Source organism: Nicotiana tabacum, chromosome 3 (assembly GCF_000715075.1).
Source record: "Nicotiana tabacum cultivar K326 chromosome 3, ASM71507v2, whole genome shotgun sequence".
NCBI lineage: Eukaryota > Viridiplantae > Streptophyta > Magnoliopsida > Solanales > Solanaceae > Nicotiana > Nicotiana tabacum.
Genome location: NC_134082.1, coordinates 79,791,657 through 79,863,745, shown reverse-complemented (window position 1 = coordinate 79,863,745; position 72,089 = coordinate 79,791,657). Strand labels below are relative to the sequence as shown.

Genomic DNA, 72,089 nt, shown 5'->3' with positions numbered 1-72,089 from the left:
GTGGGCGACCTAGAACTTAAATGTATTCCCGCATTATACTGGTGGGCGACCTAGAACTTAAATGTATTCCCGCATTATACTGGTGGGCGACCTAGAACTTAAATGTATTCCCGCATTATACTGGTGGGCGACCTAGAACTTAAATGTATTGAAATTGTTTCCCCCGTTCCTCCGAGAAAATTTTTGACAATTGGCAGAAAATTTTTTGCCTCGGTTTTTGGTGACTTCCCTGGCGTTGCATCTTGCTGCCTTCATCAATCCTTTGTTTTCCTACAGCAGACAAAAGGATTTAATTAGTTTTAATCGTGGTGGTAGAGGGTGCCCTTCCGGCGGATGATTTTTCCTCTCTTCCCTTTTCCTTGCTCTATGTCCCCATAATTGGGGAGTGGACAAAATTGCCTGCTGGGGGTCTCTAGCCTGCTGGGGCTGGTTTTCAATTTGTTCCCTTTTTTGCTTTCTCTTTAAGCACATGCTGTGGGAATCTGCTTTTACTCCCGAATCCATTCCCTTTGGAGCTTACTTCCTCCAAAACTGCGAGGCACGATTATTGAATTGCCTAGGGCCAGCTTTTAAGACTGTTTGTGTTATTCTGAATTGGATGAACTCCCCTTCGGTCTCTGGTAGTAAGCTTTGAAAAATCCTTTTCAAGACAAATTTTAGGAAGAGAAATAAAAGCTAGAAAAGGAGAAAATCTTTCTGAACCAATATTTGGTGGGAGAAGAAACTCAGAAGAACTTATCTGGAGGACATGACTGGTCCTCGTGATCATGACGTGCACCATAGATTCCCGACCCAGTCTATTTGTATCAATCGATTTGCCCGATGGTCTGACTTGCTGGGGATGATAAATGACTGTCCACTTCGTTGCGAATGTGGTCGCTTTTTGTTGATCTGTCTTGTCGCCTCACAGTGCCCTTCGAGGTGTTTTCACCAATGAGACTCTCTCTTTTCTCTCATCTCTCGGCGCCTTATGGTGCCTATGAAGGTTTTCACCAATACGACTCTCTCATTTCATATCTCTCATCTTACGTCGCCTTTCGGTGCCTGTGAAGGTTTTCACCGATAAGACTCTCTCATTTTATATCCCTCATCTTACGTCGCCTTTCGGTGCCTGTGAAGGTTTTCACCGATAATACTCTCTCATTTTATTTCTTCATCGAGAAATCGGGGTGTTGTTGATACGACCCTCTCACCTGGAGATTCCTTTGACCATCAATTCATTCCCAGTCTTACGATCCTCTTCTTTGCTGGGGATCGGTGTATTATTCTCGGCCTTATTTGCCTGTCTTGGCATCTCTTGGATATTGATCGGGAGGTCTTTTGGACGTCGATGTTGGTTTTGGTGTGGGGTTAAAGAAAGGCTATAAACATGAAAATAATTTGATGGGTGATGTGCTACAACTTTGGAAACTAACCTTTGTTGGAACTTGAAACATACCCTCTGCCCCAGTTTTCTTGCTTGGGGAATTTATTCTTTTACACTTATGTTGCGCTATGTGCGTTACGCACATTGTGCCTATTATGCACACTATGTGCATTATGCATCCTATATTCACTATGATGCATACTATGGCCGAGCCGTGAGGCGCCTACGTATCCTCTTTGAGGAATCAGGTCAAACGTAGTTCCCAAGGTTTTGTATTTCTTATGATTTTATCTTCCTTTTTTTCTTTTCCTTCTTTTCATTTTCTTTTTCTTTTCTTTTTCTCTTTTTTTTTTGTCTTTTCCATTAGTGATTCCAAAAGAGGGGTATGAAAGAATAACTTAAGGCTCAAAGGGGGAAGCAAGGGTTAAAAGTGTTTGGATAGAAGAAAGAATTGCCTCCGTCATCTCATTATCCAATAAATGCCAAATACAAACAAATAAACCAAAAATTTCCATAATTAAAGAAATTACGCATAATATCTCTTGACTGCATCTGAATTGATAGCCATGTCGACACATCTACCTTCGACATCTGTCAAATACAAGGCACCGTCGGACAATACTCTGGTCACGATATAAGGCCCTTGCCAATTTGGGGCGAATTTGCCTTTTGCCTCGACCTGATGTGGGAGGATCTTCTTCAATACCTGCTGCCCTACTTCAAACTTCCTGGGGCGCACCTTCTTATTATATGTTCTTGCCATTCTCTTCTAGTACAGCTGACCATGGCACACTGCTGCCAATCTTTTCTCATCTATCAGGCTCAACTGTTCTAATCGAGCTTTGACCCATTCATCATCATTAATCCCGGCTTCAGCGACAATTCGGAGGGACGGAATTTCGACTTCCGCTGGTATTACGGCCTCAGTTCCGTATACCAACAAATAAGGAGTTGTGCCTATGGAAGTCCGGACAGTAGTGCGGTAACCCAACAAAGCAAAGGGTAATTTCTCGTGCCATTGTCTGGATCCTTCCACCATCTTTCGCAGTATCTTCTTGATATTCTTATTGGCTGCTTCGACTGCTCCATTTGCCTTGGGACGATATGGGGTGGAATTGCGGTGTGTAATCTTGAATTGTTGGCATACCTCTCTCATCAGGCTGCTATTAAGATTCGCACCGTTATCCGTGATGATCACTTTTGGGATCCCAAATCTGCAGATGATATGGGAATGAACAAAGTCCACCACTGCCTTCTTGGTTACTGATTTGAAGGTTTAGCCTCAACCCATTTGGTGAAGTAATCAATGGTCACTAGAATGAACCTATGACCGTTGGATGCTGCCGGCTCGATGGGCCCAATGACATCTATGCCCCATGCCACAAACGGCCAGGGTGCTGACATCGTATGTAACTCTGTTGGCGGAGAATGAATCAAATCTCCATGTATCTGGCACTGATGGCATTTCCTCACGAAAGTGATACAGTTGTGTTCCATGGTGAGCCAATAACACCCTGTTCGAAGGATCTTTCTTGCCAATACATATCCGCTCATGTGTGGCCCACAAACTCCAGCATGTACCTCTGCCATAACCGTCGTTGCTTGACTGGCATCTATGCATCTCAACAATCCCAAATCCGGGGTTCTTCTGTACAATACTCCTCCGCTGAGGAAGAAACCATTCGACAAACGCCGAAGGGCTCTTTTTGGTCTCCAGAGGCATGTTCTGGATATATCCCCATTCTGAGGTATTCCTTGATATCATGAAACCAGGGTTCGCCATCTGCTTCTTCTTCTATGGCGTTGCAGTAGGCGTGCTGATCACGGACCTGGATGTGCAGAGGATCAACATACATTTTGTCAGGGTGGTGCAGCATTGATGCTAAGGTGGCCAAGGCATCCGCAACCTCATTGTGAACTCTCGGGATGTGTTTGAACTTCACCGATCGAAATTGCTTGCTCAGATCATGCAAGCATTGTCGGTATGGTATGAGTTTTAGATCTCGTGTTTCCCATTCTCCCTGAATTTGGTGTACCAAGAAGTCCGAGTCTCCCAAGACCAAGACGTCTTGGACATCCATGTCAGCAGCCAAGCGCAGACCTAGAATGCAAGCCTCATACTCGGCCATATTGTTGGTGCAATAGAAGCGTAGTTGAGCCATAACAGGATAATGCCGTCCTATTTCAGAAATGAGTACTGCCCCTATTCCAACCCCTTACGCGTTTGCAGCTCCATCGAAGAAAAGCTTCCAACCCGGCTCCTCAGGTAATTCCAACTCATTTGTATGCATTACCTCCTCGTCAGGAAAATACGTTCTTAAGGGCTCATATTTTTCATCAACGGGATTCTCCGCCAAATGATCGGCCAGCGCCTGGGCTTTCACGGCTGTCCTCGTCACATAGACGATATCAAACTCTGTGAGTAGAATTTGCCACTTTGCCAACCTTCCCGTGGGCATAGGTTTCTGAAAGATATACTTTAATGGGTCCAAACGGGATATGAGATAAGTAGTATACGAAGACAGGTAGTGCTTCAACTTCTGAGCTACCCAAGTTAGGGCACAACATGTTTTCTCGAGTTGAGTGTACTTGACCTCATGTACTGTGAATTTCTTGCTAAGATAGTAGATGGTCTGCTCCTTCCTTCTTGTGTCATCATGTTGCCCCAATACATAACCAAATGACTTTTCCAAGACCGTTAGGTAAAGAATTAAGGGCTTCCCAGGCTTGGGCGGGACCAATACTGGTGGATTAGACAGATACCCTTTGATTTGGTCGAAGGCCTCCTGACACTCTACCGTCCAACCTACCGCAGCATCCTTTCTCAGGAACCGAAATATGGGCTCACAAGTTGCTTTGAGTTGGGCGATGAACCTGCTGATATAATTGAGTCTACCCAGCAAACTCATTACCTCTGTTTTGTTCCTTGGCGGTGGCAAATCTCGGATGGATTCAATTTTGGATGGGTCTAACTCAATCCCCCGTCGACTGACGATGAATCCTAGCAGCTTTCCTGATGGAACCCCGAATGCGCATTTGGCCGGGTTGAGCTTGATATCATACCTTCGGAATCTTTGGAAAAATCTCCTTAGGTCTGTTACATGGTCTTCCTGACGCCAAGATTTGATGATCACATCATCGACGTACACCTCGATTTCTTTGTGTATCATGTCATGAAACACAGCAGTCATTGCTCGCATGTATGTTGCCCCGGCGTTCTTCAGTCCGAACGGCATTACCCGATAGCAGTAAGTTCCCCATGGCGTAATAAACGCTGTTTTTTCCGCATCTTCCTCGTCCATTAGGATCTGATGATAACCCGCATAGCAATCTACAAAGGATCCGATCTCGCGCCCCGCGCAATTATCGATCAAGATATGAATGTTGGGCAATGGAAAATTTTCCTTGGGACTTGCTTTGTTGAGGTTGCGGTAGTCGACGCACACCCTGATTTTTCCATCCTTCTTTGGGACTGGTACCACATTGGCCAACCACTCGGGATATCGAGTGACCCAAATGACCTTCGCTTGCAACTGCTTAATCACTTCTTCTTTGATCTTTACACTCATTTCTGTTTTAAATTTCCTTAGTGTTTGCTTGACCGGAGGGTATGCCGGGTCAGTGGGCAATTTGTGAACCACTAAATTGGTGCTCAATCCAAGCATATCGTCATATGACCATGCAAAAACATCTTTGAATTCCATGAGGGTTTTGATCAATTCTTCTCTGACATTCGGCTCAATGTGGATGCTAATTTTGGTCTCTTGGACGTTATCAGTGTCTCCTAGATTCACAGCCTCAGTGTCATTTAGGTTAGGCTTGGGTTTCTCTTCAAATTGGCACAGTTCTCGGTTTATCTCTTCGAAGGCTTCACCTTCGTCACATTCAGATTCATCATCACAAACGACCTCTTGCATCATTGAGTCGGATTCAGATTGATTTATTAGACTAGGTCGAAGATCCGTTGTGCATGCCATGTCATTAGAACCAGTAAAAAGAGAACTGTTCAGAAAGAAAAAGAACAAAACAAAATTAAAATGGGACAAAAGAAAAGAACTTTATTAAACTTGCGGGATAAAAGGGTTCACACTTTTACAAAAACGAAAGTAAAATTTGGATTACACCCTTGAATAATCCGGAAAAAACAAAACACACAAAACATAAATCAAAGTCTACTACCAAGACTCCCCTCGGACAGGAAGAGGAGTAACTGTCCAATTGTTGGTCTTGGCCTCAGGCCCCACAAACTGTATCTCTGCTCTGCTGGAACCTTCTCCAGCTTCCATCATACTGGCATCCGCGAATAGCCTCTCAAAACTCTGATTCAGGTCTTCATTTATACCGATCAAAGGTCCTAGAATCTTTGGGACCGGTGACCCCTTGGCACTTGCTTTGGCAAAAGACCTTGAGAGACGTGGCACTGGTTTAGGCAGAAACCAGACCCTCTTCTTCATTTTTCGCGCTTGCTTCCTATCTGCTGCGGTTGGTTTGAACCCCAATCCGAAAGTTTCAAGATTTTTAGGAAGGGATACCGGTTGGACAATCCCTTGAAGCTCGACTCCCAGGCCTTTTCCCGGCAAAAATCCATTACCCAGCATTTCGGAGACCATCATGACTGTTGCGGCAGCTACCCTAGGGTGCAGGATGATTTCTCCTTCAGAAATTTTGTTGGCCGACCCTGTGTCGAAAATCTGGTAGACCCAAGGACCTTTGTCATCAGCGGTCTCTATGAAAGGTACAATGGTTCCGCGCATGGTGCACGTCGTATCCTCGCCGTGTAACACGACCTCTTGTCTTTCCCACTCGAACTTCACCATCTGATGTAGGGTGGAGGGCACCGCCTTGGCCGCATGAATCCATGGTCGTCCTAACAGCAGGTTGTAATATACTGTGGCATCTAATACCTGGAATTCCATGGTAAACAGGACTGGTCCGATGGTCAGTTCAAGTACAACATCCCCCACAGTGGCTGTTCCATTTCCGTCAAACCCTCGGACACAGATACTGTTCTTGTGGATCCTTCCGTGGTCGATCTTTAACTGGTTCAAGGTAGATAGTGGGCAAATATTGGCGCTTGAGCCGTTATCCACCAATACTCGAGTTACCACCGAGTCTTCATATTTGACAGCTAGGTATAGAGCTTTATTATGCTCTGTACCTTCCACCGGCAGGTCATCATCTGAGAATGTTACCCTGTTCACCTCGAAAATCTTGCTGGCAATGGTTTCCAGGTGGTTTACAGAAATCTCACTGGGTACATGAGCTTCGTTCAATATCTTCAACAGGGCCCGACGATGCTCCTCAGAATGGATCAGTAATGACAACAGTGAGATCTGGGCCGGTGTTTTTCTCAGCTGTTCGACCACAGAATAGTCTTGTACTTTCATCTTCCTCAGGAACTCTTCAGCCTCTTCTTCGGACACAGGTTTCTTGGTTGCAACTGGGTTGGTTCTTCTTAGCTCCACCGGAGCAAAACATCGACCAGATCGAGTCAACCCTTGCGCTTCACAACTGACTTCTTCCACCTGTTTTCCTTTGTACATCACCACCGCATTTTCATATTTCCAAGGCACAGCCCTGCTGTCAATCATCGGCAGCTGGACCACAGGTTTTATGGTCACCAGTTCTCTACATACCCCTTTCAACACGACCGCCGGTGTGGGCGGGATCCCTGGTATTACCAACTTGCTTGGCTCGGGTTTGCTTGTTATGGCGGACGGGCTCTTTCCCAATATCACTACTGGCTTGATGCCTTCTCCATGCGACTGTACACTCGTTCCCCCACTGGTTGAGACTTCTTTCGGGGCGGCTTGGATCATCATCACTGTTTGTGAGGGTTTTCTCAATTCTCCTCCCTCACACACCAACTCAATCATGTGAGTTTCGTGGTGCGCTGGCAGTGGGTTTTGGTTGATGTTAGGAGCCTCCGGTGTCTGGACCTCGATCTTATTGGTGTCAATAAGATCCTGTATGGCATGCCTTAATTTCCAGCACTTCTCGGTATCATGCCTGAGCATCCCTGAATAGTATTCACAACTGATTGATCGATCCAAATTCTGAGGTGGGGGATTTGGTTCTCGAGTCTGGACAGGACTAACCAAACCCAATTGCCTCAGCTTGTGGAACAAAGCGGTGTAGGTTTCTCCCAGCTCCGTGAAAGTTCTCTGCTTCCGCAACCTGTCATTCCTAGCATCTGGATTTCCCCGAAAACCTGCCCCTGAAGGGTTTCTATACGCCCTTGGTGGAGGGTAGGTGTTTTGTGGTGGTGCATATATGTTCTGGGGAGCCGGTGCGCGCCATTGTGGGCGAACCGGAGGCTGAGTGTATGCCAGGGCTTGGTGTACGGAACAATGTGGTTCTCGAGGTGGATAGAAATTTTGTGGTGGGTTGTATGGGTATTCTGACCTGTGAGGTCTGGGTTGGTTGTAGTGCGGCCTGCCAGCCCTGGAACAACTGCCTGCCTCGATCGTGTCAACCTCTTCTTTCTTTCTTCTCAGCGCACCTCCCGTGCCGCTTTGAATAGCCTGGGTTGTGGCTTTGAGTGCCGAATAGTTCAAGATTTTGTCAGATCTCAGACCCTCTTCTATCATGACCCCTATCTTGACCACCTCGTTGAAAGATTTTCCAACTGTTGTCACCAAGTGACCAAAGTAGGTTGGATCTAGTGTCTGCAAGAAATAGTCCACCATCTCTCCCTCTCTCATGGGAGGATCGACTCTAGCTGCTTGTTCTCTCCAGCGGAACCCGAACTCGCGAAAACTTTCCCCGGGTTTCTTCCCAGTTCTCAATAATATGAGACGGTCAGGGACTATCTCGAGATTGTACTGGAAATGACCTGCAAAAGCCTGCGCCAGATCATCCCACGTGTACCACCTGCTGGAATCCTGCCTGGTATACCATTCTAGTGCAGATCCGCTCAGACTTTGGCCGAAATAAGCTATCAGCAGCTCATCCTTGCCGCCTGCCCCTCTCATTTTGCTACAGAATCCCCGCAAATGTGCCATGGGATCACCGTACCCTTCATATAAATCAAACTTAGGCATCTTGAACCCAGCCGGGAGTTGGACGTCTGGGAAAGGGCACAGATCTTTGTATGCTACGCTGACTTGATTGCCCAGCCCGTGCAAGTTTCTGAAGGACTGCTCCAGGCTTGTGAACTTTCTCAATACTTCATCCTATTCATGGGCCTTAGCCGGCTTCTCAATCTCTGCCGGCACTTCCAAATGTGGATTGTAAGCCTGTGGTTCGGGGGCATGAAACGTAGGCTCTGGGGGATAATATTGTGTATCGTGAGCCTGAAACAATGGCTCACTGGTCGTTCTTTGCAAAGGGGCTGATGTTGGTCCCACAAAAATGGGAATATTGGGTGTTGGGAGAGGTTGATGGGGTGGTGGAGCCTGGGAATCATGAGGGCTTCTTTCTTGATGATAAAGGGGATTTGGGCGGCTTGTGGAAGGGCCGGAGTGAGGGTATTCTGGCATGTGTCCCAGTGTTTCAGGGCTCTTTTGTGTTTTGGCTATGGCTAGCTGCATTGCATTCATCTCTAGTCCCATCCTTTCAATCTTTTCCATCGCTTCTTTCAGCAACTGGCTCATCGGCCTCTCTTTCTCATTACTATTCTCTGAAGTAGTCATGCTTGTTGCTATCGGTCCCTTGGATCTGGTTTGATAGGAGTGTGTGGCCAGAGTTCTTTAACAACTAACTTGTCTGGATCAACAAACTTTGTTAGCGTTAGAATTTAACAGATTTGATCATAACACATAGAGGATGCAATGCACCTAGGCAGTTAACCGTTTCTACATGCTTTGCTTCAAACAACATGCGCCATCCCGGCTTGCTCATTCGTCCCTTTAAAGTATTTTGGGAAACCCTGTGTTTATTTTATTTGTATTTTCTTTTCTTTATTTATTAAAAGCGGTCAAATCTTATGGGGATTGCCTACGTATCACGTCCCCGCGTGAATCAGACCAGGCGTAGTTCTGCCTCAAAGTAAAGACACATAGAAATTCTTCCGGAGTCACTTAATTTCATTATCAAAATTTGCTATTACACATTGCTTCAAAAAAAATAGCAACAGTACAGACTCCACGGTTTTAAACTTGGTTTGAAGAAAAGAAAACAACATATGGGGAAACAACAAACAAAACGAACAGGACTCGATCAACGACTAATTTTCCAACTTAGGGACCCACGAGGCATCTTTCGGCCCTTTCGCGGCCCTAGGTGTAAGGTCTTTTTGCAAGCTCTTCAACTCGTTCATAATCTGGTGGACGCAGCCCATGATGGAGACAATGAGGGTTTCCCGAGGTGTTTGCTCGCATGCCAAGCATTTCAGGTAGATGTAATGCCCGATTTCATCAATTCTTGCTCGAATGTTATCCCTTTCTGCGAACAACTGCCTTATCTGTCGGCTCTTTAATCCTAGCGTTTGTGCATTGGTGGCGAGCTGATCCTGGAACATCTCCATTTGCCTTTCCATCCTGGTCATTGCATTGTAATAGCGTCTCCTGTCGGCTTGGGCATCTTGTGTTTGCTTGAAGATCCGCTCTTGCAGAGCGGAATTCGTTTCCTTTACTGCTTTGACGCTCAGTTCACAATCCCTCATGACTTGCTGTAGGCGCTTCCTCCGGGCCATTGTACCTTTTGCCCATTTGACCTTCATCCTTGCTATGCAAGCCTCTGATTGGTCTAATTCTTCTTGGCTCTGGATGACCTGATTTCTCAAACTGGCTATCAATCTTTCATCGGAGCAACGCTTCTGTCGGTCGATGTTATTCTTACTGGCTTGGCGAAGGCGGGCCTTCAGGGTTTGGTTCTCTTGGTCTAGCTTGTCTTTTTCAGCCTGCTCTTGGGCGACCTGCACGTTGTTTTCGAATACAATCCTTTCAACTTGTCGCTTCAGCTTCCTGATTTCAACCAGGTAACCTTCCTATTTTGCGAGCCAGTCCCATTGTTCTTGTGATGACTCAACAAAATCTTGGAGGTGAGGCCATTTGGTTGGCCGTTTCACAATGTTCTTCTTGTTATGCCAAGCGAGATAGGCCGGCGAGACTTCACCCCTAGACACATCACCTACCCGAGTATTTGCCGTCAGGTACTGGCATTCACTCCATATGCAACGAACTGTCTTTTCAGGAAATTGGCCGTCACTGCTGACCTCGACTGCATAAGTGCTGAGATCTTCGTCCGGGTGTAGTACTTGACATCTTCCTAACTGTCTCATCACCCTGTAAGGGGCATAAGGTTGAATACCTCTGAGTCCCATCAAGAGGAAGTGAGGACCAGTGGCGGGCATGTATATGATTTCTTCCACAAAAAGCCAACCCAAAGTCCAGTTTATTTGATCTGCGGTGATGACCCGGAGATAGGATATCCATTCTTCAAACCCTCCCGGTGATCGGAAACCTGAAACCCTTAGGTTATAACCCTCGATGCAGCCCCCATTTGTAGACATGTAGCGCATATACTGAGGATGGTGACACAAGTGTTCGATCATCCACATCTGTAATAACAAATTGCACCCCTCGAAGAAGTCTGTTCCAGCTTTACAAGCCGTGAGGGCTTGGTACATTTCTGACACTATCATAGGAGCAAGGATGCTTTTATCGTTGGTAATCAGGACTTTGACGATTCCAGCCACTTTCAGGTCGATATTTCTATCTTTTCGGGGAAACACACAAGGCCCAAAAATGCCACCATAAAAGCGAACCGCCTATGCTCATTCCATTTTACCAGATTTCCCCTGCTGCAAACACCACTTTCTGGATCATTAAATCCTCCTATGCTCCCGTACCTCTGGTATATGAATTGTAGGGTAGAAAAACCTCTATCCAGTTCAGCGTATGGGACTCCCTTGCTTATCTTCAACAAATCCATGAATTTGTGTGAATTCACAGCTCTTGGAGCGATCAGGTATTTGTGTCTCAAACCTTCAGTGACGTCCATGTAACCCGCCATTTCTTCTAAGGTTGGGGTGAGTTCAAAATCCGAGAAACGGAACACGTTGTGGGCCGGATCCCAAAATGTAACCAAAGCCTTTATGATGTCGCACCGAGGCCTGACGTTCAACAAATTAACCAAACCTCCCAGGTGCAGTTTGATCTTGTCTTGCTCTGACTTTTCCAAATCCTCCCACCATAATCGCACTTCCAGAGGGATTTTGCTTCTAACTGTTACCGGCAAACTTGGACTTATGCTCATTCTGCATGTTTATTGGGGTGATTAAGCAAAGATCCAGACTCATTGGACTCAAATACCAAATTGACACACCCTTTTTTTCTAGAAAAACGAAATTTGGTTGTTTCTGAAAAGTATGATGTCACCTTAAAAACTTTCGTTCTTTGGATTGTACATATATTTTGAAGAACAAGTTGAGCCCGATGGGGGTTGCCTACGTATCTCGCACCCTGTGGGAATCAAACTGACGTAGTTCAGGCATAAGCCGAATTTTGGAGGCACACTATTTTTCTCTTAGAAATAAATCAAAGACTCTTACTTTCTAAACAAATTAATAAGACACACATTTTTTTCCTCTTTTTTTCAAAATTCTGGCAGAGCTTTAACCGTTTTTTTTTCAAGAATAAATAATTAACCCCTTAACCGTTATTCTTTTTTTTCTCTCTCTTTTTCTTTTTTCAAACATTCCCGATATTCAGAAGCCGGTCAGCATGCAAGCCTTGAAACAAGTAAATGCATAAAGCAAACAGGATGTAGCAGGATAGTCTTTATTCTCAGGTTGCTTGTCCTAGACGGACTCAGCCCCTGTGCTGAGTCCCCTAAGTCAAATGCACATGATGCAAATAAGCGTTCCTACTAGGGATCCGACATGAAGTTATGTTATACTAAGCTGTAAAACCTAGGTGTTTGTTCTAGACCTGGCTTACCCGAGCGGACAACTCGAGCCAAGGATGGGAACTGTGTACCGGTAACCAAAAGGCCATCCGATTTTGCAACTCCTCCGAATCCTCGTTCTATTTTGGCATATGACACTAACAGAAAGAAGCCACGACCAGCGTGCGCTCCTCAAGAGAGAAGAGAAGGGTTTCGGCACAGTTTATATGTACAGTTCAAATAATATCAAAGCAATTAAAGCAGCATTTGGCACATTAGGCGCGAACACGTAAAAATCAGATAATAAATAAAGCCAAATAACAACAATTATTTTAAGCTCGAATTCTTAACCCTGAACCAGTGGTTCTGGGTTTGGAATCCCCAGCAGAGTCGCCAGAGCTGTCACACATCCTTTTTACGCACCCGCGAGGGTACAAGGGAGTTTTTTCCAATTAAAGGACAATCGAAACGGGATTGGTTTAATTATTTCAGAGTCGCCACTTGGGAGATTTAGGGTGTCCCAAGTCACCAATTTTAATCCCGAATCGAGGAAAAGAATGACTCCATATTACAGTCTGCGTACCAAAAATCCGGATAAGGAATTCTGTTAACCCGGGAGAAGGTGTTAGGCATTCCCGAGTTCCGTGGTTCTAGCACGGTCGCTCAACTGTTATATTCGGCTTGATTATCTGATTTTATACAAATATGAACTTATGTGCCAATTTTATCTTTTAACCGCTTTCATAATTATTATTATTTTTTACAAGGAATTGCAACGTCGTGAAAACATACCTCGAATCACGTTACATCAATGTACACGTGATTGTTGACATATCTCGACTCGGTTGAGATTTGGATTTGGGTCACATAAATGTGCACCCGAGTTAAGGAAAATAAATTATTAAAGGCGCGCTTAAAGCAACTAGTGTATTGTTATTTTGGGGAAAAGCCATGAAATTCGCTAAACGGCATGTCCCGAATTCTAAGTATTTTTATGTATATACATTTAGAGAGCCCCACACTTTGTACATCTTTGTTTGTCGAGGCTCGTCTCATTCCTTATGAAAAGAATTTGCAACGTCATGGAAATGTATCTCAGACCACGCCACAATCAATGTACCCGTGGTTAGAGACACATTTCGATTCCGTTGAGATTTGGATTTGGGTCACATAAATGTGCACCCGAGTTTAAGGAGATAACATTATTAAGTACGCGCTTAAAGAGACTATCGCGTTATTATTCTGGGAGGGCCGTGAGATTTGCTAAACGACCCATCTTGGAAACTGAATGCTTCGATAATATACATTTAACGAGGGCCCCGCAGCTTGTGCAATTTTATTTATTTTTTTTCGAGGCTCATCTCGTTCTTATTTTAAAAGGATATCCTATAGCAACTACGTTCCTTGTCGCGTTTGTCTCTACTAATTGAAAACAGTAGATAGTCCTAATTAATTACGTGTTTGCAAGTTATCTATAACAGCATTCGAAAATGCTTAAAAATCATAAACGAGGTTGCGTGCACAGTCAGCCGAACAAATAATCACGGGCCCAAATCCAGCCCATGCGTGATGGGCCAGACCTGGGCCATGGTTTGTTCGATGCGGGCCTGCTTGGTCCGTTTCGACCTGGGCTCGACCTTCGCGAGGTTGAGATTGCAAGCTATGTGTTCTTTGTCTTAAAACATGGTTTACCAGTTATATGAAACAGTTTATCGGAAAGGAAAGAACTTAACTAGTAGAGTACGATTTTCATGCTTGGCATACATTACAGAATTATACTACACCATTAAACTAAATTTAAGATACAACCTATTGCATTGGGCATGCTTCTATCTACCAGCCTGCATATACAATTGGATGTCAAATTACCCTACATATACAGTTGCTATGTGTTAAAGCTAACCCAGTATCCGAACAAAATACAAGCTATCATACATCCCGGATCATTCAGTGTACAGGCTATACATAAATAAATGATCTTCAACCCTTTTCTTTGTATTCATACTCAACTTCAGATTACATTGACAGTATTAGTTGTGTACCTGGTATAGAAGAACAAAAGAAGAAAGGAATGATCAGTTGGGCAGTATGCAGTAAGCACAGCAACAACACAGCAACAAACCAATAATCACAAGTGTTTTCCACAGTCCACAGACAACCAGCAACAATTTCCAGAACAAAGAAAACCAGCAGATGGTCGAGCACTAAACAAGTAATCCCAGAAAGAGGAATGAAACAAACAGAAGTAACAGAGTGTTCTATGCAGCAACACCAGCAGTCCAACAATCACAAACAGCTCAATCAGTGCAAACAACAGAACTTGGCCTAGACAACTTGACCAAATACAAACTCTTATGTAGCTTTCAGACAGTGTTTGGTTACAGTGTTTACTAGAAATTTCCTTATGTTTTCAGTTTTTCTTTAAACTCACGAGACCTCTCTTAAGACTCAAATTTCCAGCCCATTTTAAGTTCTGAAATGGCCTATTTATAAGCCAAACGACCCAGTTCAGCTAAGCTGCCTGGATCCTCCCACTTGCAGACTGCCCATACTCTTTAAACCCATCCTTAAGCATCTTTTGATGCCAGTCCTTTTGTTCCCCACGCCTGGCTTTTCTTTAATAAAGAGTTATGAGTTCATTTAAGTATTCATTTTAAACCCCATACTCTTGTGTCTTGTTACCCATTGGTATTAGTTTAATCCCAAATTAGTACCCTACTTGTCAGCTCATTTAAACTAAGCCTTTTTGTTCTTTTCAAACCCCAGACTACCCTTGTTAAGCCTTGCTTATTACTGCCCTGCCCATTGCAGCATCAGGGCATTGTAAACTCATGAAAGTTCAAATTCAGGACTGCCCTGGACTGAACCTTTTCAGTCATTTTTGCAATGCAAACAAACTCATTTCAGACGATGCCGGGCATTCAGTTAGTGACAAGGTTCAATTAGTCACATGAAACTATTAGCTCATTTGATCCATTAGTTATAGAAAACTAATCGACGAGGTTTATCGAGTCGACTATACTAAATACAACAGGTAATAATCAATCGTTCACATAAACAATACGTACAGGGACCCAAAAGGCATCAGACAACTTTTGTTCAATTACTGGGAACCTATATGAATTATTTATGCAACGACTATCCTAATCGAACATGTTTATCATAGGATACATTCAAATCACACACAGAAAACAATTGACCAAATAAAAGGTCTTTGACAGAGATGGAAGAAATCAGAAAAAAATAACAAAAAGAACAAACAAACACAACGAAACATGCTGACAACTTAATTAGAACTAAACAAAGGGAAAGGAAAACTTACCGAAAAATGTTTAAACCAAACTGACCCAAATCTGACTCAACTTTGACCATTTGAGGCCGAACAAATTTTAACCAGGGTGTTCTCACATGAGAACACCTTGGTTAAGGTCCATTAAACCTCAAACCCTTGTTAAGGCCGGCTGGATTCCAAGGCTATCCGTGTTCTAGGTTTTGGATTTTCAGATCTGGTTTTTTAGGAGTTGTGGGTAGATTCGGACCAAACCAAGTCTGGTTTGGTCACGAGGAGGGTCCGGGGAGTGTCTGGTATGCAGATGGGGTGGTTTGGTATAGATCGAGTTTCGTCTCGAATCTTCAAATCCAGATTCGAGACGATGGAAGGTGATTCGAGGTACAGGGTTAGTAGATTCGTGTTCAGGGTGGTTGGATGTTTCAGGGGTGTGAAGGGGGTGGTCACCGGCGTTCATGCCGCCGGGTTCTGGTGAAAGGGAAACTAGGGCGGCGTTAGGGTTTGGGGGTTTCAGGGCTTGGGGAAGGAGATGACTGAAGGGGGGTTCGGATAGGGGGCGTGGGGTGAAGGGCCAAGTTTATATACGGAAGGGGAAGAGAGATTGGAGCCGTTAGATCAAGTGATCTGAACGGCTTAGATCTATTGGTGGGTAACAGGACGGGGTCGTTTGGTATGGGAACGGGGTCGTTTTGGTTTAGGTGAGGGGTTGGGTTGAACCGGCTAAATAGGTCGGGTCATGAGGGAAGCCAGGGACCGTTGGATCAATGGGGTTGGACGGCTCAGATCAACTTGCCTGAAACGGCGTCATTGAGGTGAGTTGAACAGCCTGATCTGGACCGTTCATTTGAATCAGATCAACGGCTTCAATAGGGACGCCGATACGGCGTCGGTTGAGTCCGTGCTTGGGCAGGCTCGTCTTGGACTGGATCAGTGCTTTGGTTTTGGGCCTCGTTTTGGGGCCCAATCAGATTTTCCTTTCCTTTTTAATTTCAACAAATTAACCAAAAATTCCTAAAAACAATGCAAATAATTAAAATAAACTTACACACATATTGTGTAACACCTACAACAATAAACACACATATTAGAATTTTAAAAATGGTTAAATCACAGCCTAGAGTAAAAGCTGCATATTTTTTGTGAATTTTCTCTTAAAACCGGACTACGGCCTGATTGCCCACGGCGTTCTTATTTTTTTTTGTTTTTTTTTTGTAGGATTAATTGCAACACGGGCCGAACCACAAATGACTAGCAGCACATGTCATGAAAAAATTGGGAATTTGTACAGCGAGGTCACTGGTCACTATTTTTGTTTTCCTTTGGAGTGATTGCCCGTGAAGCAAAAATCACGTGCTTACAATCACTCATTTCTTATGTCAAAGGTACAACGGTAAAACCTTGTGACTACTGTTTATTTGGTAAGCAGCATAGAGTCTCATTTCAGACATCGTCTGAAAGAAAATTGAATATACTTGATTTAGTATATTCTGATGTTTGCGGCCCAATGGAAATTGAATCAATGGGCGGTAACAAATATTTTGTTACTTTTATTGATGATGCTTCACGAAAATTATGGGTTTATATTTTGAAAACCAAAGATCAGGTGTTTCAAGTTTTTCAGAAGTTTCATGCTCTAGTAGAAAGGGAGACGGGTCAAAAGCTAAAGCGTCTCCGAAGTAACAATGGAGGTGAGTACACTTCAAGGGAATTTGAAGAGTATTGTTCAAGTCATGGGATTATACATGAAAAGACAGTTCCTGGAACCCCACAGCACAATGGCGTAGCCGAGAGGATGAACCGCACCATTATGGAGAAGGTGAGAAGCATGCTCAGAATGGCTAAACTGCCTAAGTCATTCTGGGGTGAAGCAGTTTAGACAGCCTGTTACCTGATCAATAGGAGTCCATCAGTTTCGTTGTCGTTTGAAATCCCAGAGAGAGTTTGGACCAACAAGGAGGTGTCCTACTCGCATCTGAAGGTGTTCGGTTGTAGAGCTTTTGCACATGTACCAAAAGAGCAGAGAACAAAGATGAATGATAAATCTGTTCCCTGCATATTTATCGGATATGGAGATGAAGAGTTCGGGTACAGACTATGGGATCCTGTAAAGAAGAAGGTCATCAGAAGCAGAGATGTAGTCTTCCGAGAAAGTGAAGTTGGAACTGCTGCTGATATGTCAGAAAAGGCGAAGAATGGTATAATTCCTAACTTTGTTACTATTCCTTCTACTTCTAACAATCCCACAAGTGCAGAATGTACGACCGACGAGGTTGTCGATCAGGGGGAGCAACCTGGTGAGGTTATTGAGCAGGGGGAGCAACTTGATGAAGGTGTCGAGGAAGTGGAGCACCCCACTCAGGGAGAAGAACAACCTCAACCTCTGAGGAGATCAGAGAGGCCAAGCGTAGAGTCATGCAGGTACCCTTCCACAGAGTATGTCCTCATCAGTGATGAGGGGGAGCCAGAAAGTCTTAAGGAGGTGTTGTCCCATCCAGAAAAGAACTAGTGGATGAAAGCTATGCAAGAAGAGATGGAATCTCTACAGAAAAATGGCACATACAAGCTGGTTGAACTTCCAAAGGGTAAAAGACCACTCAAATGCAAATGGGTCTTTAAACTCAAGAAAGATGGAAATGGCAAGCTGGTCAGATACAAAGCTCGATTGGTGGTTAAAGGCTTCGAACAAAAGAAAGGTATTGATTTTGACGAAATTTTCTCACCTGTTGTCAAAATGACTTCTATTCGAACAATTTTGAGCTTAGCAGCTAGCCTAGATCTTGAAGTGGAGCAGTTGGATGTGAAAACTGCATTTCTTCATGGAGATTTGGAAGAGGAGATTTATATGGAGCAGTTAGAAGGATTTGAAGTAGCTGGAAAGAAACACATGGTGTGCAAATTGAATAAGAGTCTTTATGGATTGAAGCAGGCACCAAGGCAGTGGTACATGAAGTTTGACTCATTCATGAAAAGTCAAACATACCTAAAGACCTATTCTGATCCATGTGTATACTTCAAAAGATTTTCTGAGAATAACTTTATTATATTGTTGTTGTATGTGGATGACATGTTAATTGTAGGAAAAGACAAGGGGTTGATAGCAAAGTTGAAAGGAGATCTGTCCAAGTCATTTGATATGAAGGACTTGGGCCCAGCACAACAAATTCTAGGGATGAATATAGTTCGAGAGAGAACAAGTAGAAAGTTGTGGCTATCTCAGGAGAAGTATATTGAACGTGTACTAGAACGCTTCAACATGAAGAATGCTAAGCCAGTCAGCACACCTCTTGCTGGTCATCTAAAGTTGAGTAAGAAGATGTGTCCTACAACAGTGGAGGAGAAAGGGAACATGGCTAAAGTTCCTTATTCTTCAGCAGTCGGAAGCTTGATATATGCAATGGTATGTACTAGACCTGATATTGCTCATACATTTGGTGTTGTCAGCAGGTTTCTTGAAAATCCTGGAAAGGAACATTGAGAAGCAGTCAAGTGGATACTCAGGTACCTGAGAGGTACCACGGGAGATTGTTTGTGCTTTGGAGGATCTGATCCAATCTTGAAGGGCTATACAGATGCTGATATGGCAGGTGACATTGACAACAGAAAATCTACTACTGGATATTTGTTTACATTTTCAGGGGGAGCTATATCATGGCAGTCTAAGTTGCAGAAGTGTGTTGCACTTTCAACAACTGAAGCAGAGTACATTGCCGCTACAGAAACTGGCAAGGAGATGGTATGGCTCAAACGGTTCCTTCAAGAGCTTGGATTGCATCAGAAGGAGTATGTCGTCTATTGTGACAGTCAAAGTGCAATAGACCTTAGCAAGAACTCTATGTACCATGCAAGGACCAAACACATTGATGTGAGATATCATTGGATTCGAGAAATGGTAGATAATGAATCTCTAAAAGTCTTGAAGATTTCTACAAGTGAGAATCCGCAGATATGCTGACCAAGGTGGTACCAAGGAACAAGTTCGAGCTATGCAAAGAACTTGTCGGCATGCACTCAAACTAGAAGACAGTGCTACCTCCTCTAGATGAATGAGACTGGAGGGGGAGATTGATGAGGTCCATCTCATTGAAGAAGTATTAGACATGTGCCTAATAAAAGTTTTCTTTGGTTTGGTAGCCAACCTTGTTGACTTGGTTTGGTTGGTAGCCAACCTTGTTGAATTAGTTTGGTTTGGTAGCCAACTTTGTTGAATTGTGAAAAGTGTGTGTAAATTGTCAAATATGGTAGGCTTTAGAGAGTGAAGCTTTGGCTATAAAAGGAGAGCTTCAACTCTCATTTCTACACACCAACAAAGAGAGAAAGAAAGAGTGAGGTTTCACAGATAAGGTATAAGAAAATAGTATGTGAGGAAAATAGAGAGTGAGCGATATTGTAGTGAGGTGGGAATATCAAAAGAGGGTTATTTCTTTTGAGTGTTGTAGTGGTCTTTGGAGTATTTATCTCCGACCTACAAAGTGTAAAATTCCTTACTATAGTGATATCAGTTGCTCCTCTCGGGGTCGTGGTTTTTTCCCTTATTCAGAAGGGTTTTCCACGTAAAAATCTTGGTGTCATTGTTACTCTTTTATTCTTGTTAATTACCGTATCTCGGTGCTACATTATTATTCCGCTTTATTACCGTGAATATTATTTTGGTAAGGGATTTATTCCCAACATATACCCTCTTTCATTAAGTCTGTCCAAGGTAAATATCTAATCCATGTGGCACTGACATTTGATGAGGTGGTGCCACGTGACATGACACCTCATCGCCCCTAACCCATTTTACCCCTCCCTTCTTTTTTTTTTCCACCACTAAAATTTTCTTTCCCTCCACCATCATTGTCACCATTAATGCCACCATGAACAATTTATCTCGATGTGCATTATGTACTATAAACATGGAACCAATCTTACTATGACTATATAATCCCTCTTGTAATTTGTACCCTAATTTAGCTCTCACACCATGAGGCACTTTTACCTCATCAAATGTTTTTTGGGAAAAAATAAGCTTCAACTGTTTTCTCCACTTCAGTACTTTTTATCACTGATTTGTCTCTTTATTGTGAATCTCGTATTGTTAGCTTTGAGCTTTCAAAGATGACTTACTTGTTTGTCGCTTCTCTGTATTAATCTCCACGTTCATGCTTTGCGCTTTTCAGCCTGCTATTTAGGAACATCTTTAAACTCTTGATGATTCGTTTGTTTTGTGTTCTAAACTTGGTGGAAAAAAAAGGGAGGGGTAAAATGCATTAAAGGGGCCGAGGTGGCATGTCACGTGACATTCTTCTCATCAAATATCAGTATCACGTGGATTGGATCTTCACTTTGGACAAACTTAACAGAAGAGGAATATATTTTTAACGATAGGGGATATATTTAGACAAAAAGTATAACGAAAGATATATTTAAATATTTTCTCATAGTACCGGGTATATTGTAAATCCAAAATTTTGCTTTGCTTTCAATGCGTGCATGTGAGTTTTGAGACAGTAGTGGCTATCTTTGCATCTTTTGGACGGATCTAAGCATTCAACTTTACCTGCCTCACTGTATCTAAGGGGTCGTTTGGTAGGGTGCATAACAATAACGATGAATATGATGTATTAGTAATGCTGGTATTAGTTATACTTGCATTAATTATGCTGGTATTAGTTATGCTGACATATTTCTTATTCATTATTTGGTTTGATGTATTAAAGCATTGCACAATTTTTAAAAAAATTGCTTGTTTACAAAAATACCCTCAAAACTAGTCCATCACTCAAACTTTTTAAAAGAAACATATGTTGAGAAATATTTTTATATGAAAAAGTTTTAAAAAATTATTTAATTTGTCTACCTATATTGTAAAATAGAACTAAATATTTATTTACAAAAGAGGAAATATGCTAAGTATTTATTTATTTACTAGAGATATGATTTTGTTTCTCACTATTTGAATTATTTTAAATTTGCATTAATATAATAACTAGCATATTTTAATCAAGCATAAATTTTGAAGGACAATTTTGTCTTTAACTAAGCTAATACATGCATTAAAACCCATTGCATTGTTAATACCATGGTTTTCTATGCATTAGTTATGCATAGGATAATACAGAATATGATGTATAACTAATGCTTGCATAACTAATGCATAGGTTCAAAATGTCTACCAAACAAGGTATTATTAATACACAAAGCTAATGCAAATATTATTTTATCTAATGCATCCTACCAAACGACCCCTAATAGTATTGTTCTGTAAGTTACAAATTTTCCACAAGTAGTAATGTTTTGAAATTATTGAAAAATCGAACTAAAACAATTGTTCATATTTGAATTACTTTTTTTAGCCAACCTTGTGCAGTGCCTAAATCTCTTATCTGTGCTGACATAGGATTCATCTGAACCTCTAATGGCGCTTCACATGATAAGAAAACCACCAACTGTTTCCCCATCAAAATACTGAAACAACAAACACTGTCAAAAAAGTTTTTTTAAAAAAAAAAGATAAATATTTATAATTTAGAGGGTAAAATAGGTATTTGGCAATCCAAAATTTGGAAAATCTAGTTGAGTTACCTTCTGAGTGTAATAGGCATAGTTCAGTGACTTTGTTGTTACAAACGAAAGAAAAGTGACTTTAGAAGATAAATTGAAATAATTGAATGAGCGTAATGGACTTTACATTGGAGCCGCCCCTACCACCAACCATTTCCCCAACAAAATACTGAAAATATTGTTGGACTTCAAATAAAATGGATAGCCCATACTATCAAATGGGACTTTATTCATATCCGTAGTTTGCAGTTTGAATCAAACTAATAAAAGTAAAATATTTTCATATAAATATTTATCATGTAACCGATAAATTGATAGTATGTTATTTTATTAATTTGTGATTCTTAAGAATAATTAAGATCAAATTATTTGATTTAATAAAAAAATCAAGTGTGAATAAATATTATTTGTGCATCAACTTTTTCTTTTGTATAGTCATTTAATATTTAGAATCCATTGACCCCACTAATACAAAATCACAATCATGCAAAATTCATTTAAGAGGAAAACACTTCCTGCCAGGAATTTCGCTCCGGGTGAATTGCATCCATCCATCACACGTTTATATCATGTACACTTGCACTAATAATTCATACGTAGCAAAGTACACAAGGAATATCATATAGCTTTTTCCAAACCTTTCTTCTTAAACTTATATAGTATACAGATATAGAAAAAATATTCGACAAGGCCTCAAAGACTCCAGTATAAACCAAGATACGCGCGCAGCTCCAAATCTCTAGTTCGTAAGCCAAGAAATTTATAAGAAGAAAGAAAAATGGAGTATGTACCCATTTTGGTTGGACTGTCATTCGCCTGGATTTTGGTGCGTGGATTCATGTCACTTAGAAGAGCCAAAAGCTGTAAAAGACTTGCACCAGGTCCATTTCCTTTGCCTATTATAGGAAACCTTCATTTGCTTGGTGACAAACCTCACAAATCACTTGCTCAACTCGCAAAAGCTCATGGTCCAATTATGAATCTCAAGTTTGGCCAAATAAACACAGTGGTCATTTCCTCATCAGTCTTGGCTAGAGAAGTCATGCAAAAACAAGATTTGACCTTTTCCAATAGGTGTATTCCTGACGCTCTCCGTGCCTGCAATCACTATGATTTTTCTGTTATTTGGTTACCTGTCAATGACTCTCGCTGGAGAACTCTTCGCAAGATTATGAACTCTAACATCTTCTCAGGTAATATTGGTCGCGAGCACAGACGGATCCGAGATTTCAATTTTATGGTTCAACTTTGAAGATTTTTAGTATTGAATCCTTTATATTTTTAAAACTAGTCTTAGGATACGCGATTTGCGCGTGTACCTATATCAATAAATACACAAATTTTAAAAATTACATACATATTATTAGATAATTTATTTTATAAAATAAAATTTAAGTATTTTTTTTAAAATAATAAATATTATTCCCATTAGTTAGCTTAACAAATGAAGGAATTTTATTGTCACGCCCCAACTTCGGGAGGCGCGACCCGCGCTCAACCGAGTGGACCCAACTGAGCAAGTTTTATCAACCGCTATCTACCCAACTCGATAGGAATAAGGAAGTCATGCTTACCTTTATTTAAACTAGGAAAGATAGTACATTCAACATCTTAGTTCATTTTATATCACAACATTTAAAACGTGGTTAAATTTCCAAGGTTCCATACAAGTTATAGTGTAGAAGAAAGCAAGAGTACAAGGTTACAACACGTTCCATTGACCTATCCAATACCCATACATCACCCACACAAATGTCTACGGAGCCTCTAAGGATACAAAAGAGTGTTGCAATACTTGCCGGTAACAAGGCTCCGGCTATACCTTACGCAAATACCAAAATAAGATTTCCGGGAGGAAAAACGGCATGAGCCACGTAGAGCCCCGAGAGGAAAAAGGGGCTCACCAATACAGTTGACGGGAAGTGAAGGAGTGCTACTGTCGGTGGACTGGAGTACCTGCTATAGAACCACCTACAATCATAACACGAATGTAGCGCCCCCGGCAAAAGGGACGTCAGTACATTTGAATTGTACTAGCATGTATGAACAAACTTTACCCCAAGTAAAATCAAGAAATACACAGGTAACAAACAGTAATAGAATCAACAACACAATGCACATGAAAGGAACAACCAAAGCCAAACAAGTTCCACAATCTCTCCTTTTCCCCTTTCAACATTATTTCATCACATCAATGGTTTCACAACTTTCACATATTTTCATTTTAATAGTGATTTCGATCACTTTTCCACTTTTATTACCTCGGCCACCCTTATCACCACAACCCACACCTTATAACTTTGTATTGCGGCGCGCAACCCGATCCCATCAGACAATTACATTTCACACGACACCACAACAATTCACAAAGAGTTTTCATAGACATCAATACCATTTCCATTATATGCAACAATCCGTATACAATTTAAGTCACAACGATAATTGCCGCGACAAGTCACGTATGATATTACCACAGTTGTTTCAATTGCATTAATTACGATTTCTTTCCATCATTTGTTACACAGCTCTTACCACATAAACACCTTCACACACACATGCTTGGCTTGTTGCCATTTACTTACACCATTATATCAGGAAACTTAGCCAACAACGTTCAAGACATATTAATCACAAGAATTCACAAATGGTCCACATAAATAACACATACCAATTACTCGTACACCAAACAAGGTGACTTTACAAAGGTTAAAGTTAGCCAACAACGTTCAAGGCATATTAATCACAAGAATTCACAAATGGTCCACATAAATAACACATACCAATTACTCGTACACCAAACAAGGTGACTTTACAAAGGTTAAAGTTAGCCACACATACCTCAAATTCACCCTTAGTGATACTACAATGATCCAATACACTTAGGCAACCTCAATCTACAATACAACATTCAATAGGGCCAATATTAATAATAAATTCCGTAACTTATGCCATTTAGACATATCATTAAACATCTTGTAGGTATAGATCTTTACACCTCATAACTATAGTATTGGTTCACCCAACTATCACAATTAACCAACAATTCATTCCACCATCATTCCTAACCAATTTATAACTTCCAACAACATATGTGTGACAACCCATCTTCACCCAACCAACAAAATTCCATCAAATAATCACCTTCCAATCTCTACAATGACTATGTATTTATATTAGGAACTTATGACTTCTAATCACCACACCAAGAGTCCCAATACTTAATTCACACTCATATACCCATAATAAATTCATACATGTAAGTCTAAGGGGGGTAGGATTACCTTTTGGAAGAAATCTTGCAAAACCCTCCTTTGAGTTCTTGAAGGAATTTCTTGAAGATCTATGTGTTTTATGAGTAGATTTCATCAATACTAGTGTAAGAATAATGGAATTTTACACCAAGTTAATAAAGATTTCTTACCTTGAAGATGGGAGGGGTTGGAGGTCTTGAGAGGGTGAAGAAAACCCCAAAATTCGAGCTTGAATGATCAAAAAAATGAAGAAAATATAATACCCCTTCGGTTTTTACACTAACCAAGGGTATTTTAGATATTTTACATGCTCCACCGCGTTCTGCCGCAGCTTACAGGCAGAAAAACCTTGGTTTGCCGCGGTTCGCCGCGGCCGCCCTCCTGGGCGCGCTGGTGACGCATGTCCGGTAAATTGGTTATAACTTTCTGTATACACCTCCAAATGACGAACGATTTGTTGTGTTGAGAACTAGACTCAAAGTCGTTTTAATTTAATAGGTTGTGCATCACTCAACACTTTATAGCTTATCCAAAGTGAGGTCTTGTGCGCATTCACTTACAACTTTAGCCTATTATGAAATTTCCAACCTGGCTTAGACTTAGGCCTCTCCTTAGACCCCAAACTACTTATAATATGACTTATACACTTATTAACTTATCTAGGTGATATCCATTATATCATGAACCCTCACTTGCACACAAGATAAAATAATTAGCCTATCTTGGCACCACAAAATCTTAGATTACTTAGCAAAATTTTTTGGGACTTTACACTTATTGTGATTTACCCGGATTTATGTCGAAACTTATAAAAATTGTTGTTTTTATGTGACCTAATACTGAAAATTTTATCACAATTTCTTTAAAGATTTGACAAATAACACATATTAAAAATAAATAAAAGAAAGTTGGCATTATATCTTCTTAAAATTTGATAGTAACAATGTTAAGTTTAAAGAATGACTAATATTGAACTAATATTTTACAAGAAAAAATTTAGTATAAATATTTAGCGAGATGCTTTTATTTGTTAGACTGAATGCAAGAAAGAAAAAAATGACAATTTATTTATAATCTGGTTGTCTTCTACAATTTTATCTTATTGCTAATTTGTATTTTTACCGATTTGAATTTTAATTTTACACTATAATTGATTTTACTATATTTTATGATTTCTTTCACCATCGATACTCTTCTTATAAAAATAAATTAAGTGTTTTGTCAATTTATCAAATAACTTTTCTTATATGATAAATTTGTAAAATGATTGAATTGGATTTGCTAATTAGTTAATTCAATAAATTAATTATTTCAACATTAAAAGAAATAAGTTAGTTTTAATTAATTTTAAATTCTAAATATTAGCTTATTCTAATTTTTAAATATTTGACAATAATTATATTTTTTTCCAATAAAAATTTGATTTTCAAATAGTAAGAAAAATCATATGTTTTGAATCTTTATGTTTTGAGAGTTCGTAATTGCTAACTCACGTTTTGCATAGTAAAGATTCTCGTAGAAACGGTTCAATACAACTCTATATTAATGGCCTTTAAATAAGGAAATTTATATAAGGTAAAAGTGTTATCAGATTTTAAAGTCCCTTTACCTAGTTTAATTACGAAAAATATGATAATAAAATTTTAGGTGATCTTAAAATCCTTAAATTAGAAAAATAATTAAATGACTATTTTATCTAGTATAAAATCTTTTTTTAACGGGTAAAATAAGCGAATAACATTTCGCTAAGTGCCTTTATGCTTTTAATATAGTATAAATATAGATTCTAATGCTCTAATGATGATATGTACAGTTACCCCAATATTTTGGGGCGGTTTTAACTAAATCTATCAAAATGTTAACTTTCCATTTCAATAAACAGAGAGAGAAGAAACCAAAATTCAAAATAACAATTTGCTAAAAAATTAATTTTGCCTGTTTTTCGCTTTTGGTTACCAAATTAGCCGATAAGTCTAACAGAAATAGACTAAAAAGATGTAAAAATTATGTATAATTTGGATTTGACCAAAGATGAAATTTTATTATATTAAACTATTTAAGTTCAAGCATAATTTAAATTATTTATAACAAAACAGAAAGGTTAAAAACTTGAAAAATAAATATGCGTGATGAGGATTTGGACAAATATAGAAGTTTATTATAGTTAACTATCTAAGCTTGAGACCAAGAATGATTAAATTATTTCTATCAAAACAAAAAGGGCAAAGGCTTGGAAAAAAAAAGTGCCTAACGGTTCCTAGCATAGCTAAAAAACAAACTTGGAAACTTAGAAGGATTTAAGAAGAGTCCTCATATTTAGGATTTTGTATATAGTTAAAATAAGGAAGCATTTAATAAATAAATTTTTAGTTGATTTCAAAGTCCAAAATGTTAGGGAAATAATTAAATGACTATTTTGTCTAGTATGAACTTTATTTTTAGGGGGTAAAAAAGGCGAACGACATTTTGTTAAGGGCCTTCGTGCTTTTAATATAGTATAGATTATGAGTTCATATTTATTATTTTTACAATTTTAATAGTTTTTCACATATAAATTTTTACTCCGCATCGAAAGTTATGAGTTCAGTTCAACTCATCGGTTCAACACTATATTCGCCTCTGGTTGCAAAACGGACAGGTTGAGTCAAACTTGGGCGGGTCAACTTGATAAAAGAAGTAAATTTCATGAATGACCATTCAACTTTGTGTTCATTACCCAAAAGTCATTTTTCTTTCTTTGGTTACACAAAAATCATTTTACTATGCTCTAGTTAGTACAATAATCATTTTAACCAGATTTTACAAACCTTCCAGCTGAAAAAGCTTTTATGCCCTTGACATTATAAATCCTCCCATTTATGTAATATATTTGTACATTTAATTTTTTTCTTAATATTAATTTTTAAGATATATAAGTAGCATTATTAAATTTGTCAGTAACATTACCGGGAACTAATCTCAAGTTCACGTTCTTAATCATACCTAATGAAATATGTTTAACGAAAATTAAAAAATCAAAGTTCATTAATTTATCAGCCAAGCTATACCCATTAATTTAATAAATAAAAGACCCACATTTAGCAAAATGACACATTAGATTAATACTAAATAAATAATATTAAGAGATAAAGATTTAAAAAAATTAATATTAAACACAAATATCTTTGAAACTTTTTTTAAAATTTTTATTGACTATAAAAAACTATCATCTGTTAAACAAATCTATTTTTATTATTTTAAATAAATTTTAAAACTAAATACTATTTTTTATCATTTTTATATTTAAAATATGTTCATATTTGAATATGATTAAACAAATTCGAGTTGGTTGAGTGGATTACTTAATGTAGATTGATTTTATCACATATATACTCAGGTAGTAAGCTTGATGTTAATCAGCATCTCAGAACTAAAAAGATCCAGGAGCTAGTTGATCATTTTCACAAGAGTGCCAAAAATGGTGGAACAGTGGATATTGGCAGAGCAGCTTTTAGAACTTCCCTGAATTTGCTGTCAAACACCATTTTCTCTAAAGATTTGAGTGACCCATTTTCTGATTCTGCTAAGGAGTTTAAGGACTTGGTGTGGGGCATTATGGTCGAGGCTGGTAAACCCAATTTGGTGGACTATTTTCCCTTTCTTGTGAAAATTGATCCACAAGGTATAAGGCGGCGCATGACCGATCATTTTACTAAGGTTCTTGACCTTATGAGTGGTTTGATTGATGAGCGGCTAAAGGAAAGGAAACTGAGAAACCATGCAATTGTTGATGTTTTAGATGCCCTTCTCAACATTAGCCCAGAAGAGTTTGACAGGAATCGAGCATTTGTGTCTGATTTGTGTCTGGTTAGTGTGACGGTAAATAGGGTCGCTTCACTGCCTTCCGAAGACAATAGTGTTTCGGTTGCCGTCGCTGGAGGTGGTATCAGTGTTGTGCGTGGTTGGCGATGAAAAGGAAGTGGAAGAGAAAGAGAACTCTTGAGAAAAGTTGGCTTCAATCCACGAAAACAATGGATGGGAAGATGTGATTCATTATTTTTCCCTTTTTATATATTTTCCATTTTCATTTTATTTCTCATCTCTTTTTGAATTATGAAAAATAAGAAAATTTTCTTTTTCATGGTTTATTATTTATCCATGTAGCTGCTATTCAAGATAATGACAATCATATCCTCTTAACCAATTATTTTACTAAGAATTCTAATAATGTAATGTTTCGTTTCTTATCTGTTTGTTATTGTTTCCTTTTTGTTTTTAAGTTAAAGTTACCTAAATTTAAAATATTGCTAGAGAGTTAAGATATCAGACGACTTAAAATTGAGTATTTACTACACTAAGGGATTAACACAATTTTTTATATTTAAAACAATTATTATTAGCCACTAGCTTATCCAGTAATACATAATCGAAGTGATATTAATTTGGAACGAATACAAATATCCATTGTTTATATAAGTTGAGTTAGAAATTTGTGCCATTTTTAATTCTTGTGTTGCTCCTCTGAGTACCGTCCTCTTTCTCTAATATTTTAATATAGCCACTTTTCAATTTAGACATGCATAGTATTGCTACGGAGTAATATATTGTTCAATAGTTCACTTTTTTCTTTCTGCCCTTGTATTTTGACACTAAATGATGGAAGACTGACCATAAATAATTTTCATAAGTAGGGATCCTATTCTTCTAATGTTTATGGTTATCTATTTCTAGGATGGTATCAAACAAAGTTGCTCGAGTCTACGTTGTTTGGAGAAACACATAATTTGACTATGGATTGAGATCAATATTTTGTGTTGAAGCGAGGGTAAAGAGAACGAGGAAAGAAATGACAGAGACTCCATAATTTGGAGTTTTAGAAAGGAAGAAGGGATTGGATGCAGAAATTTTCATGCAAGAGAGGGATAATTTAATAGATGGTCTCTTCTTTTTTTAAAAAAAAATCTTCTCTTTTTCTGTATCCTTCTCTTTTTCTATGTTCTTTTCTGTTTCCTTCTCTTTTTACTGTTTGTTTAAATTTTATTTGCGATAAATTAATGAGAAACTATCAATATAATATTATAAAACATATGTGTAAACAATTAATAGTAAGAACTAAGAAATAAAATATTAACAAAAATGCCTTAGAGAAAGAAAAGAAAGCATGCGATATTTAGGTTTACTTTCCTAAATTTTACATCATCATTTCTCCTTTTCTTTAGTTTTTCTATTTTATAGGTTTCCAATTCAAGCTCACATATATTGATCTAGATGAGTTTTAATAAGTTTCAATATTTAATCTGAAATGCTCTCACAGATTCTTTAATTTTTATATAGGATCTAAAATTATATAACGATTTGAGAAGAATCATGAAAGATGGTAAAATCATCTATATATGACAGAGATTAGTATATACATTATTTGTATATAGAAATAATAACATAACTATTTAATTTTTTAATAATCGCGCGAAGCACAGACAACTACACTAATTTTTTTGATAAATTCAACAAAAGACTGAGTGACTTTATATTAAAAGTTGGAATGAATTGTAGCCTGCACTCATCTTCCTTCTATCCTTGAAAAAAGAAATGAATCTTTTTTTTTTTTTTGTATTTTCTGTTGATTTTTAAATATTAAAACAATAAAATTAAACTAATAAAGTGGTAGTAAAACCTCACGAGCCACCCCTATGAAAATCTTGCCCACTCCTATGAAAATTGAAAATCTTGCCCACTCCTATGACTTCATTGCCCATAAAACCCTAACTAGCCTCCATTATAAAGCAAGATTAAGCATCCCAAACTTACAAGAAGAAAAGAGAAATGGAGTGCGTGACCATTTTGCTAGGATTGTTGTTCATATGGATTTTGGTGTATGGAGTGATGTCACTTGAGAGAAGCAAAAACAAGAAGAGACTTGCACCAGGTCCATTCCCTTTGCCTATTATTGGAAATCTTCACTTGCTTGGTGACAAACCCCACAAATCACTTGCTAAACTCTCAAAAATTTATGGTCCAATTATGAATCTCAAATTAGGCCAAGTAAACACAGTGGTTATATCCTCGTCAGTATTGGCCAGAGAAGTCATGCAAAAGCGAGATTTAGTCTTTGCCAATAGGTCTGTCGCAGACGCACTACGTGCCCGAAATCACTCTGATTCCTCTGTTGTTTTTCTACCTGTCAACACTCGCTGGAGAACACTTCGCAAGATTATGAACTCTAACATCTTCTCAGGTAAATAGACGATTGCATTTTGACCCCTTCGACTACCCTTTTCATTCATTTTGATGCAATAGCTTGTTTGGCATTTCGAGTTTAACACATTAGATCAAATCAATTAACGAGTTATAACTCAATCTATTTGAACTTTCACAAATTGAGCGACTGACTAGAAACTAGATTGATTTTGTGACTTGTGTTCTCAGGTAGTAAGCTTGATGCTAATCAGCATCTCAGAACTAAAAAGATCGAGGAGCTAGTTGATCATTTTCACAAGAGTGCCAAAAATGGTGGAACAGTGGATATTGGCAGAGCAGCTTTTAGAACTTCCCTGAATTTGCTGTCAAACACCATTTTCTCTAAAGATTTGAGTGACCCATTTTCTGATTCTGCTAAGGAGTTTAAGGACTTGGTGTGGGGCATTATGGTCGAGGCTGGTAAACCCAATTTGGTGGACTATTTTCCCTTTCTCGTGAAAATTGATCCACAAGGTATAAGGCGGCGCATGACCGATCATTTTACTAAGGTTCTTGACCTTATGAGTGGTTTGATTGATGAGCGGCTAAAGGAAAGGAAATTGAGAAACCATGCAAATGTTGATGTTTTAGATGCCCTTCTCAACATTAGCCCAGAGCTTGACAGGAATCACATCGAGCATTTGTGTCTGGTTAGTTTATTACGTACTCTGATTTTCCTCAATCCGTAATTATCTGTTCATTTCTTTTACTAATTAATTGTTCTTCTCCGTGCAAAGTATAGTCGGCAGTGGCGTAGCCGCCCTAGGCCGTGCGTGAGTTCTGCCTATTTTATTTGTCAAAACTAAACCCATGTGTGGGCAATTTAATTTGTTTTAGATCTAATAAAATAACTCATAAAACCTAAAATTTGTGTAGAAATAAACAACTAATCATAAAAGTAATTTTTTAACTAAAAGTTATTTCTTAAGTAAATTTTACAATTTAAAAGACAAGCTCTACAAAAATTTCTTCAACAAAAGCTCTCTGCAAACTATAAAGTCTCTCTTTCAATTGATAAGCTTACTCTTATTAGTAAAATTTCTAATGTTGTTTTTGTTATTTTAAGTTTGATTTATAAAATTATAGTTCTATCAAAAGTTTTTTTTTTATCGTTTAGCTATATCTTGCCTAGTTTGATCTAAAATAATTCGTACACCATTCATTCATTGACAAAAAAAAATTATTAAGCACTCTTGACGAAATTCCTGGCTATGTCATTGATAGTCGGGTGTAAATATGTGAAGTTGTGATGGAATAACTGTCAGCAATAAAATTATCTTATTATTACTATGTTGCTTGGATCCTTTAATAATGTTGCTATATATGTATTGGATCCTCCAAAAATATATAACTTTTGAACCTCTTACACGCACACGTTTTGACATTTTGGAAAAATCCGGAGATCAAAGAACTATGATGATCTTAGCGGTGACAAATATTTAGCGTAACACTATGTAGCTTTTCCTTAGATGTATGTTCCGTAAGTAGGTTCGTTAAGGTCATATGCAATAATGCCACGCATTATCAACACTTATTGGTCCCTTTTTTTGCTGTGTCAGCGTTTCAGTATGTCCAATTGACAACAGTATGTGATGGAACGTTTTACCAGCTAGATTTTTTTTATTTTTTATTTTTTGATGAAGTAAGTGGTGACGTTTTACCAGCTAGATTATGGCAATTATGTCATGGGATCTTACAATAGAAAGTTTTACAGGACTTGTTTGTAGCAGGGACCGATACAACATCAAATACGTTGGAGTGGGCAGTGGCGGAACTACTTAAGAATCCACATACTTTAGAGAAAGCCCAAGAAGAACTTGCACATGTGATTGGCAGAGGCAAACTAGTAGATGAAACTGATATTGCACAGCTACCTTACTTGCGATGCATGGTGAAAGAAACATTACGAATACACCCGGCGCTTCCTTTCTTAATCCCGCGCAAAGTGGAGGAAGATGTTGAGCTTTGTGGCTATATTGTCCCAAAAGACTCGCAAGTTCTAGTGAATGTGTGGGCAATTGGGCGCGACTCTGGCCTATGGGAAAATCCGTTGGACTTTAAGCCAGAGAGGTTTTGGGAGTCGGAAATAGATGTTCGAGGCCGGGATTTTGAGCTCATACCATTTGGTGCTGGTCGGAGAATTTGCCCTGGATTGCCTTTGGCTATCAGGATGGTTCCAGTAGCACTAGGTTCATTGCTAAATACGTTTAACTGGAAGCTCCAAGGTGGAATTGCACCTAAAGATTTGGACATGGAGGAAAAATTTGGTATTACCTTGGGAAAAGCCCAACCTCTGCTAGCTACTCCAATCCCACTCTAGCTATAGTGATATACTTAGGGGTCGTTTGGTACACGGATTAAATTAGCTCGGAATTATAATCCCGGGACTAATTTATCCCACTTGTGAGGTAGGATAATGTAATCCCGAGTTTGATTGGATAATATGGGATATCCTTTATTAAGACTGTGATTAATTAAATTTATACCATGTTTCGTTGACGGCACCATCAACCAAACATGGTATAAATTTATTTAAGAAGAATTTACCCAAATAGCCCACCTAACCACTTAAACTAAAATTAGTCGGTTGAGGTATAATATATGCATAATTTATGTATCATATGTGTATAAATATGTATAATCAATGTATAACCTATGTATATGGCTAGAAAATGTAAACAATAAATATCGCCGACTATTTGTGTAAAAAAATCCCAAAATTTAATCTCACGCATTATCTCACCTTATCTCGCATATCAAACGACCCTTTAAGATTTTAACTTAGTAGATTAAGAGTACCACAATATCTATCATTTCTTTGTGAATGTTAAAAATATATTGATGAATCGGGCTAAAAGCGTTATGGATGAATGCTCACGCACTGTCAAAAGTCTACGTACATGTCATTGTATTTTTGTAGAATCTATCCTTGTGTATCCTTGGAACATACAGTAGCAACTCACCTAATTTAGCTAGTGCATGAGTGAAATTATCGAGGAGTCCATTGCAATCTTATCATTTAGAAGGACAATTCGTAATAAGAAGGTTTTTGTAAGTGAACCTACGCGCAAAGATGTGCACATTAACAAAAACCTTCCCATTGTTTTTTTTCCACATATATATATATAACCAGTGATATTATCCGCGCTTCGCGCGATCATTATAATTTTTTTTTAAAATACTTCATTGATTTTTTTTGTAGAAGAATAACTTTCATATATGCATACAAAAATTAATTTTAAAGGTAGATTAAATCACAAATATAAATATTTTTTCTAATTAATTAGATACACTACATATAACTAATTTCACATTAACAATAATACACTACAATATCAATAAAATTAAAAAAAATCTGTAAAAAAAATGTTTTGGCCCTCCCGACAAACTCTCCCAATTGTTTTGTTCCTTTTAACTATATCAGTACAACTCAACCCTCTATCTTTATATTCCAAAACTGATTAAACAAAAAAAATTGCAATATTTGGGATTTATTGAGATTAAAGTATGAAGACGTTAAGGGTATAAAGAGTAGAAGATAAAAAGGTGCGAGTTATGAAGGTAAATGTAATATCTAATATATAAATTAAAAGAAAAAACAATGATACAGTATAAAGATAATAAAAAATATTCGTATTAAAACTCCAACAATATAAACTATCCATACAAAAAAGAAGTATTAATTAGTAACATATATTAAAGGTAAGAAGATATTCTTGATAAAACTATTGGAGAGTCTTGCACCTTCACTATGTTTATCAACCTTTTGATACGGTACTTTTTTATGTTTAAAGTCCACCTACTTAATCGTGCCTAATGAAATATGTTTAACGAAAATTAAAAAATCAAAGTTCATTAATTTATCAGCCAAGCTATACCCATTAATTTAATAAATAAAAGACCAACATTTAGCAAAATGACACATTAGATTAATACTAAATAAATAATATTAACAGATAAAGATTTAAAAAATTTAATATTAAACACAAATATCTTTGAAACTTTTTTTTAAAATTTTTATTGACTATAAAAAATTATCATTTGTTAAACAAATCTATTTTTATTATTTTAAATAAATTTTAAAAATAAATACTATTTTTTATCATTTTTATATTTAAAATATGTTCATGTTTGAATATGATTAAACAAATTCGTGTTGGTTGAGTGGATTACTTAATGTAGATTGATTTTATCACATGTCTACTCAGGTAGTAAGCTTGATGCTAATCAGCATCTCAGAACTAAAAAGATCCGGGAGCTAGTTGATCATTTTCACAAGAGTGCCAAAAATGGTGGAACAGTGGATATTGGCAGAGCAGCTTTTAGAACTTCCCTGAATTTGCTGTCAAACACCATTTTCTCTAAAGATTTGAGTGACCCATTTTCTGATTCTGCTAAGGAGTTTAAGGACTTGGTGTGGGGCATTATGGTCGAGGCTGGTAAACCCAATTTGGTGGACTATTTTCCCTTTCTTGTGAAAATTGATCCACAAGGTATAAGGCGGCGCATGACCGATCATTTTACTAAGGTTCTTGACCTTATGAGTGGTTTGATTGATGAGCGGCTAAAGGAAAGGAAACTGAGAAACCATGCAAATGTTGATGTTTTAGATGCTCTTCTCAACATTAGCCCAGAAGAGTTTGACAGGAATCACATTGAGCATTTGTGTCTGGTTAGTGTATTACCTACTCTGATTTTCCTCAACCCATAATTAGTATGATTTGAACTCACAACATGTTGTCTCCTGTTGCATGCCTTCATTGATGCAACATAGACTTGTGTGACCACCTCATTTAAAAGTTTAAACTATGATAAAACACACTTTTAATTTATTGAATTTTATTATGTTCGTTAAATGCTTGTGGCAACAACGCCCCGCCTTATCAACAGTATTTGTTCCCCTTTTTGTCCGTGACCACATTTCAGTTTGTCCAATTGAAAACCTTTTACTAGATTATATATGGCATCTACATCATAGGATCTTACAGTAGTAAGTTTTACAGGACTTGTTTGCAGCAGGGACTGATACAACATCAAATACATTGGAGTGGGCAATGGCAGAACTACTCAAGAATCCACATACTTTGGATAAAGCACAAGAAGAACTTGCACAAGTAATTGGCAGCGGCAAACTAGTAGATGAATTACACAGCTTCCTTACTTGCGATGCATCGTGAAAGAAACCTTAAGAATACCCCCTCCGGCTCCTTTCTTAATTCCGCGCAAAGTGGAGGATGATGTTGAGCTTTGTGGTTATATTGTTCCAAAAGACTCGCAAGTTCTTGTGAATGTGTGGGCAATTGGGCGCGACTCTGGCCTATGGGAAAATCCGTTGGACTTTAAGCCAGAGAGGTTTTGGGAGTCGGAAATAGATGTTCGAGGCCGGGATTTTGAGCTCATACCATTTGGTGCTGGTCGGAGAATTTGCCCTGGATTGCCTTTGGCTATCAGGATGGTTCCAGTAGCACTGGGTTCATTGCTAAATACGTTTAACTGGAAGCTACAAGGTGGAGTTGCACCTAAAGATTTGGACATGGAGGAAAAATTTGGCATTACCTTGGCAAAAGCCCAACCTCTGCTAGCTATCCCTATTCCATTGTAGGAATAACGTTAAGATTTTAGGTAAGTATATTACGAGTAATATGGTAAGTAACGTTACTTCTTTGTGAATGGATGCAGACGTAGTACAAAGATTAAAAAAAACATATGAATCGAGCCAAAAGCATTTGGATGAATCATCACGCATAGGACATTTGTATCTGTAGTATATATCCTTAGGTATCCTTGAAAATAAGACCATGTCTAATTTTAAGTTTTGGCTCCTTTCCTGAATGTATCCTTAATTCCAAGTGCAACTGATGATATATTCCTTTGCTTGGCATCAAACATTTTCTATTTTTCATTTTGGCTAACTCGTCCACTGAAGCCTAATTCCAGGTAGAGCTAATGATATATTCATTTGCTTGGCACCGTTGAACTAGTGTTATTAAAGACACACTTAAACCTTGGTGCAACTGCAACATCAGGGGCAGATCCAGCCCTTCGGTACCGGACTTAAAGGTTGAACCCATATAACTTAAATCCTGGATCTGCCTCTGTGCAACATATCCGAGTAACTGCACTTTATTTAGGTAAAACATAGAAAATTATCTGGGCACTAGACTCCCGCATCCTCTCGCAATCCCACACGGCATATGAATAACATCACCTTCGTGGTATTTAATTGGTCTCCAAAAACATTGGCACATGAACGCTTACTAATTTTAGCAGTTAATGGGTAATAGTTGCAGGACCAATTATCTGGGAGGATATGCCACTCGCAGAATTTCAGAATCTATAAGGAAGTGGAAATTGTATCTATAGCATTTCAGAGATTTGGTCGAATGCAATATCTTTGATATCGCGGATTTCATTATAATGCAGAAAGCAAATTTATGGAGTAAAAACAGAAATTTAAGCGGGCACCTATGGCATGTCAGGAAGCATTGGTCATACAGTTAACTATCTCGAAAGAAACTAAACAGGATGCAGCGAAGAAAAACATCAGAGAGGCAACAACAACAACAAAAAAACAACCACCATCAAAGGGATAAAGGCTCAAAATTCGACAACCCAGGCTGCTTCAGAGATCAAGTCAGCTGGCCGTTAAAAAATAGAGTATACGAACAAGAAGGCAGACACACACACACACAGACTACTGCTGCAGAGTAAACAAATTTAATCAGATTGATCTTGTAATAATATTCAGCTATTACTTTGTTTACAATGATAAGAAACATGAAAACAAAAACAAGATAGAACATTAGTAGATTACGCAAATATGTACATATAGCTTCAATTTCTTTCAGTTGTGCGACTCCTTGGCCACTAGATCGCACACATACTCGACTTCGACCTGAAATATTCACATTGGCAGAAGTTGGATTAACAACCATTTTACCTCTTAATGAAGGGGATACAGAGAAGATTGGCCTCCCCTCGGGAGATTTCCAATCAGCTGAGCATAGTTGGATGTCCAGTCTGCAGCATTCTCCTGATCACATCCATTCCAAAAGCAGAATCTGATGAACTAAAGAAGGCAACACAAACTTAGCTGGAATGGGATACATGTCAAGTTTCTTTTAAATAAAGCTATATATTTATGTAGGTTTAAGTTAAATAGTACTACTTTGAACTAGCTTGTTCCAGTACAGAAAGCTATCCTCTAGCTTCCAGAATTACAATGACAATAAAGGGCTTCAGCAAGAACAATCCTTATTTACAATCATGAACTTTCTGAGAAATATGTCACTTCAATTTATCTTATATATTCTTTTTTCTTTATTGTCATCCTAAACCCCTTTTTTTCTTTCTTCATAAAGAGTGGAGATCTCATGATGTCATCAATTTGGGGAGTCCTTAACAATAATTTGATGCCATTGCCAGTTTTATGATGGTAGAACTTATGGTCAGAGAGATAAACATGCACCATAGTTTCATCAGCTAAATAAGATGTCGTGTGCGTGATATACGTAAGGTCAAGTATAATTTATCCTCTATATAAGCACATACATGTGGAAAGAAAACCACAACATTCAAATGATTGAGTCAAACCAGAATCTGCTCCAGAATCCTACGGCGCTTAGTTTGGTTCTCAATTGTAATTAGTGGTCCCTTTCCAATCTACTTTCCTCGCACAGAAGATTTAGGAATCATGTTCAAACATTTGACTCCACAAGAACACCCAAAACTTCCACCAGAAAAAATAGGTTATTGACCAGCCATTAGAAGCAGAAGGTACAAAATTGAAGTAGAAGGAAGAAACTGAACAGAGTACTAGCCCCACGACTGAGTATGCGTCCTTGGCACAAGGCAATTATTGAGCTGAGTGTTATAAAACGGAGGATCAAAACCACATATATCCCACAACAAAATCTTTCATAAGCATCTAAGTGGCAGATGTAAGTGCATTACTTGTACAAATGAGCACATATGAGAAAAAGAATACCACGTGTAGAAGTAACATTATTAGCCAAAATAGTCATGCAGGTTATCAGACACAGAAATAACTGGCTACTCAACAAACTGCAAAGATATCAATTTAAGGTAGAAGTAGGAGGAGAGGAGAATAACATAGGCTGGACAATATAGCTAGTTGTCAGAAGCTTATTCCACTCTTTATTTCTATTTATGCGGACAAGGAGAACACCTGTACTGAAGATATAATTCCAAAATTTTACCTGTTACGGAACAACAATCGGATTCACTACAAAGAAATCAATGGAAATCTTTTGTGTATACACATGCACATATACATCTACATACATATACTCATGTTAAGGACTTTGTAGATTCGTTTTCAGAAAGAAAACATTTATTCGTAAAAGGTGATAACCCACTTTTTTTTTTGGATAAGGTAAGCTGATAACCTACGTCTAATGTCAAATAATTGAAACCAGAGAATAAATACCAAATTGCACTACCAAAGGAGATTATAACTTCTCACATTCAGGAAGAAACCCAAGGAAATCAAATGCATTTCAGAACTCCTATCAATAAACATCAGAAAATTAAAAACAAAAAACCAAGCGAACAAATCAATAGTAGCAAACAACTTATATACAGATCTATGATGAGTAACAGAACTTAATTACACGTTCAGTTGTTCACAACTTAGAGAAGGGGCAAATTACCTCGAGATAGAGATCTCATAGGGAAATGTGACACACTCAAGATTTGGTATTGCAGGAATATGGTCCTTTTTTTCATTTACAAATTTTATTATCTGAAACATAACTTCACGAAGAGATGACTCTAACACTGTGCGTCGGGCATTCCTCTCTTCAGATGCACTCTCTGCCAAAATGTTATACTTCCCTTTACAAAACAGACTAATGAACAAGTTGTAAAACTGTATGGCAAAAATGTTTCAAAAAAAGGAAAAAATAAACGGTGGTACCTCCTGGATCAACTACTTTTGAGAGATTGGACTTGCCAGAATGACCTTTCGGATGATGAGCCACATTCAAATTTATGTACCAGTATTCCCAGTAGAAACGTTCAACTTTGTTGGTGAACCATGAGGCTTGTTTGTTTTTGACTTCATAAAAGGAAAGGCAAATCTGCATATTTTCTCCATCCAGTTACAGAAATACGTATGTTGATGTTACAACAAAAAGTTCCATTAGATATTTAGACCAGTACTGATTCACCGGTGATTAGAATTCCACAAGATACTTATACATAGTCAAAAGGTTACATGCAACAATATCCTGAGAAAGTCACAACATACAATAGAAGAACCAAAGAGTATGAAACAAAAAACCACCAGAAATCACGAGAAATTCTCATGACTAAAGAGCATATTTAAGGAAAAGAAACGGCTATCTTAATATGTAAACATTGAACAGAACTAGAAAGTAGGAAAGTGAATGGCCATTGGCAAAAACAACGATCATCACCTACAGAAACAAACTGCAACCACTAACCTGATTTTTCCTGTTAGGATGCTTCTCAACCCTATCAATGAATTGGGTAATCTTATCTTCAATTTTCTTTTCAACCTCCGCATCACCACACTGCGTCTACATAACATAACATGAAAGAACAATAAAGCAAGACTGTACCGTAGAGTAGTAAATCAGAAACTTACTGCTTCCACCATAAGAGATACCCAAAAAAATAGGGAAAGGAAAAACAAAAAGAAAAACAAAAAACACATGGTACATTACACTATTACACCAAACTCTCCTCTAAACTATCATAATTTAAAGGAACTCCCTTTTGGTTCTAAACTTACATTAATTTCCATCTAGTTCAGTGTGTCGCTATAAGCATCTCTCACTATAGCCAATAGTTAGTTTGACTGTTAATTTGCCTTATCTAAAAATTTTAAAATATCTTAGCTTCTAACATCAAGCATAGATGTCGCCTTGCTGTTCTTTTCAAAGTTCATGTCATATCCATATCTCATGTCTCGTCTTTGAATCAATCAAGAATCCTCATGTCACAATAGCTTGTTCCATTTTTTTAAGAAACCACACTGATTTAGAAAAGAAAAAGAGATAAACCCCACCAATCTAATACTATAAAAATTTATCACTTACATAGATAATGTCAAAGAGTTCCGAATCAACATCCTTCGGCCGCAGCAGGCCTAATGCTCTGTGGAACATAATTGTATGAAAAATACCTGCAATTCAGCTTTCTATTATTTGGGATAGAGATACACACTGTATCCATACTATAGTCAAAATTGTTAGAAATTATAAGATCGCAATCATTGAATGATGAAATATAGGAGGAACTGACCTCAAAATAGCAAACAAACAAAATCACAAAAGGTGAATGTCAAAACCGCAGTCGATAAGATATTCAGAAAACATCTTCTTAGAACACTTGAACAATGTGAAAATTTGAACAGTTTGTTCAGTTATTCATCAACATATGCAAATACATTTAGACTGTAATATATATGTTGTACAATAAAAGATTTTATCTAAGTTAACCTTCTTTTATTGTTCTTATCTAAGTCAACTTGTGGTATCTACTTTTGATGGATTAATCCATTTTAGTCCTCAAGACTTTCCATTAGTACTTCAGTTTTGACTTGGTGGTATTTGGGAATCAAATGTATGGATATCTGAGGGTTCATGACTTTTTTTAATGAAGGTGGTGTCCGGGTATTTCACCGAATACCTACAAGTATCGGATAAGTCTGCCCACCAAGGCTTAGGTAGACGGGTGACAGTTCATAACTTTCTACCATCCAAAACTTCCAAATCAAAAAGGAAATTACATCTTCAACAGGAACAAGAACAACCAATGTGTAATTCCAGATTGTCTTTCTAGATAGAAATTTGTCGTTCAATTCTGGATTAGACAAAAAAATACAAACCAATAAAAGCCAATGCTGAGATCATTCAATAAGCCTAATATCATATACCAAACTTAGTCAAACAAGTCAAATATAAGCTATCAGCTGAAATTTTATCCATCCTAATGCCCTAATTGCACATGCAATAAGGCCATCACAAATAAAGCAGCCACGATTTAAGGAACAGAACTCACATCGGAGGACTTCTCGTATCTCAAAGTGCTCCACATCCTTCAGCCAAAAAAAAAACGAAAAATTAAACTATGATCAAGCTCAAAAAAGAAACTCAGAATTCATATTCGCATAAGTCAAAAGAAGAAACTTACAAGTTCTTTTAGCTGGCAAACTTCACAATTCATGATTAATGATTCCTCTTTAGTTTAGTATTCAAAACGCCGCGATTGATCGAGGAGACGAGGGAAGTTATGAACCCTAAAAACAGTCGAGTTTCGCTTGTGAACTGGAGAAGACGCACAACTTAATTACGCTAACGCAGTGAAGGAGGAATTAGACAAAATCGAGGATTTGACTAACACCTGGGATCGGATTAGAATTTATCCTTTTATTTTACGAGATTTCATGATTGTTAAAGTCTTGTTTGGTTGGACATCTTCCAGATTTTATTAATATCTTTAACTAACTACCAATTTTTTTCCTTCAAAATGATTATGTTTTCTGAAAATTAATTAATTTATAATATCGAGTAATCTCATATCCAAAACGTCAGAAACAATTTTTCAAAATTCAAATTAAACGGGAATAAATTTTAGAGTTTTATTATTAACCAATTTTTAAGAACGGCTATGTTCAAAGTGTAATTCTTTGTTATAACATACGAAAAAAGGTTAAATATATCTCTATACTATCTGAAATAGTTTAAATATACTTTGTTTGCGTATGAATTACGCATTTATCGTTATACTTTGGCACAAATATATCCCTAATTTAGACGAAATGACATGTGGCAGATCAGGAATAAAATAACCCACCCCTAATTTTATTATCGGTTCCAATTAAAAATCGTCCCTAATTGTTTACCAATTACCGTATCCAATTCTCCCCATAACATGTTGATCACGCCAAACTATGTCTCCTAAGAGGTCTAGCGGACGTTGCAAATATAATCTGGTTTACAAGTCCGAAGTCGAATCCTACAGGGAATTAACCTATTAATCACAGTCACTAGTTTCACAAGAATCTAAGTAATCAACCTTCAGAAATATAGAATAATGAGTTGATTATTTACTAACTAAAAGCAAGGTAATTAGAAAGTTATAACTTTACTACTAGCAAAGCAAATGTTGTAGACAAGATTAGAAAGGTTTAGGGTTTTGATTTTTCCTATTGTCGGAATTCTCCCCGCTACGTTTTCTATAACTTCGCCTAAGTATCCTCTACCGATCGTGAGCACTCTGAGTGTCGTAGCTCTCTCTCTCTCTCTCTCTCTCTCTCTCTCTCTCTCTCTCTCTCTCTCTCTCTCTCTCTCTCTCTCTCTCTCTCTCTCTCTCTCTCTCTCTCGAGCAAATACCAGAATTTACTAGACGTATTCTCTCAAACTACGCTAGATGGCACTAATTTACTGCTCACTATGATAGCACCAAGGTTTCGTTATCTCTAATCTCGCCTTTAAACCCTCCGTATTGATCTCTCAAATACGTTAGGAGTGGTGTTGTTCAACAACTACCTAAATGTGTACTCTCTCTCGAGCAGTACACACTAAATAGGCACAGTAAATTGAGGGCCCTTCAACCAACAACAATAATAATATAGTTAAACAAGTAGAGAAAGGTATATGGTGAATTTATATTAAACGCAATGGAAAAATCATCCTTCAATAGGTTCCATCAAACCCTAGATTAGAATTTTAGCTACTCATATTCGTAGTAACATTTCCCAAGTATTTTGCAAAAACAAATTACAAAGAAAAAATGAAGGAATAAAGAATTCGATGATTCTCTCCTCCGAAAATTATTCCAAACGTCTTCTCCCTACCAAGATAGTCTCCCTAGGTCTAAGATGTGACAAAAAATCCTCAAAATAGTATTTTTACATGTATTTATACCAAGTTGGGTTGGGCCCAAACGAAACACCTTTTCCTGCACGAAATAAGACTCTTCTGTAAAATTTGTACAGGCGTCGCGCCCCGCATCGCACCATGCGACGTGCTTGTGGAGTTTATCAGCGGGCATCAATTTTTCTTGTCAAGCTAGTTTTTACACTGCTACGTCGCGCCCTGCGCCGCCCCATGCGGCACGGCAGTGTAATTTTCTTAGAGTAAAAATTTTTCATCCTCTTTTGACATCCAAACGTGGTACACGACCTCCGAACTCGATCTCAGCTTAATGTATTGGCTTTTACTCAGACTTCAAAGCTCCAAATTGATCGATTTAGCTCCAAATTAACTTCTCGGGATCACTTCCTGCAAGGTATAAAATACGTACTAAGTGTAATTCACTATCATTAAGCTCAAACACACGTAAAATGCAGTAGTTAGAGTGAAATACTACTGCTAAAATACGGGTTTCTAGCCTAACGTCAACACCCTATACTTAGACCATTGCTCGTCCTCGAGCAATTAAACTACACTTCACCTAGGGATGACTTTTTCATAAAACAATCTCCCTAACACACCATGCCAAGAATAATTAAAGTAGACTAAGCATCATTTCATAACATCTCACCCTCAAGACTCGACTCAAAAGCACCACACATTATTCACAACTCATCCACTTACTCTAACATAGAGGTCAATGACATTACCTTTCCTTCATGAATTAAGTGCTCTCACACAACAAAAGAGAGTAGTTCCACATAATAAAATTTAAGAACGCTTAGGAACTCAAGATAGAAAGAAATTCACTCACTCTCAGCAATAATATTCATATGCCACAAAAGATGCACCATAGACTTGCCCATAGTATACTACTCTACTAATCGAGCCCATTCAGTCTAGGATCAAGTAGGACTTTAATTGGTTGTAATGTAGGTTGCAGGACGGGTAGGATACATTAAGATATAAGAGTGACTACACCTCTCTAAGCACTTTAATACATATACTTTAACATTCAAATACATACTCAAGTCAAATCATAACTCCACCTTCACATCGATATATATTAACTTCATGCTTCTTTAAGCACAATACATCAAGAGCCACCACTTATCAAGGAATATTTCTCATAACAATACAACTATATTTTTTTTTCTCTTTTTTTTCAATTCAAGTGGCTCTTACTTTTCCAAAATAATACATCTTTCTCCTTATTTCATTAGTTCCACTCAAAAGCCAAACCAACCACCCAGCACTTTAACTTTTACAAAGTTCATTACAATTCAAGTGCTCATGAGATGTGAAAAGGTTCAAATAGATGGTTAATTTAAACAATTGGGTAAGGCTTGTAATGTGGTTGCCAAAGAAATAGGATTACAGTCTCAAAGGGGTTAACTATGATACATAAAATTTAGGCGAGTAAAATATATATATGGCTCAAGAAATAAACGTCTATATCACTTTCAAAAATGAACAAAACTACTATTTCCCTTTGCAAACACACGGGGTGAGTTCTAGAGATCAAATGCAATACACAAAATAACACCCAAACCTCACACCCACATGACACATAACTCACTCAGGATTGAAATCATCAAGACACTCTAGTCAAAGCAGTTAAGCATAGTCATAATCACACAATTTAAGGCACTTATTTAAGAGTCAAGAATTGAGCCTAGGTGTCACAACTAAGACACTTACCACTCTCAAGGCATATGCAGTCAAGGAAATTTGATCCTTTAAATTAGTTTTCTGACCAAAAGATTCTTTATTCCTATAAAAAGAAGGATTTAACTACACTCGGTTCAAGCAAACCCCTTGAAAAAGAACTGCGGCACAAAGAAAAACCAAGGGGAATTGTTACATTACCTAAAAAAATACTAAAATAAAAGACGTATTTTGGATTTTCACTTCTTTTTTTTCATTTCTTTCGACTCATCTCCCTCAAGAAACCAGTATGAAATCCATCATCGGGAAAAGTCGAACTAAACACTTACTAACTATTGTAGGCCGATAGAATTCAAAATTATAGTTTACTGACCATATTGTCTAAGAAAGCAAAAAACAAATCAAACAAAACCAACTGGCAAATAAAAAAAATACAAATACAATCAAATAGGAGCACTCCACCTCACACTTAAGAGATTGCATTTTCCCCAATACAAAACAATAAAAGCAAGAGTGAAAAGGTGACTTCCCGAGGCCCATGGCCTAATCATCAGCACCCTCAAAGGTGTGCAAATACTCCTCATCATCGGATGGAATGGAGTTTACATCCTCATCTGGTGGCAGCTGTCCTCCTCTCGCCAATCCCAATTGTTACATCTCGCATTTTCGTAAGTTAAAATTTCGTTTTCAGTTAACCGACGTAGACTCGGGGATGATATCGTCTTGACGTTAACGTACTTACGCTATTTATAACAAGCGATAAATAAATGTTATGAAGGATAAAAGGGTATACGGATTAAAAAAGAGTTTCGTTGAAAGTGGCCAATTTGGAATAAAATACGGGTCGAGCGATAATACCCGATAATTATGAACTAGTACCATACAAGATACCATAGGACCACGGTAGTATAATATATAAAGTATATATGAAATATTTTAAAAATAAATATAATTTTAAGAAATTTGTGGTAATTTTTAAATTATGCGGGTAATTGATTAATTACCGGGTAACAGAACATTACCCAGTTAACTAATAAGCGGACAAAATTTAATTAAGTAACCCAAAGCCATGTGGCACAAAGCCGCAATGGCTAAGAATGACTCTTAGTCATTCAAGCCATGTGGCTACTTGTAAGGATTACATTAAGTCTTATCAAACAAGACTTGGTTACAAGTCTTACATGTAAGACATAAGCTTTATTGTTAAAAATTCAAAATGTATTGTCTCAGATCAAACAACATTTGCAATTCTGTTTTTAAAACCAAAAATGTGAGAAAAGCAGAACCATTTTCGTTCAACAATCAACTTCTTAGCCAGCATTTCGATTAAAACTTCAGAGAGCAGTCAGATTTCGTTTCAAAATTTCAAGCAGAATTTCGTCCATATTTCGCAGAAGCAGATTCGTTCAAATAATTCCAGGAATAGGTATGTTAAGGCCCTCCCTTTTTTCTTTTGGCATGGTCTAATTATACTGAAGAAATGAGAAAATGCACAGTTTCCATAAATTACTCTATTCATAGAAATAGTAGGGGTGTCTATATTCTTGATTCCCCATGAAAAATATTACTATCTTCTGTTAATGAGTCTCAGAATAATACACAGTTGAAAAAGTTTATCCGTAAGGAATATTGAGATTATTATGTACTTTTCATGCATTTCACTCACTTATACATGTGCATTGACCCATGACCAGATGGTGTTATATACATGTATATATTTCATTATTTGTCACAAATATATACATGTATATATATATATATATATATATATATATATATATATATATATATATATAATATGGAAAAAGGTTACGGCGTTATATACGTACCACCACCTGATCAGCTGGTATATGATGATGATATTGCCCACAATGGCTGAAATATGACTCAGACGGCGTTATATACGCGTATATATATATATATATGTATATGGGGTATGAAAAAAGGTTACAGCGTTATATACGCACCACCACCTGATCAGCTGGTATATGTTGATGAAGTTGCCCACAATGGCCGAGATGATATGATGGGATGCCCGCAGTGGCTTGATGATATTATGTACACCCATACCTATGCATGGTACGACATTTATACGCACGTGCATGACATTATAAACGTCTCAGAATTTACAAAGTTATTCATATTTAAAGATGTGTTTCTGTATTTCATGTTTCATCTACCTCTTTTACGTACTAATTTTCATGCCTTACATACTCAGTACATTTTTCGTACTGACGCCCTATTTCACGGGGCATGCGTTTCATGCCCGCAGGTGCAGGTAGACAAGTTGACGGTCCCCTTCTTAGGATCCCTGACCAGCGAGAGTTGGCGTGCTCTATTTGATCCGGAGCTGCTTTTGATTTTGGTACGATATGTTTGTATCTATATATGTATATGGGCATGACGTGGCTCAGTCCCGTCTTTGTACAGTTATGTTTCTATTAGAGGTTTGTGGACAATATGTCTAGTTGGGTTGTATGTGGCCTTATCGGCTTTCAGTTTTAGATGTATAGTTGTCTATAGTAGTCTTGCCGGCTCACCCATTGTATTCTGCATGTGTACGTACATATGCCTTGATGGCAGGTTTCCTTCACGTATGTCAATTTCGTAATGTAGTAGACGTAATACAGGTTCATATCCTAGACGCATGTTTAAGGGTATTTGACAGGTAGGACTCAGGCACCCGTCGCGGCCCATCGGTTTGGGTCGTGACAAAAGTGGTATTAGAGCGGTAAGGTTTTAGAAAGACATGAGGAAGGATAAGGATACCCATGTAAATTAACTCAAGAGGGAACTAAGTTTCAATGGACCAACCCTTGTGAATGGAGTTTCCGGGCATTGAAGGACAGATTAACTTTAGCACTAGTTCTAACGCTCCCAGAAGGGACCGATGGATATGTTATCTATTGTGATGCTCCAGGCATTGGATTGGATTGTGTGCTGATGCAGCATGGTAAGGTTGTGGCTTATGCTTCTAGAAAACTAAGAAAGAACGAAAAGAACTACCGACCCACGATTTAAAGTTAGTTGCGGTGATTCATGCACTAAAGATGTGGAGGCACTACTTGTATGGCATTCATGTTAATATCTATACGGATCATAAGAGCCTCCAGTACATCTTCAAGCAAAAGGAATTGAATCTACGTCAAAGGAGATGGTTGGAACTACTTAAAGACTATGACATTGATATTTTATACCATCCGGGGAAGGCGAAAGTTGTAGCCGACGCCCTCAGTCGTAGATCTATGGGTAGCCTGTCGTATTTGCAGCCAGGAAAGAGGGGGATAGCCCATAAGGTTCATCAGCTTGCTAGTCTTAGAGTTCGGTTACTTGACTCAGGTGACATTGGAATTACTCTTCAGGATATGGCAACATCCTCTTTAGTAATTGAAGTAAAGGAACGCCAGTACGAGGATCCTGTGTTAGTTCATTATAGGGATACCACCCTTCAAAAGGAGAAGACTCCATCTGAAATTACAGAAGAGGAGGTCCTCAGATATCGAGGACGATTATGTGTACGTAATATTGTAGGGCTGCGTCAGCAGGTTATGGGAGAAACTCACTATTCTCGTTACTCTATCCATCTAGGAGCGACAAAGATGTATCATGACATCAGGGAAGTATATTGGTGGGACGGAATGAAAAAGGATATAGCAGAATCTGTCGGGTTTTTGATGCTCAATCTTAACAGGTTAAGATTGAGCATCAAAAACCCGACAGATTATTGCAAGTTATGGAGATTCCGACTTGGAAATGGGAAATAATCAATATGGACTTCATCGTAGGCTTACCTCATACCCAGCGTAAGTTCGATTCGATATGAGTGATTGTTGATAGGCTTACTAAGTCAGCTTATTTTCTGCCTATTAAAACTACATATTCCTCAGAGGATTATGCAAGGCTTTATTAAGGAGATAGTACGACTGCATGGTGTCCCTGTATCTATTATCTCAGATAGAAGAGCTCAATTCATAGCTAACTTCTAGAGGTCCTTCCAAAAAGGATTGGGGACTCAAGTAAGTATTAGTACAACATTTCATCTCCAGACAGACGGACATGCTAAGCATATTTTTCAGACACTAGAGGATATGTTACGAGCTTGTGTAATAGACTTCAAAGGTAGATGTGATGATCATCTGTCGCTTATTGAGTTCGCATATAATAATAGTTACCATTCCAGTATTCAGATGGCTCTATACGAAGCTCTTTACGGACGGATTATAGGTCACCTATAGGGTGGTTGATGTTGGAAAATCTAGATTACTCGGGCCAGACCTGGTTTAGTAAGCCATAGAAAAAGTAAAGCTTATCTGGGATCGACTATTGACTGCTCAGAGTCATCAGAAGTCATATTCTGACGTGCAGCGACGAGATTTAGAGTTTGGGGTTGATGACTGGGTATTCTTAAAGGTGTCGCCTATGAAGGGTGTGATGAGATTTGGCAAGAAAGGCAAACTTAGCCCATGGTATATTGGGCCTTATAGGATCATTCGGAAAGTGGGCCAAGTAGCTTATGAGTTAAAATTGCCCTCGGAGTTGGAGTCTGTCCATCTGGTTTTTCACGTATATATGTTACGAAAGTGCATTGTCGATCCTAACCGAGTGGTGCCTACGAATGATGTACAGATTACAAAAGACTTATCATACAAGGAAATTCCAGTTGCCATTCTAGACCAACAAATCCGCAAGCTACGGAATAAGGAAGTAGCCTCCGTGAAAGTACTTTGGAGGAACAACAATGTGGAAGAAATGAATTGGGAGGCCGAGGAAGACATGCAGTCTAGATATCCCTACCTATTTCCTCCTTTAGAGAAGGGTCCGACTGAGACATCATAACCTCAAGGTGCGTGTACGAATTCTTGAGCTAACTATTGTTATTGATCATGTGAGGCCATCGTTGTTATTAATGATTATGGTCCGACATGGCGTTAAATTACTGGGAATCTACAAGAAGAGTTGGTAGTAGCGTTGTTACAAAGGCGACTCTACTAAGGTTATATGAATCCCAGGGAGTTAAACATTCGAGGACAAATGTTTCTAGGGGGGGGGGAAGATGTTACATCTCACGTTTTCGTAAGTTAAAATTTCATTTTCAGTTAACCGACGCAGACTCGGGGATGAGATCATCTTGACGTTAACGTACTTACGCTATTTATAACAAGTGACAAAAGAGTGTTATGAAGGATAAAGGGGTACACGGATTAAAGAAAACGAGTTTCGTTGAAAGTGGTCAATTTGGAATAAAATACGGGTCAAGCGATAATACCCGATAATTATGAACTAGTATTATGCAAGGTACCATAGGACCATGGTAGTATAATATATAAAGTATATATGAAGTATTTTAAAAATAAATAGAATTTTAAGTAATTTGTGATAATTTTTAAATTATGCGGGTAATTGATTAATTACCGGATAACAAAATATTACCTAGTTAACTAATAAGCGGACAAAATTTAATTAAATAACTCAAAGCCACAATGGCTAAGAATGACTCTTAGTCATTCAAGCCATCTGGCTACTTGTATGGATTACATTAAGTCTTATCAAACAAGACTTGGTTTACATGTAAGACATAAGCTTTATTGTTAAAAATTCAAAATGTATTGTCTCAGATCAAACAACATTTACAATTCTGTTTTTTAAAACCAAAAACATGAGAAAAGCATAACCATTTTCGTTCAACAAATCAACTTCTTAGCCAACATTTCGATTAAAACTTCAGAGAGCAGTCAGATTTGATTTCAAAATTTCAAGCAGAATTTCGTCCATATTTCGCAGAAGCAGATTCGTTCAAATAATTCCAGGAATAGGTATGTTAAGGCCCTCCCTTTTTTCTTTTGGCATGGTCTAATTATACTGAAGAAATGAGAAAATGCACAGTTTCCATAAATTACTCTATTCATAGAAATAGTAGGGGTGTCTATATTCTTGATTCCCCATGAAAAATATTACTATCTTCTGTTAATGAGTCTCAGAATAATACACAGTTGAAAAAGTTTATCCGTAAGGAATATTGAGATTATTATGTACTTTTCATGCATTTCACTCACTTATACATGTGCATTGACCCATGACCAGATGATGCTATATATGCGTATATATGTAAATATATGTATATGAAATATGGGAAAAGGTTATGGCGTTATATACGCACTACCACCTGATCAGCTGGTATATGATGATGATGTTGCCCACAGTGGCTGAAATATGACTCAGATGGTATTATATACGCGTATATATATAAATATATGTATATGGGGTATGAAAAAAGGTTATGGCGTTATATACGCACCACCACCTAATCAGCTGGTATATGATGATGATGTGCCCACAATAGCCGAGACGAGATGATGGGATGCCCTCAATGGCTTGATGATATTATATACACTTATACCTATGCATGGCACGACATTTATATGCACGTGCATGACATTATAAACATTTCAGAATTTACAAAGTTATTCAGATTTAAAGATGTGTTTCTGTATTCCATATTTCATCTACGTCTTTTACGTACTAATTTTCATGTCTTACATACTCAATACATTTTTTGTACTAATTCCCTATTTCATGGGGCCTGCGTTTCATGCCCGCATGTGCAGGTAGACAAGCTGACGGTCCCCCCTTCTTAGGATCCCTGACCAGCAAGAATTGACGTGCTCCATTTGATCCGGAGCTGCTGTTGATTTTGGTACGATATGTTTGTATCTATATATGTATATGGGTATGACGTGGCTTAGTCCTGTATTTATACAGTTATGTTTCTATTAGGGGTTTGTGGATAGTATGTCTAGTTGGGTTGTATGTGGTCTTGTCGACTTTCAGTTTTGGATGTATAGTTGTCTATAGTAGCCTTGACGGCCTGCCCACTGTATTCTACATGTGTACGTATATATGCCTTGATGGCAGGTTTCCTTTTCGCATGTCAATTTCATAATGTAGTAGACGTTATACAGGTTCATATCCTAGACGCATCTTTAGAGGTGTTTGACAGGTAGGACTCAGGCACCCGTCGTGGCCCATCGGTTTAGATCGTGACACCAACCACAACTGAGTGATAGCAGAAAGGGGGTGATCTTGCTGCAACTCCTCCAAGTTGGTCTCCCCCGAGCAGCACGAAGGCGCAAGTCAGCAAACAACAACTATAGCGTCTCCTCAACATAGACCAACCTCTGGTCCGAATTCACAGTAGTAGCAGGGGGTTTATCAGTGACGTGACATCATAGGCCTTGATAAGATAAGACACTAGGATGGTCTGGTCATAGTGAAAATCCTCCTCTACATGGTGCGCTCGCAACAATCGAGTGATCATACTCGGGTAATGTAGACGGTGGGCCCAAGTGGTTGCACTTTAGCCATGTGCTCTAGCATGATTTTTCCAAGATCCAATCGCATTTGTGTCAACAAGGAATAGATCAAACACACTTTCAGCCATGGGACATCGGTGTCACTTTGAGGGGGTGTGATTTTGGCATTAATTAACGGCAAAACAACCCTGGATGGCCGCTGGAATGTTCCCTTCTTCATGTCCTTGTGGAATTCATTCGCATCCCGTATCTATGCGGCAGAAGAGTCAGTGCCACATAGTTGTCGACAGATAGCCGGATAGTCTGGCCGATGGAGAAACCTCTGAAAGAGCTTGTGTGAATGATCTATGAAGCCTATAATCTGATTGATCACTTAGGAAGAGAATGGAATCACTTTATCCCGTACTCGCACTTCATACACAGCATCCAGGCTAGCCTCAGGTTGCTAGTTAGCATAAAATTCCTTAACCATGTTCACGTTTACCGCATCACCTTGACATAATAGACTATCGAAACCTAAAGCTTTGTGTATCTCACTATATTTGCGGGCCAACTTCCCATCATCAATAGACACCTCAGGCTCCGGGTTCACCGCGGGGACACATGTCTAGAACCAGTGTTGAGCATGGACTGGGACAATTCGCATACCATATTTGCACTCTGGCACCATATCCGCATCAGGGTCAATGCGCTCCTCTTCCTCCTCCATTGGGGCGGGGGGAGGTGCTCGTCTCCCACCTCGACGGCTACTAGAGGCAACCTCGGGAGAACCGGTACCTACACAAGACAAACAATATTAGCCACAACACGTAAACTAAAACTAGACCAAACGGGGTAACCACCCCACAATTATGTTATTAGCATGTTCACAAGTAAAATGTATATCGGGGACTCAGACTACCCCATTGAAAGTACGCCGCAAGCAATCAATAACCCATCCAACCACCAACATAATAGTACAACCACATAACCACGGACTATACTAATTTAAAATACAAACTCAAAAAGCTAATCTATTAACTAAGAAGAGAAAAAGAAGAAGTTATACAAATTCACTATTAACAAAATTCAGAAATTATAGTACAATAGTATACAAGCACATAGCATGAATCGGACATCCCAATTAGCACCTAGCACCACATTAGCATGGGGTGGTCAATCAATTAGCAGTCAGGGGATAACACGTTAAAGTTTCAAAAAAAACGAACATGACTTCCCACCCTACACTTATCATCTTGCATCACATTATCTCATAACAATTATCCTCCAATTAAGCTACAATATCACCTTCTACGTCATTGACGCATTTAATCAAGCACATGGTATTAACCAAATTTATCTCATAATTTCAAATTCAATTAATCTAAGATTAAAATACAAACATACCAATCAACCATCCTACAACAGCCACAACACCACTACAATGTAACAATGGCACAAAATGCTCCAAATTTGCATAATCTTTCCTCCTATTTTCGGCCATAAAGGCACCTCCACCATACTTCACCATCAAATTATTCAATAAGCATCAAGACATATAAAAAAATCTTCCATAATCATAAGAACAATGAAAACCCCACAAGTAAAGCACCAACATTTGGCCATAATAAGCAAAGAAATTGAAAAAAAATAGCACAACTACAACTACCTAGGGTTTAGTTCAAAATAAACTAAAACTACTTAAATACTACAATCAACTACTAAAATAAAAGAGATGAGATGAGAAGAAGACTTGCCTTGAGGATGAATAGACAGGATTGGAGGTGTGTGTGTAAGGAATTTGAGAAGAGGAAATAAAATTAGAGATGAAATAGTTGAGAAATAAGAGGAGAGTTAAAAGGGGGGGGGGGGGAATGAGTGAAATGACAGGTCTATTATTATTTTTTTTCCAGGTTTTTTTTTCAATTTTTTTGTTTTTTTATGCTTAACTGCCGAAATTTTTACAATGCCGCGTCGCAGGGTGCGGCGCCCCATGCGACACGGTGGTGTCTTTGACCAGAGCCTATTACTTTTCGTCCTCAGCACCATTTGGCCTGGTGTGGCACATGCCACGGCACCCCATGCGGCGCGCTAGGCCATTTTTCATAAAGTTCGCTTCGTTTTCGATATTTAGCTTACGGGTTGCACCCGACTCTGTTATGTACTTATTTTATGTCCAATTCATGCTTGTACCTGTCCAAACAAGTCTCACAACTCCTAAACTCTAATAATCCTAAACTACAATTATGGCTTAGTAAGGTTAAAAATTAGGTTGTCTCCCAATAAGCGCCTAATTTAACGTCGCGACACGACGCAAACAATCGAACTTAAGGCTTACTCAACATTTTTGGCTCTTGAAACCGAGTCACTGATACCAATTAATGTTTCAACATTTGACCATTGAGTCTAAACCTATTCGTCCCATCCTTGGACTCAATTTTTGCAGCTTTATTTGATAACACATGCACTACTTTGAATGGTCCCGACCATCTAGACTTCAACTTGCCTGGAAACAACTTCAATCTTGAATTGTATAGCAATACCACGTCTCCAGGTTTAAAATTTCGTTCAAGAATATGTTTGTCATGCATCATCTTAATTCTCTCCTTATATAGCCTTGTACTCTCAAAAATATGGTAACGAACGAAACATGTCAAGCTCGTACAACTCTGTGACTCTACTTGTACCTACTATTTTCGTGTCAAGATTCAGCTACCTCAAGGCCCACAAGGCTCTATGCTCTAACTCCCCAGGTAAGTGACACACTTTCCCAAATACCAGTTTATATGGAGACATGCCATTTATGTGGAGACATGCCCATTGGAGTTTTAAAAGTGGTACGATAGGCCCAGAGTGCATCGTCTAACTTTTTCTCCCAATCCGTTCTTGTAGCATTCATGATTTTTGTCAACGCACTCTTGATTTCTCTATTCGACACTTTCACTTGCCCGCTTGTTTATAGATGATATGGGGTGGCAACCTTGTGGCGAACTCCATATTTTTCTAACAATTTTGCAAAAGCTTGGTTGCAGAAGTGAGTGCCTCCGCCACTGATTATTGCCCTTGGAGTGTCAAATCGGGTGAATATATTCCTTCTCAAAATACCAATGACCCCATTTGCATTATTTGTAGGGAGCGATGCAGCCTCCACCCATTTTGACACATAGTCCATAGCTACGAGTATGTACTTGTTGTCATATGAGCTGACAAAGGCCCCATGAAATCGATTCCCCATACATCAAACACTTCTACCTCCTGAATTGGGTTTATAGGCATCTCATGTCGGTAGGAAATATTCTCGATTCATTGGCATTCATCACAACCCTTCACCTAGAAGTGTGCATCTTTGAACAATGTCGGCCGGTAAAAGCCTGACTCTAACACTTTTGCCGATGTCCTTACTCCCCCGAAATGGCCTCCATATGGAGATGTGTGACAAGCCTGCAAAATAAAAGATTGGTCTATCTCGGTGATACATCTTCGGATCATGTTATCAACACAAATCCTGAACAGATAAGGCTCATCCCAATAATACATGCGATAGTCACGAAAGAACTTTTTCTTTTGGACAGAAGAAAGGTCATAGGGGACAATACCGCTCGCCAGGTAGTTTTCGATGTCTGCATACCATGGCGCTACCTCAAGGCTCGTGGCTAACAATTGTTCATCCGGGAAAGTCTCCATAATCTCTTCCACCTCAACATTCTTCTATGCTCCTTCTAGCCAGGACAAGTGATCAGCCACTTGGTTCTCCGTTCCCTTTCAGTCACGGATTTCTAAGTCAAATTCTTACAGCAGTAGCACCCATCGAATCAGGCGCGGCTTTGACTCCTTCTTCTCAATTAGGTACCTGATAGCAATATGATTAGTGTAAACAATTACCTTCGAGCCTATCAGGTATGACCTGAATTTGTCAAATGCAAACACCACTGCTAGCATCTCCTTCTCGGTCACTGTGTAATTTAGTTGGGCACCACTCAAGGTTCTACTTGCGTAGTAGATTGGATGGATGACTCTATCTTTTTGCTGCCCAAGAACTACTCCCACTGCATAGTCGCTTGCATCACACATCAGCTCAAATGGTTGCTCCCAGTCGGTACAACTATGATAGGTGCAGACACCAGCCTCTTCTTCAATTCCTCAAAAGCTACCATGCAGTCATCAAAAAACACAAAAGGATGATCTTTTTCAAGCAATTTACACAACGGGTTAGCAATTTTAGAAAAATCTTTTATAAATATCTTATAGAAACTGGCGTGGCCCAGGAAACTTCTTATTGCCTTGACGGAAGTGGGTGGTGGAAACTTTTCTATTACATCAACCTTTGTGCGATCCACTTCAATGCCCTTACTCGACACTAGGTGTCTCAAGACTATATCTTCTTGTACCATAAAATGGCACTTTTCCCAGTGTAATACCAAATTAGTCTCCATACACCTCTTCAATACTCTTTTCAAGTTCATAAGGCAATCATCGAATGGGTTCCCCACCACTGAGAAGTCATCCATGAAAATCTCCATTATTTCCTCTACTATATCTGTGAAGATGGCCATCATGCATATTTGGAATGTGGCGGGTGCATTACATAGGCCAAACGGTATTCTCCGAAAGGCATAGATATCATAGGGGCAGGTTAACGACGTTTTCTATCTATCTTCCATGGAAATAGAGATCTGATTATACCTCGAGTATCCATCCAAAAGCCAAAAGTGGGACCTCCTGGCCAATCTATCTAGAATCTGATCAATGAATGAGAGTGGGAAATGGTCTTTTCGGGTGGCCTTGTTCAACCTTCTGTAATCCATACAGATTCGCCATCATGTGACTGTTCTTGTTGAGATCAACTCGTTATTCTCATTTTGCACTACAGTCATTCCACCCTTCTTTGGCATACACTGAACTGCGCTGACCCAGTTATTGTCAGAGATGGGGAAGATGATTCTCGCATCTAACCACTTGATCACTTCTTTCTTCACCACTTGTTTCATGTTGGGGTTCAGCCTTCTTTGATGTTCTCCAGAAGGTTTATGCCCATCTTCCAGTAAAATCTTATGTATACAAAATGCCGGGCTAATACCCTTAATATATGTAATGGTCCAACCAATTGTAGTCTTGCACTCCATCAACACCTGCAAAAGTTTTTCTGCCTGCGCATCTAACAAACTAGATGAGATAATAACAGATAAAGTTGAGTTGGGTCCCAAGAAAGCATACTTGAGGTGAGATGGTAGCGGTTTTAGCTCCAACTGCGGTGGCTCTTCAAATGATGGCTTAGCTGGAGAGGTCTTTCTCTCTTCTAAGTGTAAAGGCTCAAATCCGAGCTCTCTTTGCCAGTACCCTTGACCTTCAAGGGCCAAAACCCACTCCACCAAGTCCTCACCATCTACCTCTTCTAATTTCATAAGGCAGGCTACTAGAGGGTTCTTTGCGTTCAGAGCCTCATATTCCTCCTCTAAAATTACATCCATGGCTTCTATTAGAGAGCAGTTAGAAAACTCACTAGGTCGCCGCATAGCATATTAAACATGATCTCTTCATCATTCAGTATTATCTTTAGCTCTCCAGTTTCACAATCAATGAGAGCTCTCCTAGTGGCTAAAAATTTCCTCCCTAAAATTATGGGAATCTCCTCGTCCACCTGGCAGTCCAGAATGACAAAATTTGCCGGTAACACAAACTTTCCAACCTGTGCCAGTACATCATCAAGTATACCTGATGGTCTCTCCACCATTCGATTGGCTAGCTGTAGTAATATGGATGTGGGTCTTGCTCTTCCAATGCCTAACCTTTTATAGATATCCAAAGGCATCAAGTTTATGCTTTCCCCTAAATCACATAATGCTTTAGCAAAAGCATAGTTGCCTATTGTGCATGGGATTGTGAAACTCTTTGGGTCGAATAACTTCTCAGCTATGGGTCTCGTCACGACAGCACTACATGTCTGGGTTAGTGTAACAGTGGCCAAGTCTTGAAAGTCGAACTTACGAGACATCAAGTCCTTCATCATTTTTGCATAACCAGGCATCTCCTTCAAGGCGTCAATCAATGGAATGTTCACCGGGATTTGCTTCAACATCTCCATAAATTTCTTATACTTCTCATCCTTCTGATATTTGGCTATTCTCTGTGGGAAGGGTGCTAGAGGCCGCTTCTTTCCTGAGATTTGAGTTTGAACCTGCTCGGGCACTGTTTCTAATACTTTCTCTTGCACTAACTCAATCTCTTTTGCAACATCTTTTTCTTTGCTTGATTCTACTGGTGCATGTTGTACCGTCACCTCAGTTAACCCTGTTGAATCATCTACCTCAATAGGTACTGGCACAAATGTTTCAGTTGGTCGGCTTTCACGAGCAATTTCTTGCTCTAGATCTAGGTCTCTACCATTTCTTAGACTCACTGCCATAAGTTGTTTCGGGCCCTACTCTTTTGGATTGACTTATGTGTCTGTAGGTAACGTCCCTTGGGGTGATTATTCAAAGCCATTGATATCTACCCTAACTGAATCTCAATGCCTTTTATCGCTGAGCCATGTGCATTCACTCTCTCTTGCATTTTTCCATTGGAACCACTCAGTTGTTGCAGTATTCCTTTAATTTCAGACAACCCATCGTCTTGTCTCACTATTTGTTATTGTTGAGGCTGTTGATAAGCTAGCTGCTGATTTTGCTAATTGTATCCCTGTTACCTTTGGTACGGTACAACTTGACCCTATGGTAGGTTATGTTCGAGATGTTCGATCATCTGTTCTATGCTGGTCTATACTACCGATTTTGCTGCCCCCAATTCTGACCACCTTGCATCTGTCCTCCATAGTTGGCCACATAGTTCATATTTTCCTGATAATTTTGATTGTCACTTTCAACACTCCACGAGCATACATATGGTTGATTAATGCATGGTGTACATAAGCCCCCATTAGTCGCGTCAACTATGTGTACTGCTTCTGGACCGATTCATCAATCGTTTTGGTGAGGATACTTATTTGCGTCATCAGAGTGGCCATATTATCAGTTATGGAATTGTTTAGGTCCAAATCCACTAAGTGAACTATAGGAGTGATTGTAGAGTCTCTTGTCATCCATCCTAAATTTTGAGCCGTTTTATCAAGTAAGACCTTGCATTCTCGAAATGTTTTGCTAAAAAAATGCTCCACCTGCTGAAGCATCAACATTAGCCTTCAAGTTGTCTGCCAGTCTCATGTAGAACCTTTGTCTCAACATCTGATCTGGAATGCCATGGTGTGGACACTTAACCAACATACCTTTGAACCTCTCCCATGTTTCTTGCAATGTTTCAGCTGGTTTCTACTTGAAGCTCAATATCTTATCAACTCGTTTGGCAGTCTTATTGGGTGAGTAGAACTTGTTCAAAAATTGCTTGACTAATTCCTCCCAAGTGGTAATAGAGTTTATGCTGAGCGAATTTAGCCATGTTTGAGCCTCTCCCGTCACCGAAAATGGAAACAACAACAACCTTATTGCTTTCGGTGTCACATTTGGTTGCCTTTGTGTGACACATATCAACAAGAAATTTTTCAGATGCTGCTGAGGATCTTCAATGTAAGACCTCGAGAACAACCCCTTGTTCTGCAACAAATGTAGCATGTTGTTTGTGATTTGAAATGATTCTGCTTATATCTGAGGGACTGCAATTGCGGTTGCCAGATTTTTGGCGATGGGTTGTGCCCAATCATATAGTGTTACTTCTAGCACAAGAGGTACCGCACCCTGATTGTTGGGGTCATTCGCATTGTTTCTTTGTTTGGATTTTCTATTCCGTCATCCATGTCTGGTTCGATTTGTTCTATTGAGTTCTATTGTTATTTGCTCTTCTTGTTTGCACGATTCAGTGCCTTGAAAACTTTCTCAGGATCTGATAATGCTTCGAACAATTCACCAGTTATTATGGAGTTTCTAGGTATGCACCTGTGACACCCAAAACTACAAACATTAGAATTTCAATGTATTTAGTTTAAAATAATGAAAATTGACTACACTAAGAATTCTAGAACTATTTTTTAGCTACAATTAATAACACCGTTAAGTCCCCAACAACAATGCCAAAAATTAATCACGTACAACTATGCCTCCTAAGAGGTCTAGCGGTTGTTGCAAATATAATCCGATTTACAAGTCCAGAGTTGAATCTTACAGGGAATTAACCTATTACAGCCACTAGTTTCACAAGAATCCAAGTAATCAACCTTCAGAAATATAGAATAATGAGTTGATTGTTTACTAACTAAAAGCAAGGTAATTAGAAAGCTATAATTTAACTACTAGCAAAGCAAATATTGTAGACAAGATTAGAAAGGTCTAGGGTTTTGATTTCCCCTATTGTCGGAATTCTCCTCGCTACGTTTTCTATAATTTCGCTTAAGTATCCTTAACCAATCGTGAGTACTCTGAGTGTTGTAGATCTCTCACGAGCAACTACCACAATTGACTAGACGTATTCTCTCAAACTACGCTACCTGACACTAATTTACCGCTCACTATGATCTCACCAAGGTTTCATTATCTCTAATCCCGCATTTAAACCCTCCGTATTGATCTCTCAAATACATTAGGAGTGGTGTTGTTTAACAGCTACCTAAATATGTACTTTCTCTCGAGCAGTACACACTAAATAGGCACAGTCAATTGAGAGCCCTTCAACTAACAATAATAATAATAATATATTAGAACAAGTAGAGAAAAGTAAATGACGAATTTATATTAAACGCAATGGAAAAATCATCCTTCAATAGGTTCCATCAAATCCTAGATTAGAAGTTTAGCTACTCATATTCGTAGTAACAATTTCCCAAGCATTTTGCATAAACAAATAACAAAGAAAAGATGAAGGAATGAAGAACTCGATGATTCTCTCCTCCGAAAATTGTTCCAAACGTCTTTTCCCTACCAAGATAGTCTCCCTAGGTCTAAGATGTGTCAAAAAGTCCTCAAAATAGCATTTTTATATGTATTTATACCAAGTAGGGTCGGACCCAGACTAAACACCTTTTCCTGCGCGAAATAGGACTCTGGCTCTGTAAAATTTGTACAGGCGTGTCGCGCCCTGCACCGCACCATGCGACGCGCTTGTGGAGTTTATCAACGGGCATCAACTTTCTTGTCAGGCCAGATTTTACACTACTGCGCCGCCTCATGCGGTGCGGCAGTGTAATTTTCTCAGAGTAAAATTTTTCGTCGTCCTCTTTTGACATCCAGACGTGGTACACGACCTCTGAACACGATCCCGACTTAATGTAGGTTTTTACTCTGACTTCAAAGCTCCAAATTGATCGATTTAGCTCCAAATTAACTTTTGAACTCGGGATCACTTCCTGCAAGGCATAAAACACATACTAAGTGTAATTCACTATCATTTAAGCTCAAATACACGTAAAAATGCAATAATTAAAGTGCAATACTACGACTAAAACACGAGTTTCTAGCTTAACATCACATGTTAAATCCCTTCTATAACACAACCAACCAAATACATGGCAAATATGGGGCCCACCCCAACCATATTTGGGGAGGATATATTTAAACTATTTTAAATAGTACAAACAAAGAACATAGTTACTTAAAATTAGTCATCAAGAATATCGAGTATTTTTTTATTCAGTAGCAAGAGATAGATCATATAGTTTAGACCAATTTCTAGAGTTTGTAAATAAAATACTAATACTAATACTTAAGTTTTAAGTATCTAGGAAAACAAATCCTTTCGGGCAACATACAACTCTATGGTGCTTTATCGAGTAAACTAACGTTTTATAGATTAAAAAGAAATGATGTTTCTTTGATAATCTGGAAATGATGATGAATTGCTAACAAGAAATTCTGGTGTTGATTTTAGCCAAGTTATCAGAAAAAGTGTAAAAAGATAAGACAAATATTGGATTAATGGCAAATGGACTACAATGCATTTGTAGGAAGTAAATACCTTTTCTCATGCAAAAGAAAAACACATAAAGCATAACCAATAAAAAGAAAACATATTAAAGAGATGTCATGATTTAACCAGGCCATACTCTTGGATAGACATTCAGGAATATTAATTTGGTTCACATAAAGAAATTATAATCCAAAACTTTCTATAAATAATTATAATAGAATGTTGCGTGAAATAATAATATAGAAACTATTATGTGCTGAACAATAGTACATAAAGGGATCGTTTGGGTGAGAGATTAGAAAAAAATAATCTCACCATAAAATCCCATATAAAAAATAATAATGGATTTGAGGGATTAGGATCCCCACATATGCATATTAGGTTGGTCGCAATAGAAAAAACAATTCTTGCATAAGTCTCTGCAATGTTTGGATGGCAGCGTTAAATAATAATTGTATTAAGTTATATGAGAATAAACGCATTATTTATGCAAGATATGATACAGAATAAGAGTATATATATTAGAATATCAAGATAGAAGTATTTGAATACAAATTGCCCTTAAGGAAATAATTGCTAAGCAGTAAAAACTCAGAACTAATTGCATAAAAAACTAGCTTAGCCAACAATCAAAAAAACACATAGTAGTACTCAATTGTTTGTGATGCAGTACAACATAAGCAGCCAAGTAGTTTCTTTTGCCTTCATTTCTTGTAGTCAACCTCTCTCTTTTTTTTATTGGTAAAGCTAATCTCTTGTAGTCAACCTCTTATGACCAAGAAAACATAAGACCTTATATTCATCAAATTAAGGATGTCGACCAACAGCTTTGCCACAGAGAAGAGCATTGGTAGGTATGTCATATTCGTTTGCTAAACTGGGTGTTGGATTATAGACCCTTAGGTAAACTTGCTGTCCAAGATATTGTCTATCCCAAATTGCAGACCTCAAATTCCACATTCCTTGGTTGTCCAAAGAAACATATATAGCAGTCCAAGATTTAGGATAAACCTGCATGAAGACATTTCATATTGATGTGAACAAAATGCAATTAATAATAATGTAGGAATTATTGTGCAGCATTAGCTATACGGAGATTATAAGGACATTTTTTGTTTTCTGGATACTCTTATATACGTATTGCTAATACCAAAAACCAAACATGTATTAGCTATACCGAGATTATATTAGTTATGCAGCATTTTACACCAGAAACAGTTAGTATTGCCAAGGAGGAAACTGGGATTACCTGTGTAGTATGTCTAGTAAGAGCATCAACAAGATTATATTCTTTTCTACTATCTTGCATCCAAGTACCTGATCCGAAACTGCAAATATTAACAATAGGAAGAATTAGAGAACTCTGCTTAGCTCATACCGAGGTTCGATGAAAACATTTTTAAGGATTGTGACATGCCCTATGACCCAGAAATCATAACCGTCAAGATGCCACGACTGCACGGTGTCCTCATTGTTTTGGAAAACGATTTCGAGGAACTCATGGAGAGAAGCTGGCAACACAGATGTAGCAAGGGATGGAGAAGCAGCAGTTGGAACAGTTTGAATGGAATTCAAACTGAAAACACCAGGGATGTTGAAGTGATCAGCAAGCTTCAGAGGGGTGTCTGGATTAACATAAGAGACGCTGTTGACAGCATATCTCTGCTTCCCACTGATAAGTGGTGCAGAATTGGCAAGCACAATAGTCCTTGAAGGTGTAATTTTCCCGTAATGGAATGAACCCTGAGGATTTGGCCTGGCTGCATTTGATGTCAGATTCCACCTTCAAAAGCAAAAGAACAAGTTAGGTTATTGAAGAGTTATAACAATCAAAGCTGTCTCCTTTTCCTTCCCACGTTCCAAACTATATGCTTGAGTAAAGAATGCTAAGCCAGTGCGACAGAAATGTGATCCACCATTACGGACACTGCACTAGGAGACTCATGTTACTTGCCTTTCAAACAAATAGTTTATGCTCTGAACTGCCCTTGCGCGACCCAGTTATTAGTAAAATTTCCTATGTTACCCTTCACCCTAGTCATCTATGAATGTATAGTCAAGGCGGATCGAATAAAAAGTTTACTAAATACATGGACTGAGTGCAACAAAGGAATTCAGGATTCTAAAGTTGGAGACAAAAATGCATTGGTGAGAGGAGGCAGTGAATGCACATTGGATAATATGTACCTGAATGTTCTGGCTTGCATCAGAGACCACTGAAATTGGTCGGGTGGACCAGCTGGCACAGGTCCAGATACGGCTGTTTGAGAGTTTGTGTAGTGGAGCACTGCAGTGGTAGTAAGAACAGTCGTGGTGAACCTTGTAGATGCAACAATGTAGTAGTCCTTTGGAGGTTGATCCAACGTGACAAGGATGGAAAAAGATTGACCAACATGGACATCAAAAGAATCGTATAAATTTTGGATAACATGGGATCCTTCAACCTCGACCAGCTTCATCTTGTGGCCCTGTATTCTGAAGTTAATGGTATTTTTCAAACCCACATTTGAAATCCTGAACATATATGTTTTTCCTGAAGACCAAAAGCAAGATTAGCATTATCAATGAGTTGTTATTTCTAGAGGATAAAACAGCAGCACATTGTGAAGGTGAATGGCAATTCAGTGACAAACAAATACATCAGGGAAGATTGCTTTGAAATGCTGAGAATAACCTTGATCACCATTGAAAGTTGACTGCTTCTGTCCATTTATAAGGAGATCATCTGGGAAAGGAAGAGACTTCCCCGAATCCAATATCTGCTGCAATGCCTGCAAGTTCCAAGGATACGAAGGAATTAAGCACACTTACATAGTTAAAAATTCTTCCACACGAGAGCAACGGACAACTTTTTTTCATTCAAGCAGTTTCTTAAAATGGCTCGACATTTCCTCAAAATTCATAAAAATGAGGACATCACATTTGCATCAAAATCTTTAGAGAGTTATTCTGAGCATATGACTGATTGGTAGCTAAATTTTAATAGAAAAGAGTGCAAGAAATAGGCAGTAGAGTCACCTTATGACTGGTCTTGTACCAATCACCAATAAGTAAACTGAAATCTCCATCAGGTTTTGCATATGGAACAGGTATTACAGATCTTGCATAAACATTAAGCGCCCCAAAGCCGCCCACAGCTCTGTGTAATTGAGTTGAAGGGAAATAAGTATAGCTTCCAATCTGGTCTTTAGCTTGGAACTTGTAAGTGTAGTTTGAGTTTGGAGGAATAGGGCAGTTAGTTCCCAAAACTCCATCTTGCCAAGAGTTTTTTCTCTGTTTGATTCCGTCCCTAAACATGAAAAGTAATTTAACATGTAAGACTACACTATCTAGTTCTTCCCTCCATGAATGCAGTTGGTGGCAGATGCAACTTGTATTCCTTGGGTTCAATTGAAACCAATACTTCCGACATGCAACATGAAATACCACTAAACATTTAACAAATATATAATTTTGAGCTCATAATGTCAAAAGTATAATGTGTCTAGTGCTAAAAACTTTAAATGTTTGAACTCTGTCAAGTTTAAACCATTTATTCGCCTTTGACTATAAAGTCAATCCAAATTTATTCTATTATGTCCCACGTCAAATGCCACAATCCAAACGGGAAATACATTTTGAAAGAAACAAGTATAATTAACAAGCTTATGCCAAATATGAGCAAACTTCATCACTTAAATAGGCGTAACATATAGGGAGAGATTGTAAAAGAGACTCACCATGTCAAGAGAAGGGGCTCGTCCAACTTATTAATCAAGTTGAGGATAACATTGTTATTAGTGACAAGATCAAGCCTAGGACCAGGGAATTGACCATTGATAAGGATCACCTACAACATCATAAAAAGGTCACAACTTTTCATAAAAAGTTCAAGTTCTTGATTAACCCGTATCAACATTTACTACAATAAAGATAATAGCATCTAGCTAGACAGTTAATAAATAAACAAAGCGGCAAACCTGCTGGGAAACACCAAGTGGAGAAGCCATTCCATAAGTGGCAGTCCATGTGAAGTATTTATAATCATCCTCTGCTTTTACCACAGAAACACTCCAAAAAAACAAGATTCCACAAAGCAGATGAAGCAAAGCCAATTTCCCCATTGGCACAGTAATGAAAGAATTGACACTCAATCCCCCCCCCCTATAATATACCTGCAAATTCCCAGTTCACATATACTCCTTATTTAACAAATTTTCAAGTACAAAATGAAAGCAACTCTTGAACATGTTCAGCTCAAACAAAGAAGTAAGAACAAAAAATTTAGCAGCTTTAAACATAATAACAAGAAAGGAGACAAAAGAAGAAGTGAGAAGAAATAGGAACATACCAAATTTAGTGGCTAGCTAAGTATTTTTACTAAAATGGAAAGAATTAAAGTATGTAGATATGAAGCATCCCTTTCTGGGTTTTTGATAAGTTGTTTTAAGAACGGAGCAGTTTGATTAGTAATAAGAAGCACATAAATAATGAATGGGTAGGTAAAGAAGGCTCAGTGAATGGGGCCTAGCTATCTAAATGCCAACTCTCATATTCGGCGCATTCACGCGTTATCACGTATTTATGGGACATTACCATATTTTCTATTGAGATTGATTCCCCACCCAAAGTACAGAGAAAAAGGACACACAAGAATGGATAAAGATTAAAGAAGTTTCAATACTCACTTTTATGTGTCACTATTACAGTTTGAAGAGTCTCAGAGAATTTTCATTTTTAAATACTTTAATGATTACCGTCTCCATCTCAGTTTGTATGGCATTATGTCTATATTTCTATACTTACAAATAATTTAACTTTAAAATTTTCATTTTCTTTAATGAAATAATTTGTGACCACACAAGCGTTTAAATTTTATTTTAGATCATAAATTTCAAAAGTGTTCTTTTCTTTCTTAGAGCCCGTTTGGACATAAACTTCTTTTGCTTTTTTCAAAAAAATAATTTGAAAACAATGTTTGGACATACCATTCTTATCATGTTTTCCTTTTTCAATTGAAAATGAGAATTTACAAATTTTTAGATTTACAAATTTACCCCATGTTTTTAAACAATAGCATTTTGCTTATTTATGGTATATTTTTTGTTGATTTTTTGGGCTGCTACTTCTTTTTCTTTGTAATGTATGCATATTCTTGATGTCTTTGGCTAATAATATTCAATTACTTCATCAAAAACAAAAAAAATAGCATTTTGATTGTTTATTTCAAGTAGGATAATCAAATTGGGGTGATTTTGATATTTTTATAAGTTGTGGGGTATTAATCAGTTTTATGATTTTGAAAAAAAATACATCCAAATATGTTGCAAACGTTATAACCAAATATTAACTTATCTTCAATTCAAATTTTAGTGAAATTCCAAATTAAAAAGAAAAATTGGAATCATAACCAAACGCCACATAAATTAAGGCAAGATGGAATAGTAAGTATAGTATTTTTATGGCATTTTTTAATATATATAAATTTGTTTTTAAAAAATTTGAAGATTCTCTCTCGCTCTCTCTTTCTTTATGACTTGATTTTTAGTCAATTCCTTTACATCAGGCAAGTGATCATTTGCAGTTACAAAGTGGGCTTAAACAACTAATGAGTTCATGGAATCTTACATAACAAGAAAGATTAAGAACTTAAATAATGTCCAGCAAATTAATAATTTACTGGGAATAAGATAAACATGAATGATTAAAAAGAGAAAGAAGATAAAACTACCAGCAGAGGGATTCTGCTAATTATGGAAGACACCCATGTGATATGTTGGTTGGTAGGTGAGTGTGTAATTGATTTGGAAAGTATGGGGTCCGGTGGGTACTAAAAAGAGAATTTAATTGCTGAAGGACGAAGGAAAAGGGGGAAGAAGAAAAGCAAAGATTTTATTATTATTTTATTTATTTTTCTTATTTTATCGAAATAAGAGCCAAAAAACAAATACTCCCTCCGTTTCATATGAGTTATTTTGACTCGGCATGGAGTTTAAAAAAAAATAAGAAGACTTTTGAAACTTGTGGTCTCAAGGGGCAAAAAGTTTGTGGGGCCATGACATTTGTGGGGTTATAAAAGCTTAAGGGTAAATGAGTAAAATGAAAGAGTTTAAAGTTAAATTATTTTTAAATTTAGAAATGTGTCATTTATTTTGGAACAGACTAAAAAGGAAAGTACTCATTTGATATGAAACGGAGTGAGTACTACATGCTAAGGTCCATCCACTATACATCCTCTACAGAAAACAAAAATATTTGTATTAAAGCGAATAGAAGTTATAATTCAAATCAAACTGCATTATCACAAGTTCTGATAAACTCATTGTCACAACTATCCAGTTCGACATTCCATATCTCATGTACTAGGAGGAAAAAATGTAGATCAAAAGCAAAAGTGATTTAAACAATGTTACATAAGATTAAATGATGATTTATGCAGCAAATTCAAGTTGCTATCCTCCTTCAGCACATTGATTCTCAGATTTCTCAGGCATCCCTTGTACGGTTCCCATAACAAGGCAGTTTCTTCATCACATTATGACATTTTCCAACTTCACTAGATTTATCACAGAACATGGAAGCTCATCGAACCCCAGGCGACTTCCCATGCAGATAGTCTGTAAAGAAAACAATTGACCTATCTCCCTTGGCATGGAATCCATATCTACACAATCATAAACATCAAGAAAACGCAACCTCTGAAGTTTCACAATGGACTCTGGTAGCTCGGTTAATTTCGTACAAGATTGAAGCCTCAGTATTTCCAAATTTTCCAACTTTCCAACTTCTTCAGGAAGTGCAATTAGTTCTTGACAATAACAAATGCTGAGCTTCTTTAAATGAACAAGATCACATATATCAGCAGGTAGTACTACTAAGTCATTGCAGTACTCCATATTCATCTCGACAAGATTTGGCCACATCGAAGATATCTTAACAACTGAATTTGCAAATGCCTTCCAAACCTCACACATGATCAAGGATATTTTCCGCAAATTTGTGAGCTGAAGGTTACCTGTAAATATGGATGCAACAGAGATGCGGTCCAAATTGATTCTGTTCAGATTGAGTAGAGAGCAAAAGCACTGAAAAGTTACTTAATTCAGCTAGGGAGAAGCCATTGTTTGTCACAATCAGTGCTTTCAATTGGCTCATTTTCTCCATAAAGTGGGGTAATTTGTAGGTGCAGACCGTTGTTTGAAAGTTCAAAACGAGCACTTCAACATAGGGAAATTGCATGTCGTACCAGTCAAAGGAGAAGGTTTCATCTGCAAGTGGGATTCATGGAGTCATAATAGAATAATGAAGTGACTTAGTGCTACCTTTGGTTAGAAAAAGAGAAGGTTGGGAGAATAAGTAAATATTGAGGGGTATTCAACCCCTCCGAAATTGCTTGGGAAGGAAGTAAAAAGAACGATCTCTTTTTCTTCCTTCCAACTATACCAAAAAATTGAAGTAAAAAATCAATATTCCCAAAAAGGAAGTAAAAGCAGTTTCTTTCTACTCCCACCTTGTCCTATCCTTGAAAGTAAACATAGCATTATTAGGGAATAGAAAGGGAGAGGAAACCTGTGAATATAGACAAAAGCCGAGCCTGTACTGGTTGCAGTCTTTGGTCAAACCACCACTTGGGAAAGTCATTCCCCTTAATGTTGACATATAGTCTCCTTCTCTCTTCGGCTGGCTTCTCATCACACCGGTGGATGGCCAACTCTCTCAGCAGATCATGCTGTGTGATGTAGTGCACATTATATAATCCAAGACAGGCAGGTGCATCTTTTCTGTAAAATAGAATGAATTTGATAATTATACAATTAGATCAAGGACCTATTCAACTAAGAGTAATAGTAGATATCTGTAATTTGGTAAGTGCGGAAACTAGATATATACACAAAGAAGTTAGCAAATGGAATTTTCTGCTGAATCTTGTGATGTGCCATTGCTCTTTCCTCTTCAAATTAACTAAGTCTTGCCAACAGAATTGAGGAAGTTGAGAAGGACGATATAATGGCCGTCAGCAGATAAAAGAATTGATGAAATAGGTAAAGAAATCACTAGCGACAGAACATGCTTGTCCCTAATTGTTGCTCTTCTTCTGTATGTTTTTTCCCCCTTTAACTATTAAACATTTAGTTCAGCTCAATGTAGCATACAAGAAATGACATTCAAGTTAAAAGCGAAGAAATTTTACCTTGCAAGTGCGAGATTAACCACATTTTGTGAACAAAGTTCAAATAAGATTCCAAGCGCACTCATGCCATCTTCATCTAGGTTATATAGTTCCACCCACATATCCAAAAGAGTCGTGGCATGAATTCTTTGATCCTCAGGAAATGATCCCAGGTCCAAGAAACAATCTCCCAATATTTGTCCTATAATGGGAAAAGCTATTCATCCAAGGCATCTATGCTCACTTCTAAGGAACAAAATAGTTCATTCTCAGTAGCAAAGAGTATATTCCTTTTAGGCTGCATCTTTACTCTATTTATCCATATCGCGTCAGACTGGCCATACAGTGATCCGCCAACAATTTTAAGCGCCAGCGGAAAACCACTACAACTTGTAATGACCTGCCATTGTTTGCCATCAGTTAAACCTATAAAAAAGAACAGCACTAATGATACCCCTCAGAACAGAGAATTTTTACATGTTTCTACATTACATATTGGTCAAGAATTTGGTTAACCTACTTAGAACAAGAGCCATTCATTCTTCCGTAAAATCAATCAACTATGCCTCAATCCCAAATTCTTTTACAACAAACACACAAAATTTCACTGTTTATGCTTCGGACATGCATTTTCATGTGATCAGGATGGCTACAAAATTATCTAATCTTATGATATTATATCTGTTACCTTATCC

At 38.1% G+C, this 72,089-nt stretch overlaps 4 protein-coding genes, 1 non-coding gene and 2 pseudogenes across 6 annotated transcripts; 4 read left to right on the top strand and 3 right to left on the bottom strand.

Annotated features, from left to right (window-relative positions):
• Positions 1 to 22,632: 22,632 nt before the first annotated feature.
• Positions 22,633 to 29,230, top strand: LOC107788504 (lauric acid 10-hydroxylase-like). The gene is made up of 2 exons (XM_016610180.2): positions 22,633 to 23,221; positions 28,656 to 29,230. Exons 1-2 carry the CDS (start codon positions 22,807 to 22,809, stop codon positions 29,228 to 29,230), a joined length of 990 nt encoding a protein of 329 aa, XP_016465666.2. The 5' UTR covers positions 22,633 to 22,806.
• Positions 29,231 to 30,994: 1,764 nt separating this feature from the next.
• On the top strand, positions 30,995 to 33,957 carry LOC107788510 (geraniol 8-hydroxylase-like). Its single transcript, XM_075249573.1, has 3 exons — positions 30,995 to 31,493; positions 31,685 to 32,145; positions 33,210 to 33,957. The coding sequence occupies exons 1-3, from the start codon at positions 31,082 to 31,084 to the stop codon at positions 33,813 to 33,815; spliced, it is 1,479 nt and encodes a 492-aa protein (XP_075105674.1). The 5' UTR covers positions 30,995 to 31,081; the 3' UTR covers positions 33,816 to 33,957.
• A 1,289-nt stretch (positions 33,958 to 35,246) lies between these two features.
• Positions 35,247 to 37,097, top strand: LOC107767900 (geraniol 8-hydroxylase-like; annotated as a pseudogene).
• A 1,099-nt stretch (positions 37,098 to 38,196) lies between these two features.
• LOC107767899 (autophagy-related protein 101) lies at positions 38,197 to 42,945 on the bottom strand. 2 transcript variants are annotated; one of them, XM_016587006.2, is made up of 7 exons: positions 42,677 to 42,945; positions 42,545 to 42,581; positions 41,581 to 41,666; positions 40,963 to 41,058; positions 40,434 to 40,596; positions 40,168 to 40,330; positions 38,197 to 38,564 (listed from the first exon to the last, which is right to left on the bottom strand). In XM_016587006.2, exons 1-7 carry the CDS (start codon positions 42,707 to 42,709, stop codon positions 38,489 to 38,491), a joined length of 654 nt encoding a protein of 217 aa, XP_016442492.1. In that variant the 5' UTR covers positions 42,710 to 42,945; the 3' UTR covers positions 38,197 to 38,488. The 2 variants fall into 2 exon arrangements, with proteins under 2 accessions (XP_016442492.1, XP_016442491.1); XM_016587005.2 differs by having other exon boundaries at positions 40,168 to 40,351; positions 42,677 to 42,944.
• A 17,642-nt stretch (positions 42,946 to 60,587) lies between these two features.
• LOC142179633 (small nucleolar RNA R71) lies at positions 60,588 to 60,694 on the top strand. Its single transcript, XR_012708177.1, has one exon. It is a non-coding gene; the product is annotated as a small nucleolar RNA R71 (small nucleolar RNA).
• A 3,048-nt stretch (positions 60,695 to 63,742) lies between these two features.
• Positions 63,743 to 67,779, bottom strand: LOC107767898 (L-ascorbate oxidase homolog). The gene is made up of 9 exons (XM_016587004.2): positions 67,576 to 67,779; positions 67,205 to 67,399; positions 66,965 to 67,074; positions 66,264 to 66,534; positions 65,920 to 66,016; positions 65,433 to 65,778; positions 64,663 to 65,028; positions 64,495 to 64,573; positions 63,743 to 64,256 (listed from the first exon to the last, which is right to left on the bottom strand). Exons 2-9 carry the CDS (start codon positions 67,346 to 67,348, stop codon positions 64,053 to 64,055), a joined length of 1,617 nt encoding a protein of 538 aa, XP_016442490.1. The 5' UTR covers positions 67,349 to 67,399; positions 67,576 to 67,779; the 3' UTR covers positions 63,743 to 64,052.
• Positions 67,780 to 69,478: 1,699 nt separating this feature from the next.
• The window catches only part of LOC107767897 (putative disease resistance protein At5g66900), a 4,801-nt pseudogene continuing 2,190 nt past the window's right edge, over positions 69,479 to 72,089 (bottom strand).

What these genes read in the sequence shown, in the direction of transcription:
- LOC107767899 (XM_016587005.2), bottom strand. Translation starts at nt 42,709, where the DNA reads ATGAATTGTGAAGTTTGCCAGCTAAAAGAACTT. An exon ending in TTTGCCAGCTAAAAGAACTT is followed by an intron (nt 42,582 to 42,676) that starts GTAAGTTTCTTC and finishes TTTTGGCTGAAG; the next exon opens with GATGTGGAGCACTTTGAGAT. An exon ending in TATGAGATCTCTATCTCGAG is followed by an intron (nt 38,565 to 40,167) that starts GTAATTTGCCCC and finishes TGCCTTCTTTAG; the next exon opens with TTCATCAGATTCTGCTTTTG.
- LOC107788504 (XM_016610180.2), top strand. Translation starts at nt 22,807, where the DNA reads ATGGAGTATGTACCCATTTTGGTTGGACTGTCATTCGCCTGGATTTTG. An exon ending in GAACTCTAACATCTTCTCAG is followed by an intron (nt 23,222 to 28,655) that starts GTAATATTGGTC and finishes ATATATACTCAG; the next exon opens with GTAGTAAGCTTGATGTTAAT.
- LOC107767898 (XM_016587004.2), bottom strand. Translation starts at nt 67,348, where the DNA reads ATGGGGAAATTGGCTTTGCTTCATCTGCTTTGTGGAATCTTGTTTTTT. An exon ending in GAGCCCCTTCTCTTGACATG is followed by an intron (nt 66,535 to 66,964) that starts GTGAGTCTCTTT and finishes TTTCATGTTTAG; the next exon opens with GGACGGAATCAAACAGAGAA. An exon ending in TATGATTTCTGGGTCATAGG is followed by an intron (nt 64,574 to 64,662) that starts GCATGTCACAAT and finishes TAATATTTGCAG; the next exon opens with TTTCGGATCAGGTACTTGGA.
- LOC107788510 (XM_075249573.1), top strand. Translation starts at nt 31,082, where the DNA reads ATGGAGTGCGTGACCATTTTGCTAGGATTGTTGTTCATATGGATTTTG. An exon ending in GAACTCTAACATCTTCTCAG is followed by an intron (nt 31,494 to 31,684) that starts GTAAATAGACGA and finishes TTGTGTTCTCAG; the next exon opens with GTAGTAAGCTTGATGCTAAT. An exon ending in ACATCGAGCATTTGTGTCTG is followed by an intron (nt 32,146 to 33,209) that starts GTTAGTTTATTA and finishes AAAGTTTTACAG; the next exon opens with GACTTGTTTGTAGCAGGGAC.